At 34.2% G+C, this 72,089-nt stretch overlaps 3 protein-coding genes and 1 long non-coding RNA gene across 34 annotated transcripts; 3 read left to right on the forward strand and 1 right to left on the reverse strand.

Moving 5' to 3' along the window:
• The first annotated feature begins 7,045 nt into the window (after positions 1–7,045).
• LOC115987393 (mediator of RNA polymerase II transcription subunit 15a-like) lies at positions 7,046–17,356 on the forward strand. The gene is made up of 9 exons (XM_031110919.1): positions 7,046–7,264; positions 8,007–8,594; positions 9,465–9,535; positions 10,648–10,722; positions 10,873–12,222; positions 12,335–12,562; positions 13,771–13,965; positions 14,060–14,148; positions 16,781–17,356. The coding sequence occupies exons 2-9, from the start codon at positions 8,090–8,092 to the stop codon at positions 16,986–16,988; spliced, it is 2,721 nt and encodes a 906-aa protein (XP_030966779.1). The 5' UTR covers positions 7,046–7,264; positions 8,007–8,089; the 3' UTR covers positions 16,989–17,356.
• Positions 17,357–21,391: 4,035 nt separating this feature from the next.
• Positions 21,392–31,901, reverse strand: LOC115986779 (pentatricopeptide repeat-containing protein At5g65560-like). 13 transcript variants are annotated; one of them, XM_031110069.1, is made up of 5 exons: positions 28,857–31,901; positions 27,465–27,539; positions 26,861–27,057; positions 22,729–23,497; positions 21,392–21,977 (listed from the first exon to the last, which is right to left on the reverse strand). In XM_031110069.1, the coding sequence occupies exon 1, from the start codon at positions 31,784–31,786 to the stop codon at positions 29,036–29,038; it is 2,751 nt and encodes a 916-aa protein (XP_030965929.1). In that variant the 5' UTR covers positions 31,787–31,901; the 3' UTR covers positions 21,392–21,977; positions 22,729–23,497; positions 26,861–27,057; positions 27,465–27,539; positions 28,857–29,035. The 13 variants fall into 13 exon arrangements, with proteins under 13 accessions (XP_030965929.1, XP_030965934.1, XP_030965928.1 ...); XM_031110074.1 differs by lacking the exon at positions 26,861–27,057 and having other exon boundaries at positions 28,846–31,901; XM_031110068.1 differs by lacking the exon at positions 26,861–27,057 and having other exon boundaries at positions 21,393–21,977; positions 27,470–27,539.
• A 3,446-nt stretch (positions 31,902–35,347) lies between these two features.
• Positions 35,348–41,105, forward strand: LOC115984324 (putative KHG/KDPG aldolase). Of its 7 annotated transcripts, XM_031107316.1 has the most exons (11): positions 35,353–35,549; positions 35,646–35,700; positions 36,529–36,564; positions 36,654–36,698; positions 37,324–37,407; positions 37,580–37,645; positions 37,851–37,889; positions 38,983–39,082; positions 39,560–39,710; positions 40,755–40,804; positions 40,986–41,071. In XM_031107316.1, exons 1-10 carry the CDS (start codon positions 35,380–35,382, stop codon positions 40,801–40,803), a joined length of 795 nt encoding a protein of 264 aa, XP_030963176.1. In that variant the 5' UTR covers positions 35,353–35,379; the 3' UTR covers position 40,804; positions 40,986–41,071. The 7 variants fall into 7 exon arrangements, with proteins under 7 accessions (XP_030963182.1, XP_030963179.1, XP_030963181.1 ...); XM_031107319.1 differs by lacking the exon at positions 37,851–37,889 and having other exon boundaries at positions 35,349–35,549; XM_031107321.1 differs by lacking the exon at positions 38,983–39,082 and having other exon boundaries at positions 35,349–35,549; positions 40,986–41,000.
• Positions 41,106–42,441: 1,336 nt separating this feature from the next.
• On the forward strand, positions 42,442–54,831 carry LOC115984329. 13 transcript variants are annotated; one of them, XR_004090508.1, is made up of 14 exons: positions 42,442–44,699; positions 45,017–45,101; positions 45,323–45,409; positions 45,593–45,672; positions 46,236–46,866; positions 48,497–48,552; positions 48,676–48,750; positions 48,876–48,928; positions 50,275–52,542; positions 52,637–52,716; positions 52,965–53,210; positions 54,000–54,057; positions 54,131–54,224; positions 54,357–54,831. It is a non-coding gene; the product is annotated as an uncharacterized LOC115984329 (long non-coding RNA). The 13 variants fall into 13 exon arrangements; XR_004090503.1 differs by having other exon boundaries at positions 54,149–54,224; XR_004090502.1 differs by having other exon boundaries at positions 50,275–51,567; positions 52,048–52,542; positions 52,965–54,057; positions 54,149–54,224.
• The last annotated feature ends 17,258 nt before the right edge of the window (positions 54,832–72,089 follow it).

Genomic DNA, 72,089 nt, shown 5'->3' on the forward strand with positions numbered 1-72,089 from the left:
TGGCTGTGAGACATTCTTTTAGTCTATCCAAGCCGCGCTCCTGTTGTTTCGGTGCACGAGGTGCGCTTTTATTAGGATCTCTTCACGAGGTGACGCGAATCCAACGGCTGAAGGCTACTTTGGAAATTAAGCGAGATTTATCTTGCTTGTAATTCCTTCTTGGAGATTTGGGTGAATTGATTGCCTCTGGGCTTGCCCCCTATATTAGACACATGGGGGGAAATCATTCTCCTTTATTCACAGACCCTTGAGTTTTTTCAGATTTCTAACTCCCCAAATTCTCCCAAAGTCCCCACTGTGAGAGTGACTGAGATTTAAGGAGTGAAATGGTCAAGGTTAGGGTGAGGGTGAAGGAACCAAACCCTCTTCAGAAGCCTTGGGTGCCTTCGAGATTCAAAATGACCTAGTCAGGGCAAGGGAGACAAAGGCTAAAGATATTTCTCCCCCTAGACTAGACAAGAAAGGGGTCTCTCTTCCTTCAGTCAAAATCCGAAGCAGGTGTAGGTCGCATCAGATTTTTGGTGTGACACAATTGGTACTTTCATCCGGTGCCATGTGTCACGCATGCGAGGGTTTGGGTTTCCCATCGTCAGTACCATCCATACTTGCTCGATTGTTGCTTAAGCAATACTTGCTTGATTGTTGCTAGAGCAAGTATGGGGATTTGGCGTTCCTGCTTCTTCTTCTCTTCCACCACCGGTACCATCCAGACTTGCTTGGTTGCTGCTAGAGCAAGGTCGTGGATCGGGCGCCTTCGCTTCTTCTTCTCTTCCACCGCTGATGCCATCCGTACTTGCTCTATTGCTGCTGGAGCTAGATTGAGGATTTACCGTTCCCGTGTACCCCCTTTTTTTTTTAAAGTTAGCTTCTAATATAGGCTTGTCTAAGTCTTTTTATATACATTGTACTTTTCATTTATATAATAAAAAGGTGATTTTATTTCATTTTGCGTATCCTTTCTTTTCTGCAATAATTGTTTTATGAATGGATGTGCTGGTGTCTTTTCTTTCAAATAGTACTTTGAACTGATGCCGTTGATGGTAAAGAGTCGTCACTCTGAACTTATCAAAACTGACAGGTACAGCAACGCCGACTTTAAGTAGGTTGATTATATAAGACTAACCGGGAAAAACAACCGCATGTTCTATGCTGCGAACAAAGTGACCGCCCGAGGACGTGTAACCTAAAGTAAGTTGTCCAAGAGGATCACCGGGTAGTAGGGTTCTTTTCCACGTTTCTGATGATATTTATAGCTTTAGCCGTTTGGTACGAGGGCCGAGGCATTATTGAACTTAGCTTGAACGCTTAAAAAGGTACCATCGCGTGTTAGTTTCCCCATAGGTTTGAGTCCGAGGATCATGCAAGACCTTGATTCTGTCTAGCACTTAGGCTTTTGGAGTGACTAGTTTTCCCATAGGTTTGAGTCTGAGGACCATGCAAGACCTTGGTTCTATCTAGCATTTAGGCTTTTAGAGTGACTAGTTTCCCCATAGGTTTGAGTCCAAGGACCATGTAAGACCTTGGTTCTGTCTAGCACTTAGGCTTTTGGAGTGACTAGTTTCTCCATAGGTTTGAGTCCAAAGACCGTGCAAGACCTTGGTTCTGTCTAACATTTAGGCTGTTGGAGTGACTAATTTCCCCATAGGTTTGAGTCCGAGGACCATGCAAGACCTTGGTTCTGTTTAGCACTTAAACTTTTGGAGTGACTAGTTTCCCCATAGGTTTGAGTCCGAGGACCATGCAAGACCTTGGTTTTGTCTAGCACTTAGGTTGTTGGAGTGACTAGTTTCCCCATGGGTTTGAGTCCGAGAACCATGTAAGACCTTGGTTCTATCTAGCACTTAGGCTTTTGGAGTGACTAGTTTCCCCATAGGTTTGAGTCTGAGGACCATGCAAGATCTTGGTTCTGCCTAGCACTTAGACTTTTGGAGTGACTAGTTTCCCCATAGATTTGAGTCCGAGAACCATGCAAGACCTTGGTTCTGTCTAGCACTTAGGCTCTTTTCCCCATAGGTTTGAGTCCAAGGACCATGCAAGATCTTGGTTCTGTCTAACACTTAGGCTCTTGGAGTGACTAGTTTCCTCATAGGTTTAAGTCCAAGGACCATGCAAGACCTTGGTTCTGTCTAGCACTTAGGCTGTTGGAGTGACTAGTTTCCCCATAGGTTTGAGTCTGAGGACCATGCAAGATCTTGGTTCTGTTTAGCACTTAGACTTTTAGAATGACTAGTTTCCTCATAGGTTTGAGTTCGAGGACCATGTAAGACCTTGGTTCTGTCTAGCATTTAGGTTTTTGGAATGACTAGTTTTCCTATAGGTTTAAGTCTGAGGACCATGCAAGACATTGGTTCTGTCTAGCACTTAGGCTGTTGGAGTGACTAGTTTCCCCATAGGTTTAAGTCCGAGGACCATGCAAGACCTTGGTTCTGTTTAGCACTTAGGCTGTTGGAGTGACTAGTTTCCCCATAGGTTTGAGTCCGAGGATCATGCAAGACCTTGGTTTTGTCTAGCACTTAGGCTGTTGGAGTGACTAGTTTCCCTATAAGTTTGAGTTCGAGGACCATGCAAGACCTTGGTTCTGTTTAGCACTTAGGCTTTTGGTTTGGCCCTTGGCTTCTTTCTCTGGAGGGGATTCAACGGACTGGACTACTAGGCCCACGAGAATTAGCCCCTTGTCAAGTGCACGGGGCACACATCTGACGTCAGAAGCCCCTAAGACCACGTTTCGCTAAGCAACCCTTCCCACGTAATCAAAGCTTCGAGGTGTGGACCGAAGTAGAAGCTGAGTTACGACAATGACGGTGTGTTTTAGGAAATAATGGGGAGGCTTTCGTGTAGCTTGTACCATCGCCACAATGGCCTTCCTGAGGGACTCCTACTGATAGGAGCTTTATCCCACCGTGATTAGCCGTTGCACTTGCTAACGCACAAGCTCTTCCCACATACGGCGCCAATTGTAGAGTCACGTTTTTCAGGTCAGGCCCAAAATGCATAAGATCTTAGACCAGTGAGCCCGGTACAATGAATTTGTATAGAGCGAGCCAAAGAACTAGGCTTTAGTATATGGACAACGGTTATCACGGTGTTCTTCACAATCAAGCTGAGGTGGACTGAGTTTTTCAGAAATGATTGGTCCTAGGCATGAAATGAGGAGTTTTTCCCGGTGCCTCTGGTTTGTTCTTGGGGTGGGGGTCCCCGCCCCTTCTGTTTCCCTCCACTCCCTTTTATAGTAGTTTCCTTCCTCATGGATGGGGTTCTTAAAGTAGGTACTTGTCCCATCAGCCATTCCCTCTTGTTGTTGGGAGTGGTTGTAAAGGTAGAAAGGCATGGCCATGTCAGGCACAAGGCACTGAACGTAATGATGGCAGCCTTTCCCTCAAACATTTCCCTTTTCTCTGTTGTCCTTTTCTGCTTCTAGTACTTGTCCTGTTTCGTGGGATGATCTGAAGTGTCATTGCCAATAGCAGGTTGCCTCCTTTATCCTCGGCTACATCCATGCCGAGGAGGATTCTCCCTATGGCCAAGGAGGGGTTTTTCCTTGGGCTGGGCCCTTGGCCCAATGTAGACATTGATATAGGCCTCCGGGTCTTTTACCCCCCACAATTGGTTATATATTTATATATATATATATATATATAAATTATGGCATAAATGCTCTTTTCGTCCCTACATTTTGGGGTCATTTCTATTTTGGTCTTTACATTTTTATTTTACCACTTTTAGTCCCTAATCCAATTAACGTTTGTTATTTTAGTCCTTTCCGTCACTCAACTAACAGAAAAAGCTGATGTGGCAAACGGAATGCACTGTTGACACAGTAAATACTGACGTGGCAAATAAAATAATAATAAAAAAATTATTTATTATTTAATAAATGCCAAGTCAGCATAAAATAATAATAATAAAAAGATTTTTCATTTTTTTTCTAAATTCTTTTAAAATAAAATAAGATAATTAAATTAAAATTTTTATTTCTTTCATTATTTTTTTCTGAAGAACATGTTCATGGTCCTTGGGTTCATCCCTAGAAATTTTCTTGAGAAATAAACACTTAAAGAAGCCCAAAAAATTCAACTCAAAAAAGAAATCATAAGCTCAAAAAAAAATAAATTCAGTCCTCATTTTCAATCCCAGCAAAATTATCAAATCCCTAAGCCATAAGCCCAGACAGTTCAAAACTAGAAAATCATCAAATCCTAGAAGCCACAACCCACACTTCTTCAATCACCAAACTCACATTGAAACCCAGAACCCAGCAAGGACAACTTCGTCACCTAGCAACCCAGAACCTAGCAACCACTTCAACAACATCATCCTCTCGCACACCATCTCTGCCACCGCAGGCTTCACCTCCACCAAATTCTCCACCATCATGAGCGTGCTATACACCGCAGCCATTTCATCGGGATCGAAAGCCATCTCATCGGGATCGAGATGGTGGGTGCTGGGTTCGACTGGGTTTGTTGGGATTTGATCGGATCTGGGTTTAGAGAAAGAGATGGCTTCTCTACATCTCTCACACAAAGCGAAGCCAATATGATCGGCGAAAACCCCTCAGTCCTCGCCGTGTTCGAGGCCTGCCGTCACGAGCTTCACACCACTCGGTCTCCATAGTTTCTCGGCCTCAGGAACTAGCGCGGTCTCTGGTCCGATTCCGATTACGGCTCCGATGTCCGATTCCGCGTTTGTTGGGAATTTCACATTTTGAAATTTCTTTTTGTTTTTTAAGTTATTAACTTGTTATGGTATTCGAAATTTCTTTGATTATGGTTTGGTTTGGGAGTGGATGAGTTGGGTGCTTTGCTAGATTTCTATTCTTTCGATGGTTTGGTTTGGGTGTGGTTTCATGTGGGTTTTCCTGTGTTTGCTCTTGTTGATGCTCTTTGATTTGGTAATTTTTTTTTTTTTTTTTTCCTGTTGGTTTGATGTTCATGCTCTTTAACTCTGGGTTTGCTCTTTGATTCTGGGTTTGATGTCGTTGCTGGGTTTATTTCTTGATTTAAGAAGAACATTGAAGAACAAGTTCTTATGTTCTTAGATCTATAATTTTTTGTTTTTTTTTTATTTAATTAAAATTAATTTAGATGCTGATTTGACATTTTTTAATGTCAAAATAGATTTTTTTTTTAATTATTATTTTAATGTGCCGTTTGCCACGTCAGGTTTTCTGTTAGTTGAGCAACGGAAAGGACTAAAATAACAAGCGTTAATTGGATTAGGGACTAAAAGTGGTAAAATAGAAATGTAGGGACCAAAATAGAAATGACCCCAAAATGTAGGGACGAAAAGAGCATTTACGCCATAAATTATTTGATGATATATTTAATAGTTACAGGACAAATTATCACTTGATCATAGATTCATTATATAATTATATAATTAAAACTGTAAGACATTGTTTAATAGACGAGATAGGAAATTAGATGGATGGGAATGATGGATAAGATAAAACATCATGAGGGGAAAAAAAAAAGAAGAATAGATTTTTCTGATAAAAAAAAAATTATTGTTATCTTTTGCTACGGTTTGGAAGGAAAGATATCAAAGGAGATTGAGAATATATAACATTTTACATAATTTTATATATTTGATAAAAGAGGAAGGATGTGAGAATGGAAAAGCAATTTTTTTTTCTTTAGATAGATAGAATTTCCACCTATGTCATTCCCTTTACGATAATTGTTGTTTATCATCAGATCAAGATAGTGATAAGATTTTAGTATATTTTTAACCAAAATTTCTTATTTGAGAATATAAAACTTTACCTGTTGAGATAATCAAAACACACATAAAGAAACTTAAACTTTAATTATAATTGTACTTTTTTGTAAAATTAAAAATAAAAATTATATATCCATATCATTTTTTATTTTTAAAAAATATGAGATATAAATCTTACTCTAACTTAATTTAAGTGTGTATGTGGCTCCCTTTTGGAAACTTAAACCACAACCCTTATTCCCTCACCTCATTAGAACTTGTATTGACCATCCCGTTAAAGGTGAGTGCCTAGCAGTAATATATCCAAACCATTTGATAGGTTGATTTTCTTTTAATTTATTTTTCTCTAAAAATCCAAAATTTGGATAATAAAATCTCTATATAATTATATTATGAGTAAATTAAAATTTTGGTCCCTATCATTTACATCATATTTCAATTTGGTCTCTAACATTTCAATTGTGTCAATTTAGTTCATAACCTTTCAGTATAGTGTCAATTTAGTTTCTGCCGTTATTTTTTGGATGAAAATTGTTAATGTAACTAATGGTTAAAATAAAAAAAGTAGTTTCCGATTTCCCATTGATGTGGCAATAAACTAATTTTTTATTTTTGTTGTTTGCTACGTCATCAATTTCCATCCAAGAGATAACTGCATGAATTAAATTGATACAACACTGAAAGGTTATGACCAAATTGACACAATTGAAAAGTTAAAAACCAGATTAAAATATAGCGTAAAAAATAAGAATCAAATACGTAGTTTACCCTTATATTATTTTTTTCTAAATAAAGAAATTAAGCACTAATTTAGAATTAACTTAATACTAGCACATTATTCTCACTTTTATTTAATTATAATTTGATCTTCCATAACTTTTAGGCTAAAATATTATTTTGATCCTTAAATTTTAACAAAAATTTGTTTTTCATCTTTAAACTTTAAAAAGTTCTTTTTTCATTCTTAAACTTTATAAATAGCTTTTTCAGTAATTTAGAAACAAAAATAGAAATGAAAAAAGAATCTTTTTCAATAGTTTAGAGAAAATAAATAATTTTTTAATAAATTTTAAAAATATAAATAAAACATTTTTAATAATTTAGAGGTAAAAAATGAAATTCTTAAAATTTATAAATAAAAAGCAGATTTTTAGTAAAGTTTAGATAATAAAATATTATTTTACCCTAACTTTTATATTTTCTTCTTCTAAATTAATTTTTCTCCAGCGCCGCCAAACATATGGATTTTTTTTTTACTGAAAAAGTAGAAACCAAACATATGGATTGAAATATACGCGAACCGTTGAAGTTTCATGCACAGCTCAGACATAGGGACTGAAAAAGGCAATGCCAACTCAGTAGGCCCCACCTTCCATATTTAAACCAGTTACCAAACAGGTGTCTTTTCACACTAGCGGCTATATATATATGTTCATCTCTCTGTAGAACTCTTATCACAGTATAACAGTTTCCTTGTGCCGCAAGCAACAACTCCATAGCCAAAGCTAGCACTCCATTTTTTAACGTTCTCACACTGATACAGGTAACTGTACATCTATCTCTGTGTTTACGTGTGTTTCTTTTCTTCTTTATTTCTTTATTATGTGCTTGGTTTTGAATTTGGTAGGAAAAATTAGTGAATTCTTTTGTTAATCGTGTGCATGAATACCTGGTGGGTGCTACTGCTATACACTTGGGGAGAGATTCTAATATGATTTTTTTTTTTAATTTTTTTTTATATTGGTAAGTTACACACGTACCCAATGAATTTTGAACATACCCATTTGAGTTAGAGCTTACTGGCGTGAGAGAATCATAGTTTTTTTTTTTTTCCTAATTGGTAAGTTATACACGCACCCAATGGATTTTGAATCCACCTATTTGAGTTAGAGCCCATCGGCGAGAGAGAATCGTAGTTTTTTTTTTTTTAATTGGTAAGTTATACATGCATCTAATGGGTCTTGAACCCACCCCAGTTGAGTTAGACCTTGTTGGCGACAACGATTCATCTTATAATTTAAGATGTGAAAGTCTTGGAGTTCAATTGAAGTCGAATTTCGCTAGATTGTTGTTTGATCTATGTAATACCCATTAAATTATAGGTTTCCTTGATTCTCTGTCATTTCAATTGTAATTCCCATTTATGTAATTAGTTAGGTTCATTTTATATTTACACACTCCGGTGGAGATTGTGGGTTCAAGATCCACTGGGTGCGTGCAAAATAAATTCAAAGATAAGTTTCTGCAAGATTCTTAACGAAAGTAATTACAATTTAAAATCTCAGATTGTACCTTCAAGTATCCAAATTCGCCGCCAAGGAAAATCCTCATACACACCAATTAACTGCAGTATTCCAAGCTATATATCATGCAAACAAAATCGTCTGTAGGTTCTGATCATCCACAGAGCCAGAAGTCTTCATGTCAAGTGTTTTCACAGCATCCTCATCTGGTTTTGAATCAACCACAACAAACACAACATGCTCCTGTTAATAAATCACAGCCATCATTGGCATCACATCAGCAACAACAGTTAAAGAACACAAATCTGGCTGCTACTAGTATAGCACAGAATCAGCAAAACAATCAGTCAAACACACATCAGCAGCAGTTGTCTCGACAAAGTAATTTCCCTTCACTACAGCCGTGCCAGCAGCTACGTGCGAAACAATGTGGTAACTCTAGTATGCTGCAAACTATGGATGCAATGGAGAGGCAAACACAGCAGACAGATTCAGCTTTAGTGCTGACTCAAGGGCTACAATCAGAACCAAAGCTTCCACAGAGGCAACTGATATCTCAATCACAGCAAAAACAGATGCAACAACCTCCAGATCCATCACAAGTTATGATGGGAAATTTTCAGACATCGGGTATGCTAAAGCACATAATTGGGCAGGAAATAATTGTTCAAATTCAATATTAAAAAAGAAAAATTTTCCATTCAGACATTTCATCAACTATTTTATGTTGTAATACGTTCCTGCATATTCTTATGTATCCTTATGTTCTTTTTTCGTTCTCTTGTTATGACAGTTTGTTATACTAAATACATAACAGTTCCCGAATTACATTTGCACTGAATTGTTGAACTGTTGGATCCACTTATTTTATGTAGTGATGATAGTTGATTAATAATAGATTTAGGAAGCAATTCCTTCCCTATCCTTACATAAAAGCCTAAGTGCCTCCTTTGTGTAACTTCATTGGCTGAAGCAGGCTGATTTCCTCCCACATTTCTGGCATTGTTTGGATTTCAGTTCATTTTAGAAAATTTGAAATATTTTTTTACTCTATATAATTGTAGCTTAGTTATTGATTACTAGTCTCATGTTTCTCAATCATCATGGTTATCACAGATAATTATAATTATAAAATTCTAAACTGCTTGTCTAATAAACTACTGAATCTTCATGGTTGTGCTTGCCAGGTTCTAGGAGGTGTTAGTGCATAAATCGTAATCTTCATATGGTCAAAATAAAAACCATGAAAAATTAGCTTTTGTTGACACAAATATTGCTAAAATTTTCATGGAAGCTAGATTTTAATGTAAGATAGTTTCTTATTGAGATTTTGTACAAATAGAAAATGCTCTCTTTTGGATTTTTTTACCTCTAAATGGAATTTATTTCAGAGCAGTTGATTTTATGCATACATCAGTAATGTTGTTTTTTACCTTTCATTTTATTAGATTTACTTTTAAGTAGACAGATGAATGAAATTTTCTCTATATTTCATTATAGGAGCTATATATTCGACATCTGGGAAAAGGTTTGCAAATATAAGTGATTTGCAAGAGGACACTTATCAGAGGGTAATATAATTTTTTTTTCCCTGTATGCAGATTTCTTACATCTTGATCCTTATTTCAGAAGCATCTGTGTGCCTTAACACGAGTTAACTACGAGTAAAATTCATATGGTCACAAATTTTCGCCAAAAGTTTGGTTAATTGGTTTATACTATGTTCCAAGACCATAGAAGTTCTCATATGTTAGTACCCATGCTATGAAACTAGAGAAAATCTATCATGGATACCCAAATGTCAATTGGAACTCAGGATTATAGGTTGGAGATGTTATTAGATAAACAATGAATATACTTCATTTATGGAACAATTCTTTCCTATTAATAAGGAGAGGTGCTTAACATGGCATTATTGAACAACATGCGAGAAAGAAACTATGGATTCATCACCATGACAGAAGATAACTATTCACTTTGTTTTTTTTAGAAGCAAAAAGTATGATACAAATTCATTAATGTTAGTGCAAACTCATGAAATGAGTGCATGGGAAGCCAATGCACCCACTAGGGGTATGATGACATTTTAGAAGTAAAAGACTGCTCTGGCCTGCATCAATTAAATTCTGGAAATATTGAGAAAGTTTAAAATTCTGTGTATTGGACAACAATAATGAGAACCTCTTGAAAACTTCCAAGATTTCTATATTTAGTGGACAATTCTCAATGTAGTTATGAAAACTTAATACGGATCCCAAAATCATTACCATAACTAAGTAATCATACATGTGAAGATGTAGACACCTACAAAATATAAGTTGTTCTGCCTTGCGAGTCACAATAGAATTGTAACTTTCAGATTCTTTCCTTGCAAAACTCTTGATTGCTACAGCATGCACGTTTCCTTTTCTTTCATGACTGTTATGGTTGAGGATTATATCCCAAATATGCTTGTTCCTCCTCTCTCCTCTTGTTCTGTGTGTTGATATTATTAATATTACAGTATTTTCCACTGTATGCCAGAATTCAACAGTAAAGAAGCTGCTATCAGTATGTTGTCTTGTTCTGTTGATACAATCATTATATCTTGATGGTTACAAGTATACATATTCTGGTCAGATCATGACAGGATCAATGAGCAGAAACCTTGAATCATTATATCTCTAACAATTTTAGTTTGCAGGTTGAACAGTTAAGGAGCAGGTTTTTGAAACAACTTAATGGTTGGCAGCAATTGTTAACTAAAAGACTCCAGCAGGTATGCTATCACTTAGAATCATTTTTGTAAATTTTCTTTCCATTTTAACCAACATTAGCTTTTCCATGTTTTTTCATAAATCTAAAATTTTCTCACTATAATGATTCCTTATTTTATTGTGTTGTGTTTGTTGTTCTTACATTTCTCCAGCACGCTTCTGTTCCTCAACAGCCAAAGACAGGCCAAACAGAGAAAATTAAGACTACATTGTCCATGTTGGATCAAATTATATGCTTCCTAAATGTGCCCAAAAACAAGATCACATCTGCTTATGAGAGGCAGATCGATAAAGCTGAGAAGAGGATACTTTGTGTCCTTCACTCACTTAGAGAGAAGTCTGTTTCTTCAATGCAGCAGGGAAAAAGTCATCCTAACCTGCATTCTGTGCAGCATTTGGCACAGCCACAATCTCAGACACTTCAAGTACATCAACATGAAGATCGAAAGACACCCCAACTACAATCTACTAAGCCACAGAGTTTTCTAACAGCAATGCAGCAGGTCAACTTAACAGGCTTGCAACAGGATTCAAAGTCTTCTTTGTCAGATTCAAAGTCTTCTTTGTCAGATCCTGCAACTTTGCAGCAAAACATGATGAATTCACAAGGGCTTTTGATAATTTCACAAGAAGAAGATACGGTGAAATCAATGCAGCACATTGCCAAGGGATCTTTGCAGTGTCCTGCGAGCACTCTCCCACAAGTAAATGTGAACAGCTTTTTGTCGAGAAGGCAAATGAATGAACCACAGTCAAATGTGATTCCTCTTGAATCAAGTTCTAATACACCTAAGAACATGCATCCGAAACAAAAGTGGGAACATCAGGATGTACCAACTCAAATGCCTAAGCAAGAATATCAAAAGCACAAAATGCAGAAGCAATTGGTACAACAGAATCAACAAATATTGCAACAGCAGCAAAAGCAGGTTACAAAGCTGCTGGCTCATGAGAAACAACAGCATCAGTTGAATGACATAAATCACTTGAAAGTAAGATTAGGGATGGGTGTTGAGAAACCACAGCATCAGGAAATTGCAGTAAAGGACACGAGAGCTAAACGAGGGATTAGTGATAAATCAGGACTTCTTTTGCAACATTCATCAGGTGGTCAAAGTTCAATGTATATTTCTCAGCATTCAAATTCTGGAGCTTCATTTCCTACTTCTTCGCCCAAAGTCTCCTGTTCCCAACTAGCTCAGAAATCTCCTCATATTGATGTGCAAAATTTGACAACACCTCTTACAGGAGTTGAAACTCCTTTCCATGTTGCAAATTCTACCTCTGCCAGTGTCATACCTTCTTCTTCCTTGAATCGACTTGGACACAGACCTGGTTCAATTGAACCAGGCACATCACTCGTCGTACGCACTCCTGAGATGTCAGCCTCACCATTGCTTGAGAAGTCCAATAATCTGGATGGCATAAATTATAAAATGTCTAAAATCAATTCTGCTGAGCCAAGTGTTGCTGAGCAGCCTATTCAGCGCTTAATTAATTTGGTTAGTTTAAATTGATAATTTCCACCTCAAATATTTTGGTTTTACATTTTCTTCAAAACAAACAGAATATAGATATGTATGGAGAAGTATTAACATCATCTTTCAATTTCAGGTGAACTTGATCTCATCTAAAGCCTTAAGTGCTTCCGTTAGTGAAATTGGAGCAGTAGTGTGTATGACCGACCAAATATCAAGTTCACCACCAGCTAATGGAACAAGGAAAATGAAGCGCTGCACAAATGCTATGCCCATAAATGATAGCTTCGAACAATGGATTGATATGGAGAAACCTGAGTTGGAGTCATCTGTAACATCTAGTACTAAAAGGCCTAGGATTGAGGTAAGAAGCTGCTTTGGTGGTTTTCAATCAAGACTAGAAGATATTATTGTCTTTTTTTTTTTAAATAACAAAACTTCGTTGAAAGAAAATAATCAACTACAAAGAGCCAAAGCACACAGGAAGTGTGCTGAGGTAAACATGAAAACAAACAAAACTAAGATGCATGAAAGTACAACTATCAAGCAAAGCAGGTAAGGAATTAAAAAGTGAAAACACCCGAAGCTGTTGTCCACCTAAGCAAAGCACAGAAAAAAGCTAGTTTCAGGTCTTGAGTTGAACCTTCAGTTCCTTCAAAAATCTGAGCATTCCTCTCCCGTCAAATACCCCACATTAGGCAATGAGGAATCATGTTCCAAATAACCCCATTTCTATTATTGTCTTTTAGCAGATGATGTCATGAATGCAGTTTTTTGCAACAAAATAAAACTTCAATCCTCAATACAGTTGAGCTGATATGCATCATCATCATCATTAATTATTATGTTTATATACTGTTTCTCTGCACACCCTTGGTGTCAAGTCACTTAGGTGATAATTCTCAAGGTCAAAGGTTCAAGGTGGGTGGTTGGTAGTGCAGAAGAGCCATCTGTTGGGATCTTGAGTTTGTGAGAGTTAAAACATTAACACATTGAGGAGCCTCTTTTTGAGGGTTTCATATAGCATGTTGAATACCACTTAACCCAAAAGCTTAAACTAATGGGTTTTGGCCAAATTATATTATATTAACCACTCATTCTTATCATGATTATCCAATATGGGAATTTACCACTTAAAAAACTACACTACCACACCACTTACACGTGAATATTCTAATAAATCTCCTCCTTCATTTTCCAAAAAAAAAAAAAAAATCCTCCTTCACATGTGAATCTTCTACCAAGCCACTTGTAGTTACACCTTAGGTAATCCCCGCCATGAACTGAAGCCTTTTTCTGAACAATCTATATGCCATGCATTACCATTAATGTGCTCACCAATAGAGTGTCTTTACTCAACCATGGGTGGAGCAATGATGGGAGTCTTCCTTGCACAACTATGGGAGCCACCAATACACAATCATTTTGACTCGCCACTTAGAGCCTTTAGTCAACCATGTGTGGAGCTAAAATGAAAGTCTTCCTCATTAGCTTCCATCTTTGAACAATTTGACCATTGAATCAGAATACCCCTTGTATGTGACTTTAAGAACTTATGTTTTCCATTTGCAGGCTAAGCATGCTCTGTTTGAAGAAATTAAGGGGATAAACCAGCAACTGATAGACACTGTGGTAGTTCTTGGTGATGAAGATACCATTCCAACTGCAGCTGCAACTGCTGCTAGTGAAGGTACCATCGTCAAGTGCTCCTTCAGTGCTGTGTCTTTCAGTCCAAACTATAAGTCACAGCAGCTTTCAACTCAGATGGTACGTTTCCAAGCATTCCAGTCCAAATTATTCATCAACTATATGCATTACTTTTCTATCTCTAGTATTGACTTTGTTTTTTCTGGCTATGCAGTCACCAATTGAGCCCTTAAGATTGCTTGTTCCTACAAATTATCCATATACTTCTCCAATATTCCTAGACGAAATGCCAGTGGAAGCTAGGTGAGAGAACAAGTCTCTTTATTTTCATTTTGAATATGCAGATTTTGGAAAAGTGATATGCATTGTGCCTCCTAGTTGTTACTATACAGAATCCGCAATATTTGACATACAACTTTCAAGCAGTCTTTTTTTCATTCCATGTGACTACTGGCCTGACCTGGATCTGAGTTCCCAATTTTATTTATTCCAAATATTTTGCAAGATACAGTCTTTCTCTCCCTCTTAAAGGCTGAACTTTGTTATTTTAGTCTCACTAATTTTTAGGTGGAATTAAGACCTATTTTTCACCATTTATCAAGTTTGTTAGCTCAACTATATGCAAAGAATTTGAGAATATAACAATCCATGCCTTACCCTTTGTAATTCCTATTATACGAAATATATTTGGAACCCCCTCCCCAAGTGGGTACTGGGCTTGGGCCCCCAAAAAAGAAAGAAAGAAACCCAAAAATAACATAAAGAAGGAACCAGAGTAAATGCACCATATTTCTCCCACACTAATTCGCTTGCAATATATATGATTATAATCCTACGTCCATGAGAAATTAAACTGTATCCATCTCTAAACATGCAAGCGTCTGTTTAATGCTTAGTATCCCACAATAGAGAATGGAAAAAATGCTTTGGGATGAATAATTATGAACTGACGTTGAAGTTTCACAATTTCTGTTTTCTGTCAAGTATTTTCCTACTTTCCTTTTTTAACAAAAATTACAAACTTTTATGACATGAAGTAGATAACAGATGGTTGGATTGTAATCAGATATCAAATTGGTATAATCCTAAGCATCAGGAGTAGAACTATCTACCAACTGAATTTAATTGGGATTAAGTCTTGTTTGAGCTGTAAAGCAGTAGAACTATGTCGAAGGTAGCCAGTAAGTGAGAACTTGAATTTCCCCCCAAAAAAAAAAATGTCGGTTAGTAAATTACACACAATCAATTGGTTTCGAATCCATGATTTCATCCTTTACTTTGTTCTTATAAGAGGATTGTTCTTATAAGGGGATGAGGTGTCATTTTAGATAGAGCTCAGAGGCATAATCTGCCTTAAGATACATGACATATATAGGATTCTAGCAATGCACAAGATTATGATATTTTGAGGATACAGACGCATTGATTGAGGGGAATATGGGTTGAGATCTACATAGATGTGTATTTTTTTAGTGGAGGATAGGGCAGATTAGTACATTTAATTGTTTGAAAGGGTTATGGCATGGAATATGGTTTTTGAATTTGTAATGGTATAGGGTTCTGTTATATCAAACACATGCTTCAATGTGACTGTGTATGTAATAATGCTACTCCCCATATGTATCTTATTTAGACCTTTTGCCTCATTATGGGGTTAGAATGACGTGAAAGCTTTAATATTGTTGCAGAAGACAACTACTAGTTTTTTTTTTTTTTTTTTTTTTTTCTTTTTTTTGAGAATACTAAATATTTTTAACACACACACGGGGAGATGGGAGAAGGTTTTAAACAAACTTACAGTTGTATATATCCAAAATGGCCTAACTCTTGGATACACAGCTCAGACTAGAGTAACAGTAACATGTGCGGGGGAATGTATACATTAGGCTGAAGAGTCAGACAGACAGCAATATGTGCCAATGCCAAGTAACTAGATGAGTTTGTGATAAGATAAAACTAAATGCTATTTAACAATGAAATTAAAAGAATGAAAATCGAAGTTCAGAGAAGAAATCATAAAGAAATGTAATTGGACTGGATCTGAAACTGATTTGACTATGCTGACCTGTGTGTTTTAGTTTTGTTCAGTTTTCTTTACATTTTTTTTAGCAAATCCAAACTTTTTTGAATGGCTGAAATCGAGCTCAGAATTGCTCAGCTTGATTTTTCTAAATTTTTTGATGAACTCAATCGATTGAATCAAAACGTTTGTAATACTCATCTTCAGTAAAATATGATAGATCCACCCTGGAATTCTCTGTATAACTCTATATTCAAAGTAAGAATTTGGTTTTGGCCAAGTTAATGAGCAACAGAAGAGTGGCCAACTTTTATAAATTTTTTGAGTGAGTTTTTTTTTTTTTTTTTCATAGTTCATACATGTATTGAAATCTTAAAAAAGGATTTCACCATCGGTGAATAGGAATATAAACATGATATAAAACCTCATCTAATATTTATATCTAATCATATGAAGTATCCATTACTAAAACCAGAGATGGATAAGGTTTTGATTAAGTGGGAAAAAAAAAAAAAAAAGAATCCTTGAAGAGTCTATAGGGGATGGTTCATTTGTTGAATTGGCCTTAAAAGTGATTAATATTTAGTGTTGAAATATCTTAATAAGAAATTGGTAAAGGTGTAAAGATCTTAATATTATCCTAAAGTGTTTTCTGAACTGCATATAATCTTTGGCTTATTCCCAGAATTTGAAAATGAGAGACATTCACACGTCATGGATATCTGCTGTCTTCTGCCTACCCAAAGTTATTAGCAGTTTATTTTCTCCACCAACTTATTCTTGACAAATTTTTTTTTTCAAATCATTAAAGACATGTAATTTGTTTTCTTGCTCTCACCCAAATATATTCGGATGGAGCTGATCAACTAAGACTCTTTGAAGTATTCACACTTTTATTCTTGGTTGCTTTAACAGAGAAGACCATGAGGATCTTTCAGTAAAGGTGAAGTCAAGGCTCAAGGTGTCCCTCCGAAGCCTGCTAAAACCCTGGTCGCTTGGGGAGATAGCTATGACGTGGGATTTTTGTGTTAGAGCAGTTATCTCTGAGCATGCCCAGCAGAATGGTGGAGGGAACTTCAGCTCAAAATTCGGAACTTGGGAGAAGTTTCTCAGTGCTGCTTGAATCATTTGCATTTGCATATAATCTATTTGTATGATTACTCTTGATAGGCACTGAGGCAGGTTCAGCCAGAGTTGATGAAATTAAGTATTGTCTGCTAATTGTATCAGTTGGGATGCTTGTAAAGATTTGTTTATATGTTGATTTATTATTGTTTTTGTAATATAGCTTAGCATCTTGGTGTATACTTGTATAGAATGCTTTGTTTTAAGCTTAAAAGACAAAGCAAAGTACTGAAGGTATGCTGACCAAAGCTGTGTAACTCTGGAATATTGGTCTGAAACTTAAGAAAACCAACCTGGTCTCACTTGTAGTTACTCCTACAAGGCTTTTGTAGAATAGTTTCAGGGTTGAAACTTGAAAGTACAGTGGTATTTGACGGTGGAGCTATGCATCTCCAAGAATTGAAATCAATAATCAAGCAAAATTGTGAAACTTGAACTTGTTTACAAAAAAAAAAAAAATGAAGAAGTGAAACTTGAACTTATGCAGCCTATGATTCCTATCAGACCAAGCTGGTATAATCTTATATACTAAGCTGGTAGACTGACGGAAATGCTTAAGGTTTTGTCACTAACTTAAAACTTTGTAGTGCAAATGAAATGCCAAAGTTTTCTGTCACCAATTAGGCAAACAATTACCATCAGCATAGCAAACCTGTAGTCCCCAATAGGCTTCTGCACCTTTTTTTCTCTTCAAGGGGTGTATTAGCTATGAAAAGGTCTACATACACACAATTTGATTAAAAATTTGACACTTGTTGATGTGGCAATTTTTTAGTAGTGGGTTAAAAAAAATAATGTCAGTAGTTGGTTCAGATGAGAAGCCATGAAAGTTTTGCCAACTCAATAGATGTGAAAAAAGTTGTCAATTTTTGGTGTGTATGTAGCAAGCATTACTCATTTTAGCTAGTTTCAAACAATACAATGCAGGTCCAAGTTCCCTTGATTTCAGCTCAACGTGACATTGTATTATAACGTAGCATTGTGTTAAAATTTTACCAAGTTTATATATAATATATATAATGTTTGTATATTTGAATTTTGAAAATATAAAATAGCTACTAATAAAATAAATATAAGTTTATTTTAAACAAATGAAAAAAAAAAAATCATTTAAAATGTTATCCAAAAAATTATCAATTTTAGTTTGTTCAACCACTATTTGTATATTGAGTTTTTTTTTTTTTTTTTTTTTTTTTTTGAGAATTTACAAATAGGGAATTTAAACCTTATTTTTCCTTATAAAGGAGACCAATGCAGTCCCACCAAACTACAAGATTCTTGGCCTATTACACCCCTTGTTTTAGCAAAGTAAATATATTTCTTGCTGTTTCTCAAAAATCTCAATATATATATATAAATATTTATTTATTTCTTGCTGAGTAAGAAGATATATTCCTTTTATAAATATATTGTAACTATTAGTCCTATAGGTCGGTTTATAAAATTTATAAAACAAATACATTATTACTATTCCGTTTGGGCAGAGGAGTATCTTACTTTTCCTACTACCCCCTACAATTAGTATTAGGAAAGTTTGAAAAGATTTGAACTTTGTTTGATCAGTCGGTTGTAGGAGAACTAACTCACATTTCCTATAAATAAATATTCACCCATGACTAACATACATTCTTACAACTTCAATTCCTCTACTTTCTCAAAAAAAAACTTCAATTCCTCTTAGTTTCAAGTTTCAACATGGCAGAGGTCACTGCACTTGTTCTAGCCGAAGAGAAGTTTGAAGCTGGTGAAGTAGAAGAAGCATTGAAGCTTGCAAACTTGGCCAAAAATCTTTCAAACTCTCCCAATGTGGACAAGTACCGGGCAGCCTACAAGGTTCATCTTGCTTCCATTACAAAGAAGACTAACAATCTTGAAGAAATTGATCTTGCTATGCTTGGCCTCAAGAACACCAATGATCCATCTACCTATACCACTGACAAGATCACTTACAGGTATCGCAAACTTGCTAAGCTGCTGCATCCTAATGTGAACTCCTCACGCGCGGCGCCTAGTGCTCTTCAACATGTCACCAAGGCATGGGAGATCTTGACTGATGCACCAAGAGGAGGCATGCGCTTGCTTCCTCCTTCTAAACGTACCAAAGTTGTTGTTTAGCTTTGCAAGGAGAAGAAAATCAAGTAGTTCATGCTGATAGAATGATTTGCTTTTTTGGTTTTTTTTGCTTTAATTCAGTGAAATATACATATGATTTTGTGTTTGATGTATGTGTGATAGCTCATTATATGATCTACTTGTCTTTTTTTGTTCTTTGGGTTACCTTGCAAATTTTTCTTTTTGCATTGAAAGTAAATTGTCTGGAATAAATACTTTGTTTTCTTTAAAATTGGTGTCTAGCTTCAAATCCCTACATACTATGAAATTGCTACACTATTTTTTGGACTAATACCATGACATCAAATCCCCAACCTAAAGGGTAGAAAATTGGTGTCCTGTTAATTATCAACTTGGTAAAAAAAAAAAATTAATTGATGTAATAATTAATTCTTCTTCCAAAATGTTAGTGTAAAGCATTTAGTTATGTGGATATAATTATATAAATTTTAATACATTATTATTATTTTTAGCTTAAACTTCGAAATTTCATGCCCATAGAGGTTAATGATATAGTTTTACAATTGTAAGTGATATAGTTTTAAATTTATTACCCTTGAACATTTTACAAATATATATTAAGCAAAATAACATTAATTTGTATAAGTTATACTTGTAAATTTTAATTTATCTAGCTACCAAAAATCCTTGTGAATCATAAATGGAATTTCGGTATTGAAAAACTTGATTTTTCTTTTTCTTTTTCTTTTTCTTTTTTTGGCTTGCAATAATTGAGGGAGGAGATTCACACCTAAAACATCATTTGCTTATGGATTAAATTTATTTCATTACATTTCTCTGTGTCCCACTAGAGCTGAAATTAACTTCATGATCAAATTCCAAAGAGCTTAAAAATTTTAGAACAAAGAAGATTTAGACAAAATAAAACTGACAATGACAAGGAAGCTGTGTCTGATATTTCATATTTTTGAAATCACTTCCAATGCTTACTCATGAATCATGATTACTAATTTTGAAAATAATATGGTATATATATATATATATATATATGAGATGGGTTCAAATTATACCTAGTGTAACTTTACAAAAATTACACATTTTTTAAATCATAGAATTTCTAAGAAATCTAATAGTTAGAAAATCACTATAATCAATGTCATCTTTAAAATTAATTGCTTTCCATATTAGCTAACCTAATTAATTTGATAGAATATTATATTATTTTCTTTTCTACTTTCTTTCTCTCTCTTAATCAATTCATCCCCAACCTTGCACAAGAGCATATTCTCAATGTTCTTGAGTTGCAGATCAAATTTTGATAGTTCAATCTTATTTGGTTATCTCCAAAATATTAGTCAATTAAGCTATGGATATCGGCAATGAAACAAGAGATACTGCTTTTTTGAATTTTATTGGAGGAATTGAGTATTGTTTTGACAGTCCATAATTTCTTGGTCATAAATCTTCAAATTTTTGTGATAATATCACACTGTCAGCAACTTGGTCAATTTTTTTTTTTTTTTTTAATTTTTTTTAAAAAGTGTTCTTTCAATTTTTTGTCTCATATATTTGCTATTACTTCATATGCACCATATAATGTGACACCAAAATAAATGACCAAAAGACTGACTATTAAACGGAAGAGAACGGAAATCAATTAAGGAATCCTCTAATGGCATGCTTAAAGACTAAAGTCTTTAACCAAAGTCTAAGATTTGTCTCATTATCAATACCATAGAGGACACATTCTACATAGAAGTCCAACCGACAAAACTGACATAGTTAATGTGACCAAAATCTGTAGGCACATGTAATAACTCTATTAAGATAAGAGCTACCTACAAATCAAAAGATCAATAACCACTTCTTCCAAGGCACCAAGAACACATCCTCAAGGTTGACAATTCAATCAAAATATATACATTTACCCCTAAGATGTATAGTCATTTGACAAAATTATGCCATAGACTATTCATAAAGTTATTGATTTAATCCAGATTTACTCCCAAATTTTAATTTAGAATGATGGGGCCTTTTTATTGATTTTATCCAAATTTGCACCCATGAATTTAGCCAATGTAATTTCTTCGTCAAATAAATTATATATATGTGTGTGTAAAAAAAATAAACTAAAGAGGAGGAACTTCTCAGTTATTCAATGTCCGTGTCAAGCTATAAAAAGAAGAAGAAGAAGAAGAAGAAGAGTACATTGTGATGTGAGAGTACACTTATTATACTTCTTCTCTCCACATAATTTGGTTTAGTTGGTATATATGAAAAATCAATTACTTAAAAAGTAACAAAAGGTAAATATTTACTCATTTGCTAAAGTTAAGAGGTATTATGATATGAGAGTATTCATTAGGGCATGTAAAGCTCTTGTTAAAACTTTCATATTTAATGCACAATGTTCACAGTATAGCTCATAACTCAGATTAGAGGTTGAAACATCTCAATGTCTCATGATGTATGAATGGGGCTCTAAACCAAACCTAGCCCTAAACTATCTCTCCCCCCAACCCCACCTGTAGTCCCTTGGTTCATGCATGAAAATTCATAACCTTTTCACAAATCTGATGATTAGCCGGAATTGATGGAACTTTAGATCGCAAGACAAAAATGGTACATGGTTGTCATCAACAATTGACAGGCTAAGCATCCTGGAGATGTTCTCATCTCAAACTGGGCATTGGCCCTTGGTTCATCATTGTATACAACCCATGTATGCTGCTTGTGAAACTCCTGCATCTCTGAACATGTCTTTGCCCAGTCCCTTGGTTCATCATTGTATACAACCCATGTATGTTGCTTGTGATACTCCTGCATCTATGAACATGTCACGCAAAGTACAGGCAATGCTATCACTTAACTACATTTTGGATCCTAATTCTTCGGTACACTGAAGGGATGTCATCTGTAATACATTAACTAGTGAGAGGACCTTAAAATAATAATAATAACAAACAATAGTAATAATTAGGCAAACAATAACAACAAAACCATGTATCCTTTTCATCTAATATGTAACTTGATAGATGGTCTCAGGCACTTTTTGCACATAGATTCTTTAAATTGTATATCAAATTAGAAGAAAGAAATCACATATAAAAGCCGGTTCAATGGAGAGATCTATCACACATTGTGATCAACGGTTAAAAACTAAAGCCTCATAATGTATCTGCCACAATGTGTAATAATCATAGAGATATGTGCTTATCTAACACAGATATCTTTGTTTACCTTCTGTCTAATCACAAATCTTCATCAGTCCTAATATAGTCTACTTATGAAAGGATATTATTATCTTTAAAACAAACATAATCTACATAGAAAACAATAATCTCATTGTAATATAATCCCAATTTCAGCTTCAAGCCTCCCCGCATGCCTAGTCCATCTATCATTTCTGACCAATTTTTTCACCACAGTTCAATTCAAAACGTTTTTCTTCATCTCTTTTATTTTATAAGTACTCCCATTTTCACTATAGTCCAATCAAAATGTGATTAACTCAGAGATCATACATTGACTGGTTCTACAAATACAAAATTTGTATTTAAAGCAAAGCAAAAGACAATTCAAGCTGTAATGAAACAGTCAAGACTAAAACAGTAATTTTCCAGAGCTATTTTAAAGATGCAATTTAAGAACTATAAACACAGTACCTGATCTGATTCAGATAATGAGGAAGTTAAAGCATGAAGCTGGTACTTGCTAATATTGAAAATGTTGTAGCAAGATTTGAGCTTTTTCTTTACAAGAGTTTGGAGCCTTATCCTTCCCCCATAAAGTTCCATGATTAAAACTTAAGAGAAGCCCAATGCTTCCTAGAGCAACAAAAACTATAAAAGACAGAAAAACGGAAGCTTTCTTCTCCATTTTGTAACAGAAATAGGCCCATGTAAAGGTTCCTTTGCCTCCTTCAACTTGGAACAGGTTGATAATCTACCATTAAAGCCAGAAAGCTTGCAATTTAGAGACATCCTAACCAAAAACCACCTATTTATCTTCATAAAGAGCCTTGAAAGCTTGAGAAAACCCCCAGCTCCAGCAGAACAAGTTATCAAAATCAAGCCTCCTAGAGAAAGTTCCAAAAGAGAGTAACAAATAGTTGAAAACTCAACAAATTCTTCACCAAGCCCAAGTCACCAAACTCATCAAGACCAATGCTTTGGCTCAGCATACACAAGTAAGAGGAGGAATTCCAAGAAACTCAGTTCCTATTCAACAAACCCAGCTCCAATTATCCAGCATGCCAAGAAAACAAAGTAGTTCCACCTCTTTAAATCCCTACTGCTTCCAGTACCAAGTTTATTTTCTCCAAAACATTTGAAGCCCCCTTTCAAAAGCACACGTCTTTAAAAGCCAGACCAAAGAGTAAATAACCATGCCAAACTAAAAGCTGAACCAAATCCAGTTGTCATTTTGGCAAACCTGTGAGTGTGAGGGAATCATGAATGAGAAAAGAAAAAAAAATTGGCCTTTTCCTACAACTGGTTCTTTCTGCCTCCCAGAGCCAAAAAGAACCATCAAGAGCGTACCATCAACAAAATTAGAAATAAACCCAAACCCATCCTCAAGTGGAATCAATGATCAAAGTGGGATAAAAAGGTAGTCCCATTTTTTCCTCTTTAACCCATAACAGAGAGACGCACATATACACACACTCTTTCTCTCTCTTTTGCTGTTCAGTTTGGTGTCCAGCACCTATGAAGCACTGGTGCGTTTCTGGATTCGGGTGCGGGACTTGGCAATTTTTGAAAAAATAGGGTGCAAGTGCGGCGATTAAAAAATTATTAAAAATATTTTTATTTATATTTTCTATATATTTCAAAGGCAAAAATATATTTTTACTTTGGGAAAGCATGCAAACAACATCCTTTGAAAGCATGCAAACAACAAATGATAACAAATATATTTCATTGCTGGGAAAGCATGCAACAACATCCTTTTCAATATATTTTCTATATGTTATCCTTTTCATTTCAAATATATTTTCAAAGGCAAGAAACACAAAACAAAAAAGAAAACACAAAAGAAGCAACAAATATTCAGAATAAAATTGAGGAAGGACAGATTTAAGATGTTTGGGCCTCATTCAAAGCCAATTTCGGCTGTTCTGGCATGATTCAAGGCCGATTTCGGCCTATTTTGGCTGTTTTGGTCAGTTTCAGCCACCGGCCAATACAATCTGATTCGGCCGATATGACCTGATTCTGGCCGAATTTGCTCGGTTTGGAGCTAATCGGCCCAAATCAGCGCGAAATGAAGCCGAGTCAGCGCAAATCCATTAAAAAAAAAAACTTAGACATGGCTCCGATGCGGGGCAGCCGCATCGCTGGCCGCACCTTGCGTTGGACTCCAGTGCAGCACCCTCCCAGCCGCGTCAGTGCTTCCTAGTCCAGCACTTGATATTTGAGGTTGGCTACATGAATATCTTATCATCTAGTGGGGAACGGTTAAATAAAACAAACGTTTTTTTGTTTTATTTAACAAACATGACTACAGAACCCAAGTTAAAAATAACACCAAAAACCAAACCCCCCCCCCCCCCCCAAAAAAATAATAAATAAATTTTCAAAACTTTAGTTTTGCTTCATTATTTTATTTTTGTTTTAAGTTATAACTACTTCACTTTTGTTGTTCTTTTGCTTTATATTGAGAGTTGAAAGAGACTGGCACTGTGCCATTCAGCGATTAAAGTTGGAGGCATTTGTTTTCTGCTATGCTGCACAGCACTGCAGATATACGGATTTTAAAGTGAGAGAAAATAGGAATTTATGAGAGAGAGAGAGAGAGAGTAACAAAAGAGATTTTAAAAAAAAAAAAAGTATGGAGTTTTATTGAAAATTTTCTCTGTTCAAAATGATGAACACAAAGTATTAAAATATACAATCAGTTATAGAGAAGAACCTAAAGAGTTTTGGAAATCAAAAACAGAATTACAAGATGTATAACCCCACGTCCCAAGTCAATCAAATTAGGTATAGATCAACAAAGAATGCAGCTGTTCTAGAGTTTTCTTGGCATCTTCAAAAATATGACCATTCCGTTCTTTCCACACTAACCACACCAAACAAGCTGGCACAAGATTCCATACATCCAAGGAGTGTTTTCCAAACCAATTTCTGCATCCAAATAATAATTCAGCAACAGTGGAGGGCATCACCAATGAATTCCAAATAACCGGAAAATTCTACTCCAAAGAGCATGAGCTACATCATAGTGGATTAATAAATGATTCACTCTTTCCGCAAAGCACCAACACATACAACACCAAACCACTAGTATGAGCCCCCTCTTCTTAAGGTTGTCAATAGTAAGAATTTTGATTTCTAAGAGATCCAATAGTTATAAAAGGTCAACTCTCAATGTTATTATTAAAATTTATTGCTTGCCACATCAGCTATCTTAATTGAAGAGCATTTTATTCTCTCTACCTTATTTATTACAACTCTTAAAACGTTTAGGAGGGAGAAAAAAAATAGAGAGATGCTACGTCTACAAAATTTTTACAACAAATCACATGTGGTTAGTTGTTATTAGTTCAAATTTGAGATTAACACTAAGATTACTTTTTTGTTCCAACAATAACAACTAGTAACAACTTGCCACTTAGGATTTGTTGTAAAAATGTTGTAGACATATCATTTCTCAAAAAAATATATCATGCAAAATCTCAACGTTTAGAGGAAGAGCAATAAAAAACACACACACACGCACACAAAAATTCTATTCGTTAAGGATTACTGCCTCAACTTTGATAGTTAATTATATTATACAGTTTCCAGGTTGGATTGTTCTTCCTCAAACAAAGGATTACTACCATGATAAGCCAATTGAACCCATGATGTACTTACTTGTAAAAACTAATCCCTAACTTATACAACAAACAGATGAAGCATATCAGCTACAATAAAAGTCAGCAGTCACAAGTAACTTATAAAGAGAAAAAAATAAATAAATAAATAAAAGAAAAAACAAAAAGAAGATCAATGATTAGATGTAGGTCTAACATTTTTACATTAAAAATAAAATAGAACCAAATTGGAAGGATCTCTCTCTCTCTCACACATAGGTATAGTTTCTCTCTTTCTAAACTTTAGATTATGCTTACTAATGATTCTCTCTCTAAACGTACAAGGAGGTTGTAATAAATAAGGTAGAGAGAAAAAATTGCTAGTTGATGTGGCAAGCAATGAATTTTTGATGACAACATGGATACTAGAACTTTTTCTATCATAAGATCTCTTAGAAATCTATGGTCTAAATAAAGTGTAACTTTACAAAAGTTACACTAGGTATAACTTGAACCCATTATATATATATATATATATATATATAGGGTTAGGTTCAAGTTACACCTGGTGTAACTCTAAGCAATGTTACACCATCCAATAACTTTTTATAGAATTCATATTTTGAAAATCCCACTGTTAAATTACATGTTTTATATGTTCTTAACATTCATACAAATTTTTATGTTAATTGGTTATTATTTACCATTCGATCCATAAACTCATTTTTTATTCATTATTTTAAACTACAAAAATTTGAATTTAAATAATTGATTGATGTCATGATTATTAATTTTTTATTACCTTGAAAATTTACAAGCATAAAGAATATATGAATATAATGTAATCTAATGGTGGATTTTTAAAAATTCACATCCAATTAAAAAATATTGAGTGGTGTAACATTACTTAAAATTACACTAGGTGTAATTTGAACCCAACTCATATATATATATATATATATATATCATAATCCCCATAGAAAGTTTATGTGGCATACCTATTTTGCTGCATTATCCATCTGTAGATAAATTTTATCCAAGAGCTTCTCTTGAACCAAATATTATCATCAACAAAATAGTTTTCTACTAATCTAATTTATTCTTGTTTCTCCTTTTACTCCACCACTGAAATTTCTCTGGTGGTTTAAGCAAACATGCTTGAATAGTTGGAGTATTGTATTGGTAATAGTTGCACCTTCAAGACGCAAAATAATAATTAGGCCATTTAGTGTTGCTACCCTACAGCGCTGTGTGGGAACGATTGTATATCAAATGCATCATTAACCAATTTCCATCCTCATGTACAATAGTTATACAGCAGACATTCATCAATTTGATCTAAAATCTATTGCAAAATATAATATGAAATTGTTTGGAGCAATCTTTACTTCTCAATAATTATCTATGTTCAAAAGTGTAAAGAAAAATTATCTGCAAATGATGATAAATATGATCAGAAGGTAGGCAGGGAAAACGGCAGCAGAGACCACTGAGTGTGTATATTTTATTAACCATTGGTTGCAATGAAAAAATAACTTGAATTCACATTTCTGAGGTATACAACAGCCAAAAATTCAAATATAAGTATCATATAAGGTGTACCTTACATGTAGTTATAATTTATTAGGAAAAGTGGTGAGCTGTGTATTCACAACATCCAAGGAGCAGCACTTGATCCTGCAAAAATACAGCACCAAGAATGTCAAATCTTAAACTCCTGGTTCTCTCACATTTGAAATGGCAGCAAAAGCATGGTGTAAGAATGTCAAACAATGACCAACTAGTCAAATTGGCAATAAAAAGAACATATTCTATAACAATGATCAACCAGTAGGACTATATTCCATGTCTCTAGCTAAAGTTTGTGGGCCACAAACAATTTCAATTATTTTCATAGGCCTTAGCAAGGATCCAGGAAGAGTACCCAAAAGAATAATGATAAACTTTCCTTCAAAAGCTTAGAATTCCAAAGTAAAATAGAACAATAAAATATAATTAAAAAATTGGTGAAAGTAATGATAAGACAAGGGTTACATTAACCCACACATGACAATCAGTAATAGTGAATGGTAAATCTTTGCATGCCTCATGAAGTGGACATCACTAATCGAAAACTCCGCTTCCCCATCCCCATGGGCCAAAACTAACTTTTTTATTTTATTTTTAATAGGAAGGGTCTTGTTAATAAGTGCCCTAAGGGCACAAGTTAAAAATTAATAAATGCTCGATTATGAGCTATAATGCACACTTTTCAAAAAATAAAATACACATATTAATAATTCATTGGCTTACACACACAATTTCATTGTGGTAGTGTGTGATTTTTTGGATATGTGTGTATAGTTTGACTTTATTTTTAAAAAAAAATGTATAAAAATATTATTTAACAAAGCAATAAATGCATTTTAATAACTGCCCTTAGGGCATTCGTTAACAAAATTCATAAAGGGTAAATCTCTGAAGTGTGAAGTTTAGCCAAACACAACTACATATTTCTACCTTTTGCAACATTTGTGTAAACCAAAGCCTTTGATCCTATTTCAATAAGAGCGATGCTTAGGGACAATTCCTTAAGTGTTGTACCTTAGCTTCCCCAATTAAATTTAAGCATGTGACTACATTGGCCAATGCAATACAAAATGTCTTATCTATCCCAAGGACAATTAAATTTATCAATGTGGCTCATGGATTAATACAACCATGTGGTTTAATTTAATTGGGGAACCTAAGGCATTAACAGCTAAGGAATTGTATTTAAGTTTTATCCTTCTATAATATGCCAAAAGCTTGTTCATCCTGTCATTCTTTTGTAATTAGAAAATCAAACTCAAAAAATTTTAAATCAACTTTCTTAGAGGAAGGATTGAAAAGAATTGTAATGAAAACATTAAACAGATTAAAAAATCAAAGTATTAGCACTAACAAAAATAAATAAATAAAATAAAGAGTAATGCAAAATGGTAAAAGGATTTAGAATGAGCACCTTCAGCTTACCTACTGTATGATGGAGTGGTAAAGGGACTGGCTCAAAAATTAATCTACACCTCCCAGGTGGAAAAAGAATGTAATCTATGGCAGTGGATTACTGGATTCCATTTGAAAGTCACTCATAAGTCTTTTTGGAGAGTCCACTGCATCTTTATATCTTGATATTTTATAAAAGGAATCTCAACTCAATGTATGTCCCTTAAAACTCTCAATTTGTCAGCAATTTGATGTGTATCTATGGATTTGTCTAATTTTGACAATTCTCTAGACAAGATTAAATATGTCTGGAAATTGAGAATGTAATTTCTAGATTCCATAACATGAAGAAGCTTCATGCATGGATCTGACTGCCCTTCCTTCAATAACCCATCAACCAATACTGTCCAAACAATCTCATCTTTATTCCATTCTTTCTCAAGCATGCTCTCAAAAAATGTTTGAGCTTCTTCCACCCGACTTACCCTGCAGAGAGCACAAATAAGTGCTTTGTAGATTGGTAAGCGGGGCATAAAGCCTCCAATTGTCATTGAGTTGAATATTTTCAGAGCATGGTCCACTTCTAAGTTCTTGCAATGAGCAACTAATAGAGAGTCATTAATTTCTTGATTAGGAGATAAACCTCTCTCCTTCATATTCTCCACCAATTGATCTGCTTCCCATGGTCTGCCTTCTCTACACAATCCTCTCACTAGAGTACTGTATGTATCTACAGTAGGTTCGCATCCATTCTCTGACATTCTAGTTAAGAGACTACATAATATTTCAAAGTTGGTATATCTCTCATGTGAGCTGCAACTGTACACTGCTTCATGTTGGGCAACAACCTTTTCTGTGAGCAACTGACATTCCTTTTGCAAACCTTTCAACATGACACTGTAAGTTCGGTAATTGGGTTTGCAACTCGCATTAACCATTTTCCGAAGAAGTAAGAACGCATGATCTAGTCTACCAAGCATAACAAAACCATCAATAAGTGCAGTAAAGGTCACCACATCAGGAACTAATCCTTTCCTCTCCATTTCTTCAAGTAACCTCTCTGCATCATCAGCTTTTCCCTCTAGACATAACCCATAAATGAGTGAACTATATGTGTACAAATTAGGTGAGCAATTCCTTTTTTCCATTTCATGGAAGATCTTGAATGCAAGATCAGTCCCACCGTTTCTACAGAGCCCATCGATCAAAGATGTGTAGGTAATGACATTTGGTAGCAATCCTTGCTCTACCACCTTCTTACATAACTTCTCAGCCTCAGAGAAGCGATTAAGTTTGGATAACCCATTTATAATGGCATTGTAGGGTTCTATACTTGGACTGCAACTACTTTCCCCCATCTTCTCAAATAATGATAGGGCAATGTCTAACTTGCCCTCTTTACAGTATCCATCAATCATAGCAGTGTAACTGACCTGATTTGGACTAATACCCCGTTCCACCATTTCATGGAAAAGAGTACATGCAGAATCCAGCTTGCCACCCTTGCAGAACCCTGAAATAAGTTCGCTATAAGTCCACTCGTCTGGTTCACATCCATTCGCCTTCATCAAATCCATTAACCTCATAGCATTGTTCAGGTTTCCCAATTTAAGGTACTGATTGATGAGTGTGTTATATGTAACCACAGTTGGAGAGGGACCAGCTTTAAGCATTTTGTTGAAAAGAACCATTGCCTTCTCAACATCACCCATCAAGCAAAATCCCTTTATAATTACATTGTAAGTTAGGGCATTTGGCGTCATATAATGACCTTCCATCCACTCAAAAATCATCAAAGCAACACCAAATCTTACTCCAGCACACAATTCATTTATCAAAGAATTAAATGCTACTTTATTTGGAACCAAACCATTTTTCAACATCTTATGGTATAGTCCAATTGCAATCTCAAGCTTCCCAGCTCGAGACAACCCACTGATCAATGCTGTAAATGTCTGAACATTCGGATCACAACCCCTCTTCCTCATGCTCCCCACAAGTTGAATTGCCTCATCCACACGCCCAGCCTCACATAATGAAGTAATTGGTACCGTATAAGTATACACAGTTGGCTCAATCCCTTTCTCAATCATTCCTTCAATCATGTCCAACGCCTCGTCTATCCTCCCATCATTACATAGCCCATTAATAAGCGTTGAATATGTAACAGAATTTGGGTCACACCCCTCCTTCACCATCCTATCGAAAACCTCAAATGCTGCCTTTAAGTTACCATTCCTACAATGCCCAAGAATGAAAGACGTATACGTGAAAACATCTGGGCACATATCAAACTGAAAAATCTTACTCAAAACCAACTCTGCCTCTTGAACCTTACCCTTCTTACACAAAATATTAATCATAGTATTGAATGTAATCAAACTTGGTGTAATCCCACTATTCAACATTTTAGTATAAACATCTTGTGCTAAACCAATCATATCAAACTTGCCCAATTGAATTAAAAGCGTGTTAAAGCTATACAAAGTAAACCCAAAACCATTTTCACTTATCTCATTCAAATACGACATAGCCCTGTTGAGCTCGTCCTCATTTCGACAAGCTTTGATCATTTGTATCCTCACGTGGTCCACATGCTCAAATTTGCGCTCGCGCAACAGCCTATCGAGCATGGACACGAAACAGCACGTGTCCCGTTTGTGAAAATGCCTCTGAGAGAACCAGTAGAAGAAACGCAAAGCGGAGTGCGTGTTGTTGTGGATTTGGAGGATTTTGGAGACGTGGCGGGGCTTGAGTTTAGGGGTTAAGGTTTTGAGTTGTGGGTTTTTTTCCCACTGGGGATCAGAGAGGATGTGGCAGATTTGGGAGACCAAGTTTGGGGGTTCGGAAGAGCCATTGCTGATGGGTTTTGAGGAAAAGTAGTGGAAACCCAATTGAGAGAGAAGGGTTTGGAGGTAAATGGGAGATGAGTTTTTGAGGAAACAATGGGGCTTTAACATCTTGGGCGGTGGAAGAAGGTCATGAGGTGGTGGTGTTTGTGTTGGTGGTGCTTGAGGATTTCATTCTCAAAGTACCTAACGGCATTGAAGACAACCAAGACTCCTCATACCTCCTTTTTCGGTTTTTGTAAAAAGACCAAGTTCTCATTAATTTTTTTTAAACTAATTATTATTATTCCACACAAGTTTAAATTATTATTATTTTTTTTTAGCAACAAACTCACGCTAGGCAATCCATATATCTAAATATATAATAATAGATGAAGATGAGGAAACTTAAATTAGAATTCAAAATTAAAGTTTTAATTTTATGTCATGTGTTCTAAATTATTTATTTTTAAAGAATTCTATTTCTTAATTATAGAACCAAATCTGGGATCACATCATAAATACTTATCCAAGTGAGTTATTAAGTATAAAAACCAAAAAGTTTAGAATAAATGAATCATAAAAAAAAAGTGTTTCACAATAATTTTTCTTTTAAATGAACAATTTACATTTTATACCTTATAATATCCTTACAAATTTTTTTAAAGAATTAACAAAATATAAAAATGACTATCAATAGTATTTAAATTATATATATATAGGAATTATATTATGCATTTTATTGTATATCTTTAAGTGTATCAATGCATACGCATAGGGTTACAAGGCAGTATGATTCTAAGAGAGAAGGACATATGTACCACAAACTCCATTTTGAAAAGTGGTGATAATTATGTAGTGTATACGAGACACATGACTATAATTTTTAAACCACAATTTTCAGTAATAATTGTGAAATTATGAAATCATATTTTGAAAAACGATTTCAGTTGTGTATCTTGTACACAGAGTCTGTAATTATCATAACTCATTTTATAATTTTTCTTTATATATATATAATTTGATAATTATATTTCATATTGTATTTTTATTCATTTTCTTTAAATATAGTTTGATTTAAAAAAAAAAATATATATATATATATATATATAATTTGATCATTGTATATTTTATATCAATAGAGTGGTTCAATTCTTGATTCTATCTCATGAGAAGAAGTTATACAATTTTTTTTAGAAGAAGTTATATGATCGAGTTACAAGACATTTGATAAGTTATCTATATATATATATATATATATATATTGTAAGAACATGATTTTGTAACGAACCGTAACAGTATTGGGTTCGCACGTAAAAAGGCCCAAACAATATCATTTGTAGAGCGTGAGTTTGAAAGGTTAGGCCTTAGTCACCAGGCGGTGGGTTTTTCGTGGTGTTCATGCAGGGTTAAGTTTTCTTCACCCCTGGAGTCTTTCTCCTAGAGGTGGGCTGGGAGGCTCTGGTTTTTTGTCATTTTTCCCAGCCCCTTCTTTAGATTACTTATTTTAAATTTTATATTAGCCTGCGTTCACTGTCCTTCGTCCACGTATAGGGTCAACCTTTCCAAGACTAATACTTGTCCCATCAGCCCATACCCAAAGTCGTTGGGGGTGGTTGTAAAAGTCGAAGAATACGGCTCTGTCAGGTGCAGAGTATTGAATGGTAGTAAGGGCAGCTTTCCCTGGATATTTTAGATTTTCTTTCAAACTTAGTCCTATACCCTTTTTGCCCCTCTTTCCGGTGGGACTTTGGGTCTGCCGAGGACTGAACTGTCATCGGCTGTATCCCAAGGCTATCTTGTGCTTTATATTATCGAGTTTGGGCCATAGCCCTCCTCGGCTTGGGCCTTTGGACTCTCCACGGATAAATGGGCCTGACCCATAAATTATTTGGGCCCCACATATATATATATATATATATATATATTAACATGCTTTATAAGAAGAAAGTTAAGGTCAAACATAGCTTTCGTACTTAAAATATAGTAGTATATGTATAGTATTATTTTGTTTATTTTGTTTTTTTTTTTTTTTGTATTTTGTTTAGAACTTATTTGTATAGGGTTTCAATTAATTTAATTGATATCTCTTCTATCATTAATTGATAAAAATATTTTATAGTCAAATTAGGACTAGATTTGAAATTCACCTATTAAAAAACACTCATTAATGTCTTAACTTGATCCCACACAAGGAGCAATCAAATAAATAAAAAGGAATGGATGTTTTCAATCTATGATTATGATGATTACTCTTTATCATTATGTCAAGATACCAATTAATTTTTTGTATAGGTAGGATTCAAATTTAGATCTTTTGTTTGACAACAAAAAACTTTCTCAATTGAGTTACTTGTTATCGACTAACCATTTTTAAAAGCAATATTTAAGAAGTTTGGACAGGATATGATTGGCCACGCTCTTACGAACTGTTCTATTGAATGAGAATAGTCAGAATGAACTCATTTCTACAAAAAAAAAAAAAAAAGGGTCGGAAGGAACTCTTAACTATTTTATAAACAATGTGTTTCAATTAGCTCAATTCGTAAAGTTTTTTTTTTTTTTTTTTTTTGCCTTGGATAAGAGATTTGAATTTGAATTCTGCCTGTACCATTAATCAATTGTTGCATTGAAACAAAAGTCATAAGCTCAAATCCTATTATACTTATAAAATAAAAAATAAAAAATAAAAACCATATTTGGGAAGAAGTTTGGGCATGATATGGTTGGCCACGCCCTTGAATCCCGTGTATTTCTGGGCTTCTATTTCCGGCTTCACCTATGAGACCCAAAACATTCGAGACAAGGCCCATTTTAGCGACTAAACGTATAAACACTCAATGGGTTTGTTAGCCTGATACAGCCCAGGATAGCATAAGCCAACAGCTGGGCAACCACACTAGTTAAAGTACACAAAAGTCCCTAGTGTTTTTTGTTGAATTTGGTCCAAGCACAAGGAAAATTCAAAATCAAACCCAAAGGAGGTTTGGACTTTGGTCTATATGGGTGGGTATATGTTTTATTTTTTATAAATAGCTTTAAAGACACACCTAATCATATACCCAATTTCATAACTTGCTAATATATGAGTTTGTCATGGAATTACACTTATATTTTTCTACAATCTATCATGGAAGACCAACCAATTTAGCATCAAACCTAACCTGTTCACCTTATGGCTAAATTGAGATTACTTCGGCCTAACTTTGTTTCCAACACCCAATAATAGCTAATAGGTACTGTTTACTACCCCATGTAAAAGGAGAGTGCTTTGTTTTATACTTTGCTTTAAAAAATAAGCAAAGTATTGAGGTATACTGGCCAAAGCTGTGGAGGTATAGCACAAGATCAAATAATGTGATGGATATAACTTATTTCACAACAAATTTCATAATTGTTGAAATGATTAACTTGAGTGATGGACACAACTAAAACTCGTGAATTTATTATTTTTTTTTTCCACCACCCACAAGATCATTTCGGTTATTGTGAAAGTTTTTCATAAAAAAAAAAAAAAAATTATATCCATAGCGTTAATTATAAATGAAAGAAGTTTAATATCCCAAAGAAAATAGATAGTATTATTTTGCAAATTCATGTTTGGCTACTCTGATAGATAAAAACTATCCGTTAGAGCCAAACACAAGTAGCAAGAAGACAACATATGTACAGTTCTCTTTTATATCTTATTGGCTCATCCATTGCCTTTGCAAAGGTGAGTGGATATGGCAATAACCAGCCTCACCCTCAATATGTGCAGCTTTCCTTGGCTTCAGACCTTAGCGCCACCGCCTCGCATGAGGGTTTGTTGCTATTCTTCTACTCAGCTCTCTGTTCACAAAACCTTGACACACATTCACAGTTCTGGTGTCATAGCTTGCCTTCGTGCCAATAGGTCTCTCTCTCTAATATTTTAGTTTAGAGACTGTTTTGCTGTCTTATACTCTTATTAATGGCTTAGTCACTGTATCTTTTTTCTCCTTTTGGATAGCGCAGAGCTGGCACTGGAAGCTGCACGTGCTGCACTTAGTGGTGGCATCTCAGTTGTGAGTATTTTTTTTTTACAAATTTTTCTTTCATAACTTGAACTAGAGTTTCATGTCAAGTAAACTGTCTTAATAATTAATGAATCACATGCGTAACAATCACAACTTCTAAGACTCAACTTTTATTATATAAATATTGGGAATATTGGACTTTTGCCCTTATTTTGCAAAAATAAGAGTAATATGTATATGTTTTGAAACTATTTAGGTCTGTGTCCCTATTTTGAAACTCAATTTTAACAAAATTGAGTACAAGTGGAATTCAACATTAGCAATGTTGAGTTCTATGCATATTTTGCCACATAATTTTTTTTTTTTTAAAAAGTTTAAGTGAAACTTCACTTTGCTAAAGTTGAATTTCAATTAAAAATTTACATATAACTCGATTTTGAGGATATCGAGTTCTATACTGAACTCGATTTTGTTAAAATCGAATTTCAAAAATAGGAACACGAACCTAAATAGTTTCAAAATATGGACATATTGCTGTTATTTTTTCAAAATAAGGGCAAAAGCCCAATATCCCCTGTAAATATTAACTAGCTTTTATAATCTTAAAAGTTGATTCAGTTGCATTGTTTTGGACAGTGTAGAAGAACTTATTGCACCCACATTGCTTTTCCTTTAATCTATGGATTGTGATTAGTTAGATTCTTGTTGTTACTTAAGGTCCCTTGGGAAATTTTTGCATTGTTAATTGGTGAAATATTCGCTTTATGTTAATCATTTTATAAAGAAATACGATGGTAATTTATTCTTATTCTGCAATTAGTTGCAGTAGTCCATGATTATATGGTTTCTGATTTGTTTCTCTTTCTTGATATGTAGCTAGAGATTGTGATGTCTACCCCAGGTGTATTCGAGGTTGTTTAGAATGCAATCTTTTCCAATTCCCCAATGCAATTGGCTTCTTGGGCTTGGGAGTTAATGTGCTTTCTTTCTCTTTTGCATAGGTTCTTCAGCAGCTGGTGCAGGAGCATCCTACTACAACCTTAGGAGTAATTCTCTTCATAGCTCCTCTTGAATTTCTTAATATATCATTTATGTTCAAATTGACGGTGCTTGACAAAAATCCTTGCTAGAGTCTATGCTTGTCGGTATAGTTATCTGTGCATGATCTATGGACAAATTCTGTGCTTGATTGGAAGGACATTAGACTGGTGTTTCTCATTTGTTGGATGTTATATGAACATGTGAGCTTGATTTATAATGATCTGTGATGAGCTAATTAGCTTAATTACTAGTTATCTGACAAAATGCTATAACAAATTGCCCCTTTTAGATATTATCTTTAGGCACATTTCATATAAATCCAACTAGATGCAATTTTAAGTTCACAATCTGGTTTTGGATGCATGTGGATGGGTTTGTTTGTTGCTGACATACCATAGATAATTATAAATAAAGAGCCCGATTTTGATTTACTATCTGTGAAATAAGAATAGGTCATAACTACTTGGAGGACTATCAAAAACTATCTTTGTAATAGACTTTGAATGTTTTTACTGTTCCATCTTCAATCAAGAGAAGTCATAGAAAGGTTCCATATATATATATATATATCTATGCAAGTACTGCTTTGCAAGAGTTTCTCACTTCTGAAAAATATTAAGCATCCTGCAGGTTGGGACTGTTTTAAATGTTGAGGATGCCAAAAATGCAATAAATGCTGGAGCGAAATTTCTGATGAGTCCTGCAATGGTGAAAGTATGCATTTTGAATTCTGCAGTCTCATGCATTTTGAATTATTTTGTCCTTTTTAGTGATCTTCATGATTCTTGTAATTTTCCATCTTGAATTTAATCCTAAACAAACCTGTTAGAAGACATCACTAATACTGCTTCTTCTGTATACTCTAAACATGCTTATTGGCTGTCAGGACATTATGGTTGATGCCCAATGTGGTGAAGTTTTGTACATACCTGGAGTGATGACCCCAACAGAAGTGAGGCCATCTTATAAAACTTAAAACTCTCTTTCATTTCTAAGCTTTATAGCGTTTGTAAAAATTTTCTTAACGCACTTGACTTCTTATAATGTTTATCTTGTTGGACACTTCTATTTCAGAGTTATTTTTTTTCTACTGTTCTGTTTGAGATTTGAAACTTTTGAGTCAGAAGGAGAACTTAAAACCTGATTGTGATTTACAGATATTGTCTGCATATGATTCTGGTGCCAAAATTGTCAAGGTAAGTCTTGACATGTTCTATGTCGTTTAAGATTGGGCAGTTCATATGGTAGTCACCGTCCAATGCCGTATGCACTCCTGACTCCTTTGTTCAAAGGATATTAATGTGAAAGCTCATTATTTATTTGATATCCTGTATCCACTAGTCATTACGGTTGCTAGGTACACAATTATGGTAAATGTCCCCAATTGACCATTAACTTCTTTTAAACATATATCAGTGCTTGAATGGTCATGATTTTCTTTTTGGTTCAAAAATAAAAGTCATCTTTCTAAATGAAATTATATAAAGTTATGCAAGCGACAATAATAAGTTCTGTAGCTTAGCTTTCTGAGTTAGAATAAGATATCAATGGAAATTGGATCTAAATTATAGTAAACTGTTTTTAATGAGAGGAATGTGCATCTTCATTTCTCCTGTAACCAACTCGGATTCAAGATTTTTCATTTTAATTGGTTCATCTTGTCTCAAATCTACCCTATCTAAATTTAATCTTTTAGTTTTCTATCTTGTGAATTGATCATGCTTTAGACTTATGCAAAAAAGATCATGCATGCATAGGCTCTGCTTCCTTGAGTTGGCACCTTGGACCCGGTTAGTGTTTTTAGCACAGAATTTTAAAAGTATTTCTGTGCCTTGAAGTGGTCTTTCTTGTCTTAGGTTGCTCTATAAAGTTTTTCCAGCCCACATTTTTCTTCTGTACACAATTTCAGAGTGATATTGGTGTCTATTTATTTTAGTCTTATAATTAAATTCAACTGTTAATTCACTAGACTAGGCATACTTTGTCTCACAAAGCTTCCATTCAGATAGTTGAGAGTTCCTTACTTATATTGGCATTATGTAGGTTACTTACCCCCTAAATACTGGCTCATAAGTCATAAATGCATTCTTCTTCATTAATCTAAAGAATCTTCATAAGATTTGCACAGTGAAGAAAGTATGGCTTAGTATATGATTGGTTCTTTCAAACATTTGTATTCTCTAGTTTCCTCACTAAGAATTCTGGGATTTTATACTGTTTGAATGTCAGAAAATAGTTCATCTATAGATGTACCTCATGGATTTATTTTTCTTCTATTTGGTGGACTAGGTTTATCCCGTCTCTGTACTAGGTGGTAGTCGGTATATTTCTGCACTCAAGAGGCCTTTTCATCACATCTCAATGGTTGCTTCTCAGGGCATAACAATAGGTAACTTTGTCTCTGACCTGTATCTCTTAAAGACTCACTACTGTAATTTTTGTGTTCATGCTCAAAAGTAAGAAAGATTCAAAATTCCACCCTTCTGCTATTTATTATCAAGTATAAGAAAGAGAGATGATTTTGCATCTGGGAATTGTATTCATATCCCTGCATTATCCAAATTGTTCTCATGGCTAAGACATTTATTGGGAGTTCTTTCAAACTTTAAAAATATATATATATATATATATATTGAAATGCGTGTATCAGCCCTTCAAATAAATGAAAATCATGCATAGAATAACATTTTCTTGATTCATGTGTACTTTTCATAGATTGAAATTCAAACTTGCAGTATTCTTGGAACATGTGTTTTTGGAGAACTTAAAGAGACATTATGTTCAGAAATATTTGTTAAGTTGATATGTTTTATATTCTTATTTTCTGTGTGCAATGTGATGTTATTTTTTTTCTAATCTGATACAGATTCAGTCAGAGAATATATCACCCAAGGAGCATCAGCAGTTGTATTATCTGATGCCATATTTGATAAGGAGGCAATTAGTCAAAATAATTTCAATGAAATATGTCGACTTGCACACTTTGCAGCTTTGCAAGGCAATGAAGCATTATTATGGTGAGATCTTTTGTTGTCTATAGATATTGCTTGGTTTTGTCTTTGCTAGACTATTATAGCTGTAGCCTTTGTTTGAAGTTGCCAATGCTACCATCTTCAAAATTATAAAAGATCAATAAAGAGTGAGAAATACTAGACTAAATAAAACGAATGCGATTTGTTCTAAACCAGATATGCTGGATCTAAAAGGTACACTTGTCATGACAAACCTTTAAAGTCATAACTGCTAACCCACGAAATTGTAGGCAAACTATTTCTTCATCAATGTATATGGATTTTATGTTCGAATGCAGACAGAAATTTCATTTTTTAAAATCCAATGCTAAATTGATGACCTATGTATAAATTAAGAAAAATGTGTGGCATATAATTTCTGAGTAGCAGATTATTGGTTTTGCTAACATTCTACATAAATAGGTCAATTAACATTTTAGTAATCCCAGAGTATTTTGAAAATCTAACCTTATTTGCCACCATACTAGGTTTTCACTCATTAATATTCATGTTTCTTTTGCCTAAGTTAACTTTGATAACTTCATATCAGTATTGTGTTAGAAGATGCTTTTGTGCAACTAAATTTAGTTAGTGAAAATTTTGTTTTTCTTTTTTCATATCTCCCTCATGAGTTTCTTGTGGTCAAGAAACCATGAATTAAAATCCTTTGTTTTCATGGTGCTGCCTTCAGTTTCTCCCACTGTAATTGTGGAAGATTTAAATAGCATGATGATGACTTATGGCCATCATAAAGTTAATGCATCATTTCCATTTATTAAGGTATATTGTTAGTTAGTATATGTTTAAATTGTCCATCTTGATAAAAGCTCCCTCAAAACAAGTACCAGGTTTAATTCAACTCACACAAACGAAAAATAGAATAAAACACTTCAGCCTACAAACCAGACCAACCTGATTTACACATAGGTTGGTTGACTTGGTTCAGTTCAACTATATGATGCTTTGACTTTGATCCTTGATTATGGAATAACGATCATTTCTGTGTTAATTGATTCCTGGATTCTGATCCAACTTGATCTGAATGTGTAGCTCCCTTTCCTTTTTGATCCACCAAAATAACAACAAAAAAGTCCCATAAGGTAGGAGAAGAACTTTGACAGCTTGGACTCTCAACGTTCCAAAAACAATCTATTACACATATCATACATATCACATATGGGGCTAGGGAAAAGGTTGTGTGCTTTTGAGGAACATCCCATATGGTAGATAATGCTTTTGCCATTAATGGTTCTGACTGATTTGTGTGTCATGCTGATGCAGGAAGAAAAGGAGCACGCTAAACTAATTGCATTACAAGTGCCCCAAAAGTTTCCTTTGCATCTCCTACACCAGGGTTAAAGCATCAGAAATTTTTTAGGACAAAACTGATGCATATACGCAAGAAATACATGATGGATACCTACTAGACTATTGAGGTAAAAGATCAGCCCTTCATTGTTGTCTTCATTTAGTGTGCCTTTTCTTGAACCTAAAGTAGCCCTCCATTGTTTGTCAACTGACATGCTAAAAATAACATGGACTGTGGTTTGGAGCTGATACGTATTTATAATGCTAGGAAACTGAGACCCACATGATCATATCTTTGTTATGTCCAATTTTGAAATATTTTTGGCACTATGATCATTGCCATTGTTTTCATTATTATTGTTGTCATCACTACCTTAATTATCATTTATTGAATTCAGTTCTTCCCATATTTTTTCAGATTGATGGCTATTAACAAAACCTGGCCGACTACCCCTGGATATCTACTCTGAAGAGCTAAAAATTGAACTTTGAACAGATTAATTAGCTTGTTGGTAAGGTCGGTTAAGTCGACATTACAGTGTAGACATTTGGAATGCATTCCCCCCTCCTCTCAAGTGGTGTATTTGGAGAGAGAAATGCTCGGAGTTTCGAAATGTGGAAACTTCAGTTTTGGACTCGAAACTCTCATTCCTAGGACCTTTGTTTGAGTGGATGGTAGACATGAGTAGTATCTTTGAGTAGCATGATCTTTGTAATTTTCTTTCAAATTGTTGGTGAATCTCGTGTACTTCTTTTGTACTTGGGTAGTTGGTTTGTGCTACTTTTATGCTCTCTTAATGAATCATTTACTTGGGTACTTGGCTTTCTTTGCATTCCAAATCACTAATTTCACACCACGTACTCAGCTTCTATTAAAGTAATCATTTTTGGAGTTTGGACAATAATGCAAAAATTATGCTAAAATTTTTTTCTGCAATACTAATTTTAAGTTATTCTACATTATCCAGAATAAGGGAAATATTTGCATCAACTGTAAAGTACAGATTTCAATCACAAATAGAGGAAATGATGACAAAAATTGTGTTTAATTTGTAAATTACTTTATTGATTTTTTTTTTTTATTTAAAAAATTATAAAGCTGTAAGTTGATGTCTACACTCTACAGGGTTTCTCAGCTAACCTTGTTTTGGCCAAGAGTTCAAGCTCTCAAAGGTAACAAGATAAGGACTTTTTGTTGTTTTGATACGTGATGTAGGACACGGTTTAATATTTAATTTTTGTAATTATTTAATTTTAGTATTTTTATGTAATTTTTGTTATTTTAGGTTTAGGTTATTTATTTCCTTTTTTTTAGGTGTTTTTAATGTTGTTTAGTCAAATTAGAGTTTTATATGCTTTCGTAGTGGCATTAGAGTTTTTAGTTGCCCTATGCTTTATTTTTACTATTTAAATGCAGTGTCCATTTGGAATTCGCTTATTTTGCTGAAACTGAAAACTTTTTGCTGAAAGTACTATTGATAAAAGTAAAAGTTAGCGGAAACATTGGGACCCATAAATAATTCTAAAAAGTGCAGTGAGACTCATGAATAGTAGCAAAAATAAGCTGAATAGTAAAATAAGTTGGCAAAAATAATTTTTCCCAAACGCACACGCATTGTAGCCTCCAAAGGCAATTCAATATTTATTTTATTATTAATAAAATATAGACTTTTTGTCAAATTCTTTCTCTGATGGATTCATGTTTATCACCTTGTGAATTCAAGGAACCCTCATGGATTCGAGGTTTACTACTTAGAAACTAATAGTTTAGTTTATGTCTATCAAAGAGAGCATTGTGTGCGCTCTTTTTAGGCTTCTGCGACATTAGTTGGTATCAGAGCCTTGACATACCTTGGTCTGATGGCTAACCGGTGAGATAGTGACCACCACAACAACGACGACAGCAACGATGTCAACAACACAGTCCTCACTAGGGTTGAGTTTCTCAAGTTTTGTGAAGAGGCTTGTGATGAGAATCAACAATTTCGTGAAAAGAGTCAACAAATTATAGGTGAAATTAAGCAAATGATTGCTACTTTTCTTGCTAGGAAATCATCTCACAACAACAATGATCAATATATTCAAAGACGCACTCCTAACTACAAGAAAATTTCATTATTTGATGGAGATATGTGTAAGTTGGATTTTATTGATTGGCTTCCTGATTTGGAAGAGTATTTTAATTTTTGGAAGATTTGTGATGAAGAAAGAGTACGGCTTGCATCTAATAAATTGGACGATGAAGCAGAGGAATGGTGGGAAGACATTCAAATTGATAGAAAGAGGTGAGGTAAGCATCCAATCTGCTCTTGACAAGGAATGAAAAAGGTATTAATTGATTTATGTTTCCTAATGCCTGTTATGATATGCTAGATTATACAAGTGTTGATTATAAATCTATATATTCATATGAAAAGCAATATGTTCAAAACATGACAGGTCAACAACAACTTATTTAGCTGTTATGATATGCTAGACTTGGGCATCTTACTTCTCTTGAGATACTAACAGAGTTTGCTGTGAGGCAAGAGGATTTGAAGGCTAGCTCATGTAATTGGCATAAGAAAAAATAGGCTAGGTTTGGTGGTGGGCTAAGTGAATTGAAGGAGCTGAGCAATTTGGGAGGAAGTCTAGTCATTAAAAGTTTGGGGCATGGAGAAGATGACATGGTAGAATGTAAAGCCACAAATATGAAGGACAAACAACATCTTCAAGAGCTGAGATTACAGTGGGATTACAAGCGGGATGATGGAGAAACCGAATGTTACGATGAAATGTCACTGAACGGCCTCCAGCCACATCCAAATCTCAAAGGGTTGGAATTGTGGAATTATATGGGTATGAGAATTCCAAGTTAGGTCTCTTCTCTCACTAATCTTGTTGATTTTGAATTAGTGGGAAATAGGAGATTGCAGCACCTCCCACCGTTAAATCAACTCCCTTTTCTCAAGTTTGTCTATCTTGAATATATGGAAGCGCTTGAATACATATGGATAGATGAAGAGAGTGTTAGTAACATGTTGGGTGGTTCCTCTTCTTCTTCTTCTTGAAAAACACCATTCTTCCCATCCTTATCTTTTCTAAATATTAGGGGTTGCCCAAAACTGAAGGGATGGTGGAGAAATTCAGATGATGATGATGATGAGCCACACCATCTCTTACTTCCATCATTTCCTCCTTCTCTTTTGGAATTATATATTTGGGGATGCCCTAACTTGACTTCCATGCCCCCATTTCCATATTTGAAAGAAATGTTATTATTGTGTGGGTGTAGCTGGAAGTTATTAGAGCAGACAATGAAAATGGGAGCAGCAACCACATCAACCTACTTTCCTCTCTCTCAATTACAGCAATTACACTTATCTAAGATGAACGAGTTTGAATCTCTTCTAGAGGAGGGGCTGCGGAACCTCGTTTCTCTCCGGGAACTCAATATACAAAGCTGCGATGGACTGGTTTTTCTCCCTTGGATAGGCAGCCTTACATCACTACAAACCCTTGAAATCTGGGGATGTCACAATCTGATGTCACTTCCTCAAGAGATTCGCAATCTCACCTCTTTAAAAAAGTTGAAAATTTCTGATTGTCTCCTCTTAGGGCAAAAGGGTGAAGATTGGTCCTTCATTGCCCATTTCCCAGTCGTAGATGTGGATTTTCAGAACCAGCAAGAAGAAACAATTTCTTCAGGTATGCATCTTGTCTATCTATCTTTTAATCCCAAATTTAAAATCAACTACTTCTAAAACTATTCAACTTCTTTTCTTATGCTGAACCGAACCAATTTAAAACTCTCTCTCTCTCTTTTCGGTATTTTCCCTTTTTCTTGTCTATAAAATGTTAATTAGACACATGATTTCTTCACAAAGTTATTTCAACAAGAAAAATTAGGATTATGTAATCAATCCTTTTTTTTTCCTTTCTTTTAATTCTAATGATTTATGTATTTGTACCTAAGAGCATGTTGATAATATGATGTTTGTATGGTTGCTTCTTAATAATTGTAGAATTCGAGTCAGAGTCAAGAGTCAATTTGTCAAGAAGAGGACTTGATTGAGCACCTAGCACTGTAGGAAACAATTTCTTTTCCAGGTATTTTGTTGGTTCACTCTCTGTTTTTTGGGGTCTATAAGATTGATTTAAAAATCCTCTTTTTTAACGACTGATCTATAGAAAATAACCAATGGCTTAATTAGTTTTTTTGATGGGATAATAATACTAAGACTTGAGGTTGCCTCATTTTGCTTACGTTTCCCCCTTTTGAGGTTTGTCATATTTTGGAGAACTTCTTAGTCATTTGACTTCTTATGTAGAACCAACTGAGGCAAAGAACAAGATTGGGTACAAAATTCGAAACCTATTCAAAAACTGCAATTGTGCAACAGGTCAAGAACTCAATGGTAATCATTTGTTTCCCTTTTTCCCATCAAAACTTTTATAAGATGCACGATTTCTTCAAATTATTAGGAGAATAAAAAGAATAACTATACTATCATTTGTTCTTTTATTCTAATGATTTATATCTTTTCATCTAAACTTGTGTTAATGAAATGACATATATGGTTTCTTGTTCATAATGACAGAATCATAGCAAATTTCCTAGAACTTTGAAGGGAGGACTTGACCAGGCAACTAAAACTGCTGGAATTAGCTTACTAAACCGGTATTTTGGTAGTTAAATATTTTTTTGGGGGGGCATAAAAGTTTCCAACATATATCTACTAAATGCTTTTCATGAGATGATTAAACCAAAATACTCGTTGCATATTTGTGTGTATACTTGCTTTAAAAAGTGAAAAAAGAACAAGAGAATGACCTAATGAGCCTGATCTGTTCATACATGCACTAGTTCAAAGATAGTTTGAATTGAATTTTTATCTGTTAATAGAATATAATTACAAATTGTGGTTTAACTAATTCAAGTATCTTGCTTTTTATGCAAAACTAAAAACCAATTTTTTTGTTCTTTTTCATTCTGCTTTTTGAGATTTTGCTGGCAAGTACAGTCTGGACTCAAAGTCAATCTTCTTCAAAATAAAAAAAGAAATCTCAAATTTTTTCCCACCAAGACTTCAATTAGATGCATGATTTCTTCAAATTATTAGGAGAATAAAAAGGAATAACTGTAAATTCTTCCATTTGTTCTTTTATTCTAATGATTTTTATCATTGTATCTAAGCTTGTGTTGGTGAAATGACAAATATATTTGCTTCCTAATAATTGCAGAATTGTAGCAAATTTGGTAGAATTTTGAAGGGAGGAACAAGACCAGGCAACTAACACTCCAAGGAATCAGCTTACTATGTATTTTGGTGGTTTACTTTTTTCTTTTTTGAGAATATATTTTTGCTTTCTCACATGTTGGTGTGAAGACTTGATTTTTTTTTAAGTCAGAAAAAAAACATAAGAACGACTGAACAGAGTCTAATTTTGCGTACATGCACAAATTTTAAGGTAGATTTGATTGAATTGAATTCTTATTTGTTACTCAATTAAATATTACTAATTAAGGTTTTTCATTTCACTTCCAATTAAGACTTGAGGATAACATCATTGTTCTTTTCATTTTCTGTCTTTGAAATTTTGTCTATTTTTCTACCTCCTAAAGAAATAGCCTCTGCTTCTTAACTTTTGGTCGTGCAGACTCTGTTCGAACATTGGGCAACATTACACATGTTCTTTTTTATAATCACTGGAAAGCAATGGGGACAATCTACATAACGGATGGATAGAGTGTATGGAGTTTTTAGGCCGAAAAGAGGTAAAGGGGCAAGGTTGGTTGAGCTGTGAAGGGTAGGAGAGGCAGTTTGATTAAATTTTCCAAAGGCGGAGTAATTTGCTGCAAAGTGATGCAGAGGTGAGCAAATTCTAGCCTTTTAATTATTCTTACCATATTATATTTGGGCCAACTACCAAAAGATTATATAGGTATTAATCTTAGCATTCTTCTGTAGGTCATTTAGATAGTGAATTACAATATGCCCCACGCTCATGAATCCAATTCTGATGGAGATAATGCCACACATTTAATAAATTAATGGTTTAATTGGCAGATTATATATGTTGATCTCACCTATGGAGGGGTGGCTTGTATGCAGTCCTACTCTTTAGCTGTTGCCCTTGAGTATATTCTTTTCTAATACTAAATGACATGCATTTTCTTAGAAAAATGAGTGGAAATTGTTCCTCATTTTTTATTGCTTTAATTTAGGTCAACTTTGTGTATAGTTATTTATTCTTATATTCACAATTTTTTTTCCATATTATTTTTGGCCTTATAGTGCTTGATATTCACAAGTTTTACATATTTTAAAGCTTAATATAATCCATGATAATTCTCCTGGTAAAGTTCTACCTGCTGGCTAGGCTTATAGTATTTTTAAATCACCGATACTTTTTCTTTACAGGAAAAATTATTTTTTTAGATTCAAGTGGTTCTATTTCATACTTCCTTGAAGAAAGCAGGAAAATTTCATTAGTGCAACGCCGAAATGTCAAATTTGTATTTCTATTTAACAATAATATTTGATGAGAAGAGGGAAAACTTCCTACGTTTACTTTCCTCTCTCTACTCTACTACTCCCTTTGTTATTTAATTGTGTTTAATAGTTCACTCCTTTTCCCCTCTTGCTTGTCCCACCCCCTGGCCTTACTCTAATGAACTTTCCATTAATTTGTCTTAAGCAGTGTAGATATTGTCTGCTTTGGGGTCCATGGCTCTCACGGTTTTGTTCTCCCTCAAAGCACACAACAGTGGGGGAAAAGGCCTCTACACATTGAAGGGAGGTCATTCCTTATAAATACATTTTCATGTGCTTCCTTAGGTGATGTGGGATTTCCATGGAATGCAAGACACCCTTTTTGGGTCACTACAATCCCATAACGACCCAAGGAAAAGCGCTAGCCACATCCACTTTATACCTCAAAAGGACTAGTCAATTGAGACTCCTTGTAATTGTTAATAAAGCCCAGATCTACCCAGTAAATACCCAATGTGGGACTCATCACACACCCACACACATCACACAATTAATCAATCAAATTGGGACATCACAATTTCCCCCACTTAAATCCTTAACATCCTCGTTAGGGCTCACTTTGTAGGGTAGCGTCTCTGAGCCCACACAGGATTACCAGGCCGGCTCTGATACCGTATGTAACGACCTCACCCCACCTGTGTAGATATTTCCTCTTTTTCTCAAATTTTGTTTTGAGAATTCGTCTGTGTCAAAAGCATAAATGATTTTGAGTCTAGTGTATCTAGACATGCACAATTCCAAGGTCAATGATATAATAAATAAAAAAATGTTCATCCAAATTGCGTTTCTTGTCTCTTAATTTTATATATATAAACCAATTAGATTTTTAGGTATCTATCATTTTTCTTACCTTTCCACCCAACTTTTGTTCAATAAGTCAGGCTGCTAATGCTCAAACCACCTGACTTTTGGTTCTTCTTAATTGCAAGTTTTTTTTTTTTTTTTTAGATCTTGCCACACCTTCTACTGTTGGAGCCTGTTCCTCAGATCCAAATATTTTGAAGGTAAAAGATTTCTATCAGTTGATTGTGATATGCTTCTTATTGTTGTCCTATCAAAACAAAATTCTTTTTTTTGGTACACTCATAATACTTTACTTCCTCACATGTTGAATTGTTGATGAGAAGACTGACTTTGAAGCCAAAGAAGAATGAGAGAATGACTGAATGAGTCTAATTTGTGATTAATGCACAAATTCAAAGGTAGATTGGATTGAATTTTTATCTATTACTCAATTGAAAATTGCTAATTAAGGTTTTTCTTTTTGCTTGAATACCAATTAAGATTAGAGGATACACTTATTTTTCTTACTTCTTATTTATAATAGGTTGTTGTGCTCAAAACAAAACCCAAGATTAAGAACTTTTGGTTTTTCCAAAGGTTGGTAATTTGGCACTTTCTCTCTTTGCTAAAACTGAGACTCTGGCTTCTTGAATTTTGGCTGTGGAATCCCTGTGCGTACACACATAATACTTTATTTACTTCCTCACATGTTGAATCATTGATGTGAAGACTGACTTTGAAGCCAAAGAAGAATGAGAGAATGACTGAATGAGTCTAATTTGTTCATTAATGCACAAATTCAAAGTTAGATTGGATTGAATTTTTATCTATTACTCAATTGAAAATTGCCAATTTAGGTTTTTCATTTTGATTGAATACCAATTAAGATTAGAGGATACTTCTTTCTTATAATAGGTTGTTGTGCTCAGAACAAAACCCAACATTAAGAACTTCTGGTTTTTCCAATGGTTGGTAGTTTGGCACTTTCGCTCTCTACTAAAACTGTGGCCCTGGCTTCTTGAATTTTGGCTGTGGAATCCCTATGTGAACATGAGGCAGCAAAAACATGTGTAGGAGGGAAATGACATAAGAGTGGAATCCAATTGCGTATTTAACTTCTCAATCATTTGACTTCTCACATAGAAAAAATCAAGGAAGCTACAAACCTGGCTAATTTTGGCCCTGAAATTGTGTAACAAGTAGTGGACTGATTGGTAATCATCTTCTCTCTCTTAAAAAAAAAAATCAGTAAATCTCTTTATGTTTTGTTTCCTTTTTGTATGTTCAAAGGCTTCCTGTTGCATATATGACATCTTCAAATATATGGAGAATAAACGATGGTGTTTATATCTTTGTACCTACATTTGACTTTATGTTATGAGGTGATGTACTTGGTTGCTTCACTGACAATCACAGAAATAGAGAAAAACTTTTACCACTTGAGGGGAGTATCTTCCATGCAAACTAACATTGCAGGAGTTATCTTATTAAATGGATTTTGTTTGGTGAATTATTTTCTTTATATATTAGCTTAAAACATGTTCTTATGTATACTAGAAATTGATTTCCACAATGTCATTGGGTAATTGGTAAACAACTAATGAATTAAGTAGTTTATGGGTTGAGACAATGAGGCTGAATAATTTTTTCTTTTTCCAAATGTTTCTAGAGAATTCATTTAAGTCAAAAGCATAAAATCAAATAGAGTCTAGTAGGCTTATTTAGTCTAGTGTGTCCGGACATGCACAAATCCAATGGTAAATTATCTAACAGATTTCAAAATACCCTCATGTTCTTAATTCTTTATGTATTATTTTATGGTGGGTTATTAATGCTCAAAGCAGCATCCAAGCTTAGGAACTTTTCATTTTCTAAGTGGTTGGAGTTTTATCTATTTTTCTACCTCCTAAAGCCCCTTTGGTTCTTTACTTTTTGTTGTACAGACTCTAATTGAATATCGAGCAACATTGCTAATCTTCTTTTCTCTAATCACTGCAAAGAACCAGCATGCTGGCCCCCCACATGTGTATGGGGGATAGAGCACATGAAAATTTTAAGCCATAAAGAGGTAGAACGAATAAGGATGGTTGAGACATGACAGGTAAGAGAAGCAGTTTGATTAAATATCCTAAAGATGGATTAATTCACTGTAAAGCAATGCAGAGGTAAGCAAATTCTAGCATTTGAACTATTCTTACCTTATCATTTTTGCCAAAAGATCATATAGGAGCCAATACGAAAATTCTTCTTGTAGATCATTTGGAATGGTGAATTAAATACATTGTGCCACACATTGAATAAAATAATGGTTTAATTGGCTGATTCTATATGTTTTTGGGTTTTTGAATATATCTATGGGTTGTTATCTAGTACTAATCTCACCAAGGGAGGGGTATCTTGATACAGTCCTCCTCGTTAGAACTTGCCCTCAAGTATACTCTTTTCTAATACTAAAAGACATGCACGCATTTCCTACAAAAATGAGCGGAAGTTGTTTCTAATTTTTTTTTTTAATATTTTATTTTATAGTTTTTTAAAGATGATGCTATTTGAATTGACGGTGGTATCTTTTGTAATTATATTTAGAGATCCATACTGTGTGGCAATTACGCATTTTAGACAAGTTCTATATGTCAGCCTTTTTTGTGATTTGAAAGCTCAAATTAAGGTCCACTATATGATTAATCAATCAATTCAAAGGAAAGGGCACTAGTGCCATCAGATTAACATCTTTTTGTTGAAGAAATATACATATGATTCTGTAGTTTACTAATTAAGCTGCACCCTTCACAAGTTATCAAATGTAATTTTGTTCCTTTTTTTTCCCTTTCTCTGTTTGCCTCTTTAAGGTTTTTAAAAAAATATATATTTATAATAAAACTCTGTAGTATATTTGTAGAACGGATTGCAACACTAAACTATAGGTCTTAAGTATTGATGCTATTCATCATGTGCATACTATAGTCCTACAACAAGGCAGTGATATATATCCATTTCACAACACTCTCTTCTATTGCACTTTTATTTTGCATCTGATATCTCCATGTCCTTTTATTTGTTACTTTTCTTCAAAACTGTATCTCATACTTTATTGACAGGCATTTGCATTTGGTTTTTGTATTAAGTAATATATAAACCAAGTGATATCTGGCACTTGTTGACCTTGAGTTACAATTTTTCAAGAGGGTGAATCCTGAGTACAATTCACAGGGAAATAGCTTGGAGCTATTATCCATGTAAGCTATCATTAATATTTTACTGAAAATAGGTCACTAATTATCATCTTGTATGTAGTCCGTGACAAGAGTTCATAGAATAACTTTGGTTTTTCATTTTTTTCCTTAATTTTGGTTTCTATATCTTAGTGTGCATCAAAAGCACAAATATGCATTAGCGTTTAAAGTCACAAAATTCTAGGGACAGCGTAATTTTATGCTTCATTCGATTGGCAAGAAAGACCAAGAACAGCCAATATTGTTTCAACAACTTTTGGTATATGGTGGACAAAACTACTTGATTTGGCTTAATACAATTTTTTTTAATAAGTAAACATATTGTTAAAAGGGCGCAAAATGGGGGCACAGCCCTAGTACACCAGATCTATACAAGAGATTTAATTTTCTTAATTTAATTATTTAGTTCAAATCATGTGGGAATTTTGTATTTCTAAAATGTGTGATGAATACATTGCCAATTTTTCTTACTCCAACTAGCAGAAACATGAATTAAGGAGGTGTAATGGATCATAAGATTGCTGGTGCCCCAAATATTCTATCTAGGTCCAGAAGGATTTCACCCCATTAGCCACACAAGTTCTTGAATCCTTCGACCTCTGCCTCATATATTATTGAACCACATCTTGATCAGTTGTGCTCTCTTTTTATTGTTTTCTTTCAAGAGCATCTCATTTTATTGAATTTCTAAATTATTTGTTTCTGTATATAAAATAGAGGATTGTGGCATTGAAACCAAAAGGATTTTCAAAGATGGTTCTACCAAAAAAAAAAAGCATCATCTTTCAATAGATTAAGTAATACGCCTCTCACTTCCTTAATTTAGTATCATATATATGATAATTTTTGTAACAGTTTTTTCTTTTCAAAAATTTGCTCGCAAAATTATTTTTGTAATATTAATATTTTTTAACTAGTGAATTCTTAATTTTGTAGTTCTCTTTTTTTGTGCTGTTTGGAGCTCATTGTTATGTACAAGTAGGTGACTTAACCCATTTAATCTTACATTTAAAAGAATGAGTGTGTGACATAATCAGCAAAAATCATACAAATTTTTATATTTGTTTTTCAGTTGACAATTTCATGTGCATGGCAAAATTGTGCATGCTCCATTGATGGCTTTTGAGACTTCCACAACTAAGAACCTCTTCAGTAAGTGCTGTTATCTCTACATTAGCATCATTTTAGTCATCCTTGAAGTTTTCTTTCAATTCTTCTTAAGGCTGCTTAGGATGGTACAATATTTCAAGCCATGGGCAATTGCATATATGAGAGTCACAGACACTTACATTAACCCGAAACTTTTATACACATGCAATGAATCCCCTTTTGTGCAGATGCTAGGTGTATGTTTCATGTTCTAGTATTAGATCCCCAATAATATTCGTTCTCTTTTGCAGTGTGGATGGAGGTCACTGTGTCGTCTTTTAAGTAAGTGTGAAGTGTGTAGATGATCCATATGTGTGTATTTTAGAGAAAAGGGAAAATGAGCATTTTCAATAAGGGCCTAGAATTAGGGAGAGAAAGATTACGTCCCTCGTTGACTTCCATTAGGATGAAATTCCTTATTCTTTTATTTACCAAGGAAGATTTGGCAACCAAAGCTTTGTCCTACCATATGCTCTTTACAAGCAAGTTTTTAGAAGGTATGAGAACTTGCATTTGGATTAAAATAAAAGCTGGTATGGTACTTTCATATTCCTCAAAACAATTGAAATTCAATTCAACTTTAAGAAATAGAACTCTGAAGCTCAACTTCCCTCCCCTGCCCCTTGTTGGTAGGGGTTATGTTGATGAGGATTATTATGTTCCCTGCATTTAGTCAGGATGTTATGCCCTTCCTAGATTTTAGATTCTTACCACTTGAAGTATGAGTGAATGCCTTCAAAATTTCTAAAGGGTAGGTTGTCCGTTGTCTCATGTATGGTTTTAACCGCTTGACTGAAGATCAACTTTGTGAATAGTTTTCACAATTTATTTTTTACATATTTATTTTGGCCCTAGAGCTTGATATTTACAAATTTTACACATTTTAAAGCTTGATTTAATCCATGATATTATTCTGGTAATGTTCTACTTGCTACTGCTAGCTAGGTTTGTTGTATTTTTAAATCACAAATACTTTGTCTTTAGAGCAAAATTTACTCTTTTTTTTAATATTAATTATCAGATTCAAGTAGTTCTGTTTCATACTTCCTTGAAGAAGGTAGGAAAAAAAAAATTATAAGTGCAATGCTGAAATATCAAATGTGTATTTCTGCTCAACAACAATATCTATTGAGAATTGTTTTGTTTAACTGCTCTCATTTTGGCCAGCATAGCCATAGATTATCTCATGCTTGTCTTATTGATTTATTTATTTTTCTTCCTTGTTGATGACCGTTGCATTATGCTTTGTAGTTAAGATGGTAAGAGCCTTTATCCTCATTTTGCAGAATATTTGCCTCAATGTCTTGAGCCATTGTTTTGGGTATAATAGAGAGGCAAATAGAGGTAAGGTGCAAGATTTTTAAGAAAAATGATAAAAGTCTATGAAAATTGGTCAATATTTAATATGATATTTTAGCTATTGTTTCCCCTACAGATGATAGTTCCACTAAGCATGCAACCTGACTCATAACTCCTAATCTGTGAGACTTGAGCCTATATGTTTGTTTGTGGTAAATTTACATTCCTTTTTTTAGTAGTATTTGTCTCACATTCTGGGTGAAAAGTTGCTTTCACGCATAATCATATGTGTAGATATGTGAAGACTAACATATTTCTCTATCTCCTTTCTTATTGTTCCTTAGGTATGTCAGCCATTATACGACCGTGTAGTTCCCTGTTGAATGGTTGTCAAACGGTGACTACACAGCAGTAAGCAAAAAAAGTCTGGAATCTAGCTATTACAAAAAAGATGTTTAAGATCACATAATGATGTGGACTGGTCATATTTGTTCCTTTGGGGAAGTATTAGTCATCTTCAACAGTTTTAGTAGAGAAATGAGGACCATTGAGTAGAGTCATGTCAACCGGAATGCTGAAATCACAATTCTCAACTTGTTGAATACTGTTGCCAACTAGACCATCAAGTATTCGTATTTCATGACTTCAAATTTTATGATTTGGGAGGCCAACTTTGTGTGAGCTTTTGGTGGATCAACTTATTGGGTTCCTTTTGCAGTAACTAGGGTGCTCCTTGTACTTGTATACAAGTTATGTTTGGAGGTTCTTTTTTATATTAATTTTCTTTTTCTTAAGGAGATGGAAACTTTGAAAAGAAATTTTACATATATTGAAACTTATTTGAATCTATGATGCTCCCTCAATGATAATGATAAGAATAGACTTTAAACTATTGAGCTAATTAAAACCCATAAATTACTCATAAATTATAAACATTTTTTTTTTGGGAAAGATCTCTCATATTTAAAATTACGAAAAATTCCTACAATTTTAAAGTTGCAGACATAAAGTGACAGAAAGAGAGAATAACAGCTGCTTACTTAAACAACAGTGAAGTTCACAAGCACAGCTAATCAGTGCAATTGGTCTCATCAAATCACCACTCTTTCTTTCCAAGCCCACACAAAACAACATATAGATATAGTAGCCCCCACTGCCCACGAGTGGGCTGTGCCTGTTTTTCATTTATTGAGACTATTATTAGGTTCATCAACTTTTTTTTTTCTTTTTGAGAAAGATTAGGTTCATCAACTTAAAGAACAATCACTCTCTCTCTCTCTCTCTCTCTCTCTCTCTCTCTCTCTCTCTCCGTAATTGTGAAAATTTTGGTGGTAAATGTGAGAGGCAAGACCAAACACAAAAAAAAAAAAAAAAAAAAAAAAAAAAAAAACCTAACCTTCAAAGCTGAATGACGTGTCAGATCTTGATTGGGTAAAACTCATGCCTGTGTATGTGTCTGGCATGATTATTATACGCAAAATCCCCACGTAAAGCTGAGATTAGCATTACATTGATTGAAAGGAAAAGCTCATTATTGAAGTAGAAAAGCAATTAGTAGTTTTTGTAATTAATAATTTGAAATGAAACCAAAAACTGATCATGTAGTAGTCTTGAAGATCATTTTGGTGGGATTTGTAGCTGCTGAGAAAGTTGAAGGTTAAAGCCAACACAACAAGCAAACCAAGCATATCTGAATCAAGAGCTACAACTCACTAGACTCATCAATCTACTAAGTAATGATTGAACAACACTCAAATCTTTAGATAAACACATCATCTACACTTCCCACACTGTTTAGGCATCTAAATAAATAACTCATGTTCATAACTTTCATATACATTTATGATTCCCAGAAGCAGTAACATCCACACCTACGTACCTAGGGGTGGCAATTTTTATCCATATCCATGAACCCACCCATTACCCACCTTATTTGGATAAGTCTTAACCCAACCCATTTGAATATTTGGGTTAAATGGGTAAAGACCCATTTGGTTATTTAATTAGATGGGTCTAAATGGATAATCCCACTAATACCCACTAAACCCATCTAAAATTTAAATAAACAACATAAAATCTAAATTTCTAGAAAATGACTAAAATACCCCTGAAATTTAAAAAATGACCAAAATACTACCAAAACCCAAAAAATAACCAAAATACCCCTAAAACCCAAAAAATGACCAAAATACCCCTGAAACCTAAAAAATGACCAAAATACCCCCCAAAACCCAACAAATGACCAAAATACCCCCTGAAACCTAAAAATTACCAAAATACCCCATAAAATCCAAAAAATGACCAAAATACCTTTGAAACCCAAAAAATGACCAAAACACCCCTAAAACCTAAAAATACCACCAAAACCCAAAAAATGACCAAAATACCTCCGAAACCTAAAAATGACCAAAATACCTCCAAAACCCAAAAAATGACCAAAATACCCCAAAACCTAAAAATTACTAAAATATCACCAAAACCCAAAAAATGACCAAAATACCCCCGAAACCTAAAAATGACCAAAATACCTCCAAAACCCAAAAAATAACCAAAATACCCCTGAAACCCAAAAAATGACCAAAATACTCCCAAAACCCAAAAAATGACCAAAATACCCCCTGAAACCTAAAAAATGACCAAAATACCCCCCAAAACCTAAAAATTACCAAAAATACCCCCAAAACCAAAAAAATGACCAAAATATCCTTAAAACCCAGAAAATGACCAAAATACCCCCAAAACCTAACAAATGACCAAAATACCCCCCAAAACCTAAAAATTACCAAAATACCCCCTAAAATCCAAAAAAATGACCAAAATACCTCTGAAACCCAAAAAATGACCAAAACACCCCTAAAACCTAAAAATTACTAAAATACCACCAAAACTCAAAAAATGACCAAAATACCTCCAAAACCCAAAAAATGATCAAAATACCCCTAAAACCTAAAAATGACCAAAATACCTCCAAAACCCAGAAAATAACCAAAATACCCCTAAAACCCAAAAAATGACCAAAATACTCTCAAAACCCAAAAATTGACCAAAATACCTTTGAAACCCAAAAAATGACTAAAATACCCCTAAAACCTAAAAATGACCAAAATACCTCCAAAACCCAAAAAATGACAAAAATACCCTCGAAACCCAAAAAATGACCAAAATATCCCCAAAACCCACAAAATGACATAAATAACTCCAAAATCTCTAAAATGAGCAAAATACCCCCCAAAACCTCTCAAATGTCCAAAATATCCCCAAAACCCAAAAAATTACCAAAATACCCCCAAAACCCACAAAATGAGAAAAACACCTCCAAAACCTCTAAAATAGCAAAATACCCCCCCCCCAAACCTCTAAAATGTCCAAAATATCCCCAAAACCCAAAAATTACCAAAATACCCTAAAAACCCAAAAAATGACCAAAATACTTTGAAACCTTAAAATTACCAAAAATACCCCCGAAACCTAAAAAATGACCAAAATACCTTTAAAACCTGTAAAATGATTAAAATACCCCAAGACCTAAAAAATAACTAAAATAACCCCAAAACCTAAAACAATGACCAAAATACCCCAAAAACCGAAAAAAATGACCAAAATACCCCCAAAACCTAACAATTACCAAAATACACCCAAAACTTAAAAAATTACCAAAATACTCCCTAAACCTAATAAATTACCAAAATACTCCATAAGCCTAAAAAATGACCGAAATACCTCTAAAACCTAAAAAATAATTGAAATACCCCAGAAACCTAAAAAAATTACCAAAATACGCAGAAACCTAAAAAATGATCGAAATACCCCCAAAAACCTTTAAAAAATGACCCAAATAACCCCAAAACCAAAAAAATTATCGATAAAAACCCCTGAAGCCCAAATTATGACCAAAATGCCCCCAAACATGTAAGATGACCAAAATACACCTGAAACATCTAAAATTACTGAAATAGAGTTTTCGGGGTATTTTGGATGTTTCAAGGATATTTTTGACAAATTAAAGGTTCCAAGAGTCTTTCATTCATTTTATAGGTTTCGAGGGAATTTTAGTAATTTTTTAGGTTTCGGGGTTATTTTGATAATCTTTTAGATTCTAAGGGTATTTTAGCATTTTTTAGGTTATGAGGGCATTTCTGTCGTCTTTTAGTTTTAGGGTTATTTCGGTAAATTTCTAGGGTTCAGAAGTATTTTGGTAATTTTTAGGTTTTGGGGTATTTCGGTAATTTTTTAGGTTTTGGTGGTATTTTGGTCATTTTTAGGTTTCGAGGGTATTTCGGTCATTTTTTGGGTTTCAAGGATATTTGGTATTTTTTGAGGTTTAGGGGTATTTTAGTATTTTTTGAGGTTTTAGGGGTATTTTGGTCATTTTTAGGTTTTGGGGGTATTTTGGTAATTTTTTGGGTTTCGAGGGTATTTTGGTAATTTTTAGGTTTTAGGGGTATTTTGGTCAGTTTTTGGGTTTCGGGGGTATTTTGGTAATTTTTTAGGTTTCGGGGTATTTTGGTCATTTTCTGGGTTTCAAGGGTATTTTGGCTATTTTTTGGGTTTCAGGGGTATTTTGGCTATTTTTTGGGTTTTGGAAGTATTTTGGTCATTTTTAGGTTTTGGGGGTATTTTGGTAATTTTTTGGGTTTCAAGGGTATTTTGGAAATTTTTAGGTTTGGGGGTATTTTGGTCATTTTTTGGGTTTTGGGGGTACTTTGGTAATTTTTTGGGTTTTGGAGGTATTTTGGCCATTTTTAGGTTTTGAGGGTATTTTGGCCATTTTTTTTGGGTTTTGAGGGTATTTTGGTCATTTTTTGGGTTTTGGGGGGGTATTTTGGTCATTTTCAGGTTTTGGGTGTATTTTGGTAATTTTTTGGGTTTCAGGGGTATTTTGGTAATTTTTAGGTTTGGGGGTATTTTGATCATTTTTTGGGTTTTGGGGGTACTTTGGTCATTTTTTGGGTTTCGGAGGTATTTTGGTCATTTTTAGGTTTTGATGGTATTTTGGTCATTTTTTTGGGTTTTGAGGGTATTTTGGTCATTTTTTGGGTTTTGGGGTATTTTGGTCATTTTAGGTTTTGGAGGTATTTTGGTCATTTTTAGGTGGGGTTTTTAAATTTTTAGGTTTCGGGTATTTTGGTCATTTGAGTTTTGGGGGTATTTTGGTCATTTTTTCAGGGGGTATTTTGGTCATTTTAGTGGTTTTTAAGCATATTTGGTGATTTTAGAGATATTAGGGGTATTTTGGTTATTTTAGAGGTTTCATGGGTATTTTGCTAATTTTAGAGATTTTGGGGATAATTTTGGATGTCCAAGGGTAAGATTAGAGGTATTTGCAGCATTTTAGGTATTTATGGGTATTTTGGAGGTCAAGAGGGTATTCAAGTAGTTTTAGAGGTATTTGGGTCATATTGGGTTAAATGGGTGGGTTACTAATTAAATGGGTTGGGTTGGTAATGGATAATTAATTTATATATAAATGGGTCATAAATGGATAAATGGATAATTATATACCCAACCCATCTAAGACCCAACCCATTTATGACCCAACCCGCCCATTTGCCACCCCTATACGTACCTAAATTCACTTAATACAAGTTCACAACCACTAAAATCTATAAATGGCTTTTAAGAAACCGTTTCAGAGACTAATGTCCCATTCAAGAACACACACAGAGGACTTGTTTCTTACAAATTGAAAGTTTTTTGTTTGAATGTATTCTTGGTGGCAAAAATATTGAGGCAACTGGAGATTTCCATAAAACTAGTTTTTTTTTTTTTTTGGAGACATAAACCTAGTTTTAAGCCATCAATACAAATAAAATTAATAAAAGTGAACAATCTAACGACATCTTTGAAGTAAACATTGCAATGCTACCTATTTAAAACGCTAATAATTAAGGAGGGAATACGATAAGGCGCTTTAGGTTTATCTTTGTAATCGTCTGGACTCTAGATGATATTACGGTCTGTCATTTAATGTCTAAGGTTATACTCCTTCAATACTTGAAACTACAAGTCGTTTATGTAAAGTTTACTAATGAACTTACTTAAACTGTATGTTGTTGGAGCTGTTATTCATTAGACATGACAGTTTTTTTTTTTTTTTGGGCAAACCAATGCTGAAATAGATTAATTACTATTAAGTCTATTACAAAATTAACATAGTCAGAAGAAAGGATGGCTCCAAACTTAGCTAATGCATCAACACATTGGTTTGCCTCCTTGAAAATGTGATGGACAATTGAACTATGGAATTTCTTCAATAGGGTCCTGCAATCATCAAGCAAAGGCTCTAACATAAGATTATTTATCAAGTAATTAGTAAGAAATAAAACAATAAGTTCGGCATCAAGCTCTACACTTATGGAAGAAATCCTAAGTTGAGAAGCTAGCGTTAGACCATTTTTTAGAGCCCATAACTCTGCCATGACTACAGATATTATGCCCAACTATCTAGCGAATCTCATAACCCAATCACCATTCTCATTACGAATCAGTCCTCCACCACTTGCTAACCCAAAATTACCAATAGCAGACCCATCCTTTGTTACTGATTGTTATGGCAAACTGTTGGGTTGGTTTAGTTTTTTTATTTTATTTTATTTTTTGAGAATCCCGTTGGTTTTTTTTTTTTTTTTTTTTTTTTTGAGAAACACGTTGGTTTAGTTTGTTAGATTTCGGTTTTGGTTCTGTTGTAACCGTAAGGTATATAATAAAGCAGTGCACCTATCACATCTTTAATTTATCTTCAATGAAATCCTTTTTAAGTGAACTATGATATGATTAAAATATAATATTTCTTTCTTCTTTCTTCTTTCCTTTTTTTTTTCTTTGAATGCAGAATATTAGGGTAATTAAATTTTGAGAATCAAAATTGAAGTCTCTCAGTTTTGATGTCAGTCCTATACTTTTTTCCTTCTACGCATCAATTTTTGGTTGGATAATTTTTTTTAATGTGTATTTTTTTTTGCTGTGGCGTAATCCTTTTTTTTTTTTTTTTTAAATCCTTTCTTAATCTTAGATAATACTATCTTCTTCTTTTTTTCCTTTTTTTAGATATTAATTTTTTGAATTTTTAAAATATTAAATTTATAAAAAAAAATCAAATTTAATTATGTTAAATTCTAACGACACGGTAATGACAACCACTAATAGGAGGATTGTATTGAATAAATTTGAAAGTTGGAGAACTAAATTGAAAAACAAATGAAATTAAGGATCTATTTGGTGTGTGGATGGAAAAGTATAGGTTTATAAAATAGAGTATGTAAAAATTTACTATCATGCCCCTATTTAATAACTTTTTTGAATAAATATTTTATAAAGGAAAAAAAGAAGAATTGTTTGAATAATTACTTTTTTTAAAAAAGAAAGTAATAACATTCCTTTAGTTTAGTGGGTGGGGGGAGGGTGTAGATAGGTACCCTACTTTTCTTAAAAGTTTATGATGCATTTCAACATTTGTATTAGAACTTAATTTCCTCTACCTTGTGTGTGTCTAAAAAAAACATAATCTAATTCTTATTTTTTCTTATTTTTTCCTTTGGTCTAAATATGAAATTCAATAATTACAATGGTTATTAATAAGTATTTATTATGATTGCGTTTGCCTATGGCATTATATATTTTAACATTAGGCATTTATTTACCACCGCGCACTCTCGGTACGGTAGTCACTATACAAGTATAAGTATTTGTGGGGTGTGGGGGCAAGGATTAGGATTCAAGTCTTCAGGAGAGAGTTTCACACATATATACACTTAGATTAAGCTAAAGTATAAATTTTATCTTATATAAAAAAAAATTAAAAAAAAACATTAGTCATTTATCATGACCGTGTTTATATGTGGAATCATATATTATACAATTTAAATAAATCTAATGGATTCTCAAAAAATAAATAAATAAATCTAATGGATGGTTTAAATGCATAACAAATTTTTTTTTATTATTCTTTTTTTCATTTATTTAGTTCATCATTTGTTTTTATTGAGATTCGTAAATATTTACAAAAGGTTTATACAAAACCAAACATGCATAAAGGCTAGGTATACTTTTTAATTTTTTAATTTTTTTTTTTATTTTTTTATATTGGGTATGTCATATGATATCACATGTTTTTTTCTTGTTTTTATGGAGTCAAAAATGTTGCTAACACCTATTTGGCATGGCAACGATTTCTAAGACTTGTAAATGTTGGTAGGATTGTGGAGAGTGGAAGATAGAATTTAAGGTGACGAAAACTTCTATATGAACATTACAATTTTGTTAGATTGGGAAAAAAAAAACTTTAATTATTAGGACTCTAACTGATATATTGGTAATAATGTTTGATATTTTATATTAATTTTTGTGGAATGCAGGTGTATTTTTTTTTACTAAAGCATGTGAAGATCTCAAATTTAACCATCTCAAGCAACTTCACTCCACACATAAGGTTATCACTTATTCCTTTTTTGCTAACATGATGGGTCAAGATTGTTAATAATGCTCATAAGCCCCGAATGATGTGTTTTATCTCCTCGAAATGCTTATTTCTTTTTCAATTTTTTCATGTCAAAATAAAGTGTCCTGGTCATAGGTGTCATTGATATAATTCATTTTAAGTAAATATTCATATCTAGTACTCCTAACATACAATTATAATACTAGGTCATACTACTATATGCATAAAAATAGTTTACACTCTCATTAATTATTAAATTAGTTACCGTTAATCAAACTCTTTTACCAATAATTTACTATAAATAAATAAATATATCCTAAATTATAAGAAATTTAAAATTCTACTTCACCTAAAATTAGATTAGCAAGAGTTTCAAGTAATATAAAATAAATATAATATTTATTTTAATTTTTTTGATTATATATCATTATTTTATGTTTTAATATGTAAATTTTATATATTACGAACCATGTTTATACAAAATGACTTAATGTATGTATATGTATTATATATCATAATATTAATGGGTTTTAGAACATGTGACTTACTAATTATTAATATAGTTTTGATTTTTTACATATATATTTTTAATTAAGTCATGCATTTTATGGGCATAATACTAATTTATTAATAAAATTTAACATTTTTCTCTTAAATTTTGCTAAAATATAAATTAATAGTAGACAAATTTATTATATCTAGTGTGGGGTCAGAGAATCTATGACCCCGGCCCATTTCATGTTAAGGCCCAAGGCCTGTGCCGAGGAGAGGTAAGGCCGAGGACGCACCATGGGAGTTCAGGACGGCCTAAGGAAATGGCCGAGGACGAACTTGTGCACAGCATCCCATAATGCCCCTAAAAGGAAGAGTGAGCACAGTGCAGAAACAACCCAAGTAAAAGGCTGCCAGTACTGCAATAAAGCATTCTGCACCTGACGGGACCATACTCTTCAGTTTTTACAGCCAACCCAACCACTCTAGGTATGGGTTGACAGGACAAGTCGTAAATCCTAGGAAATTGAGCTTACACGTGAACGCTGGTGAGAGGGCAAACGCCTGTATAAAAGGTTAAGAGAGGCAGTGTGAGAGAGGGGGGGACAATCAGTCCTCCCAACCATGGTGTCCTAGAAATAAGGAGAATAACAAGAGCACAAAGCTCCCCAGACTCCTTGGACGAGATTCACTGACCGGAGCCAACCCAAACCACCGTCCGGTGACCAAGGCTTAGCCTTTCAAACCCACGCTCTATAAATGATGTTGTTTGGGCCCTCTTTACGTACGAGCCCAATGTCATCTTGGGGTCGTCACGAATCGAGTCCTTACAATTGGCATCGTCTGTGGGGAGGCTTGTGCGTTGGCTCAGGCGGTGGAGCGAGAAGTTCTCCTATTACTTCCAACAGCCCGTTAGCACGTCTTGACGTAGAGTTCTACTAGGGGCTGCGCTTCGAAGCGTTAGTAACGCGGACGGTTCTAGGGGCTTTCCACGGCGGATCAACGTCTCACATCTTGGTTGAGGGGCTAATCCCTCAAGGGGCTAATCCCTTCCATAGTTAATAAATCTAAGTTTTTGACAGAACCAAGGTATTGCATGATACTCGAACTCAAACCTATGGGGAAACCAACTACTTAATAAATCTAAGTTTTGGACAGAACCAAGGTATTGCATGGTCTTCGGAGTCAAACCTATGGGGAAACCAACTACTTAATAAATCTAAGTTTTGAACAGAACCAAGGTATTGCATGGTCCTCGGACTTAAACCTATGGGGAAACCAACTACTTAATAAATCTAAGTTTTGGACAGAACCAAGGTATTGCATGGTCCTTGAACTCAAACCTATGGGGAAGCCAACTACTTAATAAATCTAAGTTTTGGACAGAACCAAGGTATTGCATGGTCCTTGGAGTCAAACCTATGGAAAAACCAACTACTTAATAAATCTAAGTTTTGGACAGAATCAAGGTATTGCATGGTCCTTGGACTCAAACCTATGGGGAAACCAATTACTTAATAAATCTAAGTTTTGGACAGAACTAAGGTATTGCATGGTCCTCGGACTCAAACCTATGGGGAAACCAGCTACTTAAAAAATCCAAGTTTTGGACAGAACCAAGGTATTGCATGGTCCTCGGACTTAAACCTATGGGGAAACCAACTACTTAAAGAGAATTCTAGGTTACTCAGACCTATGGGAAGATTATTTACTAAAGTCGGATTAAGTCCTAGACATAATGAAGATCCCGACCTGTCATCAGAGCCTCAGCTCTAAGGGAACTGATGCAAACGAGCATTTGAGCTCGGCACAATCGTACCTCGGTCCTCGGACTGGATACCAAAGAAGGACCAAAGCTATGAAAGCCATCAGGAAGGCGGCGAAACACTCCAGTACTTGGCGGCCCACATGGACGATCCTCTTTTGAACCACCCATCCTCGGATGGTTACCTCCTACACCGCACCGAGCATTCAGCTGTCATCTCGGCTAGTTTGGGGTATGTACCGCTTTTTTAAGTTGGCATTATTGTGCCATAAGTTCATAATAACATCTTTTTCTTAGCAAGGGTTTTGACCCTAAGTATCGTTTTTTCAAGTCGGCATTATTGTGCCATAAGTTCATAATAACATCTTTTTCTTAGCAAGGGTTTCGACCCTAAGTATCGTTTTTTCAGGTTGGCATTATTGTGCCAAACAGCTCTAATAAGTTCATAATAACATCTTTTTCTTAGCAAGGGTTTCGGACCTAAATATTGTTTTTTTTTTAGGTCGGCATTATCAAGCCAAATATCTCGATAAGTACAGAACAACATCTTTCTCTCAAATAAAGGTTTTTGCCCTAAATATCATTTGTTCAAGTCAGCGTTATTGTGCCGGATAGTTTCAATAAGCGCAGAGTAAGGTCTTTTTGTTAACTGGGATTTCGGCCCTAAGCATCGTTCAGAATATAAAAATAAAAAAAAAGTCATATGGTAGTACGTCTATTCATGGCATAACCATTGCAAAAAAAAAGGATAAAATACACAAAATGAAGCAATGTTGACTTTTATTAATATAAAGAGGTATTACAGCATACAATGAAAGGCTTAAACAAGCCTATACAGAAAACGAATTACAAAAACAATAATAAAAAAAAAAAAAACAAACAACCAGAAGTCTTTCTAAGCTCTGCTCCGAAGTCTTTCCAAACTCTGCTCCAGTAGCAACCATATTGAGAGGAGGACCTCCTTTGATGGAAGAGGAGAAGAAGAGGAAGAAGTAAAAGCACCAGGATGGATCTGGTGATGGGAAAGAAGAAGAAGAGGAGGCAAAAAGAGGCACCAATGAAGGAAGAGAGGAAGAAGCAGGGAGACTTTGTCCCTGCGTCAGCCCTAACTCCTAACACGCGGATGCCATGTTAGCTATACTCATAAGAGAGCGGCTGGTACTGATAATGGGTGACCCCAGCTCAGTCGCACCAAAAGCTTGACGCGATGAGCCCCTGCTTTGGATTTTGGCTGAAGGGGGGATGAGAGGTATCTTGAGTCTTTGCCAACCCTGCCCTGACCGAGCCATTTTAAGTTTCGGAAGAACATAACGTTTCTGGGAAGGATATGGTCTCTTCATCCCCGCTCCTATCTCAGACATATCACAATTCAAGGTGTGAGTGAGCGGATGAGGGAAACTCTGGGTGAAGCTAGGGATTTAAGACTTTAGAGGGATTAAGGGGTCTCTATGTGAGGGAAGTAACCTCTTGCTTTTCTTCTTATATGGAGGGCAAGATGGGTAGCATTTGATCTATCCAAATTTCCAAGAAGATTTGTAAACGCGAATATACCCACTCCACTTCCCAACGCCGTCAATAATCGTCGAATTTGAATGGTCTCGTAAAGGGAAATCATTAAAGATGCGTCTCGAGCACTGAAATGGCAGGAGCGCATCGTGAGTGACTCTAGAAGAATGTCTCGTAGTCCGGCGTGTTTCCTGGGTAGATGAAGAGACACCCACATTGATGAAGGGCAGAGTTAAGCGGACCGTAATAAAGACGTGGCATTACCAAAACCCTCCTCTCCGACCAAGAGGTCGGACAACAGGATTTTGAGGGGCTATTATGGGGTCAGAGAATTTATGAACCCGGCCCATTTCATGTTAAGGCCCAAGGCCCGTGCCGAGGAGAGGTAAGGCCGAGGACGCACCATGGGAGTTCAGGACAGCCTAAGGAAATGGCCGAGGACAAACTTGTGCACAGCATCCCATAATGCCCCTAAAAGGAAGAGTGAGCACAGTGCAGAAACAGCCCAAGTAAAAGGCTGCCAGTACTGCAATAAAGCATTCTGCACCTGACGGGATCATACTCTTCAGCTTTTACAACCACCCCCCAACCACTCTAGATATGGGCTAACAAGACAAGTCGTAAATCCTAGGAAATTGAGCTTACACGTGGACGCTGGTGAGAGGGAAAACGCCCGTATAAAAGGTTAAGAGAGGCAGTGTGAGAGAGGGGGGAACAACCAGTCCTCCCAACCATGGTGTCCTAGAAATAAGGAGAATAACAAGAGCACAAAACTCCCCAGACTCCTTGGATGAGATTCACTGACCGGAGCCAACCCAAACCACCGTCCGGTGACCAAGGTCTAGCCTTTCAAACCCACGCTCTACAAATGATGTTGTTTGGGCCCTCTTTACGTACGAGCCCAATGTCATCTTGGGGTCGTCACGAATCGAGTCCTTACATCTAGAAATATGCCAAAAGATAGACTATATATTTCTAATAAGAAAAGACAAAAAACAAAAACACTTACTTCATCTTAATTATTAAAAAAATTAATTCCCTGTTTTTTTTCCTCGCTGCTGACCTTATTGTTCTTTATCTTAGTCTCTTTTTTTCTTTTTTCTTTTTTTCCCTTTTTTAAGCTTTCCTTGTGGTAGATGCTCATCTAGGGGGGACAATGTGTGTCTTGCTTCAATCATTAGATGACTAATAATTAACTTTAAATTTATTCTCCCTTCCTTCTTTTTCTTAAATGCAAAGAGTAAAACTGTGATAGCAATCTCATCTACGACTTTATCTCTCTAATTTCATTTTTTATTTTTTATTTTAATATCCATGGAGGTTTACTTAGACATGGTAAAATTGAACCCAACTTTATAACCTAATCCAATTCTTTTTTATTTATACTCAAAGTAAAAGTGGGTCGACTCATAAAGCAATCCATTTTTTATGAGTTATGGCAAAAGTTGTCATCCTAATATTTTCCATTTAATGATGATAATATAAGTTTATTTATTATGAATAGTTTCTTCAACAATCTTCTCAAAAAATGAAAAAAAAAAAAAAATCTATTAAACAACAATTTTACTGATACCCCTTATTGATTTGTATGGAACTACTATATCATTTATAAATAAGTAAACAACTAAACATTAATTGCATATTTTTGAAAATAAAACAAAGTGTCAACCAATATACTTCTAAAATAAGCACATCCAAAATTAGACTGTGAATCTAAAATAAATTTTCAAAATTGTAAATTTTTATCTATTTTTATTTTTTATCAAATTAGTTATCCAATAACGCATTTGTAATGTTGTTTTTAGATTCGGAATATTGATATTGCGTTAAAATGGGAGCTGTGTGATTGTTTTAATTATAAATTCAAATGGTAGACTAGGCTGTTTGTGATTGAGCCGTTTTGTTTTGGTTATCAATCTTGGGATTTGTATAATTTTATTATTAATGAACAATTTTTAATTTGTTGATATGAACTTTTTCTTGACATGAATGAATTCAAACTAATGAATTTCATACCAAGTAATTTGTTATATGACTTAGAGCATTTGTTTCTAAAAAAAAACTTAGAGCATTTGTATCAACCCATGTAAATAGAAGAATATATTTTTCCTATTTTACACAACCACTTTTCAAAAACACTTATATATAAGATTATTTATTTTAAACTACATTTCATTAAAATATTATATCTTTGTTAGTTTTTTATTATTTTCTCTATGTGGGTATGAGTAAAGAAGTATTAAAAAATATATTTGCATGTAAATAGTATTATAATAACCAATAATTAAAATTTACATGAACTAATATGGTTGATTTTTGGAATTGAATATGCAAAATTTACCATTTATATTATTATACATTGAGATGTAAGTGCTCTTACCAAGTGACAAATACATATTTTCTACACAAAAAATTTAATGTGAAAAAATATGAGTCCACCCCAACTCAATCCTAACTTGATTAATGCCTATTTAAGAGCATTTGTATCAGCTCATGCAAAAATTTCTATCTATTTTAACATTAGAAAATACATTTTCTATTTTACATACTCACTTTTCAAAACACCTCATGTCAAATTATCTATTTTACACAACATTTCATAAAGTATCAATTTTTTCTTGATTTTTTTAATTGTATATCTTTCTTCACACACAACAATCATCATCTACTATCTTCCTTCATCCTCGAGATATGTAAAGAAATAATAAAAAATTAAATACAAAATAAATAGTGTCAATATAAATTCACAATATTAGAGTTATCACAGACTTGTAAATTTACACAATCATAGATCTGTTTGTTAAGATCCGCTTATTTTACTGAAACTGAAATTTTTTTGCGTAAATAAGCTGACTTTTTAAACTAGAAACAAACCCACAGATGTTTATTATTATTGACCGACTTAAATCCGATTCGACTTGCTTGCCTTTCACATCATTTATTATTATTATTATTATTATTATTATTAAAATTTCTATCAAGAAGATAGTTTCATATATGCATTTTATTAATGTGTGCCTTAAAGACACACAATAATTTTTATTTTTGAAAAAAAATTTCTTAAAAATTGATAAAATATTGGCAACTTTTCAATTTTAAAGAAAATTATTCTAAAAATGATAGCTTAGAGCATTCGTTAACAGTCCCTTCATATATTCATATGATATCACCTCCTTTTGAACTTTTGAATAAACTTCTCCACTGTCCACACACTAACATGCATTTATTACACCTTACGGTTTATACAGTTTGTATCTATTTTGTTGTGTTATCAACAATAGGGTCCATAGCTTTTTTTTATTCCAATATATAGGGTCTGTTTGGATAGAACTTATTTTGCTGAAACTGAAAATTGAAAACTAAAAACACTGTAACAAAATATTTTTTAAATATGTGAATAGTGATGTGGGACCCATTTTTAATGAAAAAGTTGTTGAAAAATGTAATTTGTGGGACTCGTAAACAGTGCACGGGAGCACTATTCACAGTTGAATGGTCAACCATTGTAGGCTGAACCAAAAAAAAAAAAAAAAACACGCTACAGTAAAACATGGACTTAGAATAAGCTGAATCCAAACTGCACTAAGATATGAAAAATAAAAGATATCTCAAAAAATTAGGGGTGTGCAAAAAACCCACCGACCCGCCCAACCCGACCCACTGAGTTGGGTCGGTTTTTAAGGCTTGGTGGGTTAGGTTGGGTTACTAAAAAAATTATTATAGTGGGTCGGGTTGGGTTTGGGTCATAAAATTACAAACCCGCCAAACCCGACCTGATCCACCCATATTTAATATATATTTAAAATATATTTTATATTTAATAATTAAAAAAAAAATCAATTGTAGGGCACTTTTTTATATATATATATATATATATATATGTGGGGCCCAAGTAATTTATGGGCCAGGCCCATCTACCCGTGGGGAATCCAGAGGTCCAAGTCGAGGAGGGCTATGGCCCAGGCCCGATAAGATAAAGCACGAGAAATCCTTGGGATACATCCAAGGACAATTCGGTCCTCGGCAGAACCTAAAGTCCCACCGAAGAGAGGGGCAAAAATGGTATAGGAATAAGTTTGAGAGAAAATCTAGAATATCCGGGAAAAGCTGCCCTTACTGCCATTCAATACTCTGCGCCTGACAGAGCCGCATTCTTTGGCTTTTACAACCACCCCCAACGACTTTGAGTATGGATTGATGGGACAAGTATCAATCTTGGAAGATTTAACCCTACACGTGGACGAAGGACAGTGGACACGGGCTAATATAAAAGGAAAAGTGAGTAATCTATAGAAGGGGCTGGGAAAAATGGCCAAAAACCAGAACCTCCCAGCCCACCTCTAGGAGAAAGACTCCAGGGGTGAAGATAACTTAACCACGTATGAACACCATGAAAAACCCACCACCTGGTAACCAAGGTCTAGCCTTTCAAACCCACGCTCTACAAATGACATTGTTTGGGCTTTTTCACGTGCGAACCCAACACTGTTAGGTTCGTTACGAACTGTGTCCTTACAATATATATTATATATATTTAATAATTTAAAAAAAAAAACCAACTGTGGAGCAGCATTTCTTCAATTCCTTCTACTAATACTAATTTAATATATATAAAAAATATATTATATAATTAATAAATTTTTTTAAATAACCAATTCTTCATATTCTATATAAAAGCCAATTAGTTCACACAGATTCTAATAAATTACTATTATTGTTTAGTCATTAGTATTGAACCTTTAAGGAGTTACATTGATACTAGTTTTTAGGTTTTTTTAATATATTAATATTTATATTTTTTTCTACTCAATTTAATAATAATAAAAAATTGTCAAACCCATGGGTTCAACCCGACCCAACCTGACCCACGTGGGTTGGGTTGGGTTGGACTTATGTGATGAGTTGGGTTGGGTTAAATTTTTTGACCCACGATGGTGGGTTGGGTCAAAAAATCCCCTCAACCCGACCCATGCACGCCCCTACAAAAAATTATCACTTTTTTTGTTGAGTTTAAAATGTTTATCAAACGTAAACTTTTTCAATTGAAAATATTTTAAATGTTTGGGTGACTTTAAAATAAGAGTCAGGTTTGTGTACTAAACACAAGCCGTGTCCTAAAAATAATAAGACGAAAGTTTAACTTTAACCACCCATAAATAAAAGACATATTAGTGGTTTTTTTTTCTGTGTCAACGTATATACCATCTTTTTATGTTTCATTTTAAGTTTTAATAAGTAAGCCTTGTAATGTATTTATTTAACTCACCTTAATAGTTAAAGTCTAAGAATATTGATTTAAGAAATATTTTTAAAAAAAATTTAAGAAAGAAAAAAGTAACTAATTTTTTTAATAATTATTTATATTTTTCTAAAAGTGAAATTAAAATTTTTCTAAAATAATTTATTAAAAAAATCAAATGCCCTAAAAGTATCTATTGTAAGGACACGGTTTGGAGCCTAAGCTCAAAATGCGTGGGATCTTGACCCAGTGAACCCAGTACAATAAATTTGTAGAGAGTGGATTAAAAGACTAGGCTCTGATGAGTTAAATAACGGCTAATATTGAATTAGATGAAAATCAAACTCAAATAAGAGCTGTTGATATGAATGAACTTGTAATCCGAGGAGGTATTTTTTATATAAAACAACAGTTGAGTACAAATACAATTCTGATTGCTACAATGTTCTTTCTCTATTTTTCCGATCCCTTCCTCATGGACGGTCTCTTACATTATATAACTCCCTTTGGACCATCTTAATCCTACACTTATTAGTCATCTGAGCCCTTACTTGAGTATTTGTCCCATCAGACACTCTCTTTGGTTTTCTATGAGTTACGGTAGTCAAGGCAGCACTGTTCAGAGGTCTTCTCCACAT

The sequence above is a fragment of the Quercus lobata genome, chromosome 4 (genome assembly GCF_001633185.2).
Source record: "Quercus lobata isolate SW786 chromosome 4, ValleyOak3.0 Primary Assembly, whole genome shotgun sequence".
NCBI classification, from domain to species: Eukaryota; Viridiplantae; Streptophyta; class Magnoliopsida; order Fagales; family Fagaceae; genus Quercus; species Quercus lobata.

Excerpts from the sequence above, each read along its gene's own strand:
- LOC115987393 (XM_031110919.1), top strand. The coding sequence starts at position 8,090 with ATGCAAACAAAATCGTCTGTAGGTTCTGATCATCCACAGAGCCAGAAG. Across the intron at positions 8,595-9,464 it reads GGGAAATTTTCAGACATCGG|GAGCTATATATTCGACATCT; the intron begins GTATGCTAAAGC and ends ATTTCATTATAG. Across the intron at positions 13,966-14,059 it reads AGCAGCTTTCAACTCAGATG|TCACCAATTGAGCCCTTAAG; the intron begins GTACGTTTCCAA and ends CTGGCTATGCAG.
- LOC115986779 (XM_031110069.1), bottom strand. The coding sequence starts at position 31,786 with ATGTTAAAGCCCCATTGTTTCCTCAAAAACTCATCTCCCATTTACCTC.
- LOC115984324 (XM_031107316.1), top strand. The coding sequence starts at position 35,380 with ATGGCAATAACCAGCCTCACCCTCAATATGTGCAGCTTTCCTTGGCTT. Across the intron at positions 35,550-35,645 it reads GCTTGCCTTCGTGCCAATAG|CGCAGAGCTGGCACTGGAAG; the intron begins GTCTCTCTCTCT and ends CCTTTTGGATAG. Across the intron at positions 37,408-37,579 it reads TGAGTCCTGCAATGGTGAAA|GACATTATGGTTGATGCCCA; the intron begins GTATGCATTTTG and ends ATTGGCTGTCAG.